The 72,089-nt window shown below is 42.4% G+C and overlaps 2 protein-coding genes across 3 annotated transcripts in view; both read right to left on the bottom strand.

Moving 5' to 3' along the window:
• Nucleotides 1–26,369: 26,369 nt before the first annotated feature.
• On the bottom strand, nucleotides 26,370–35,354 carry LOC102930224 (orthopedia homeobox). The gene is made up of 3 exons (XM_037902602.2): nucleotides 35,161–35,354; nucleotides 33,999–34,408; nucleotides 26,370–27,914 (listed from the first exon to the last, which is right to left on the bottom strand). Exons 1-3 carry the CDS (start codon nucleotides 35,195–35,197, stop codon nucleotides 27,384–27,386), a joined length of 978 nt encoding a protein of 325 aa, XP_037758530.1. The 5' UTR covers nucleotides 35,198–35,354; the 3' UTR covers nucleotides 26,370–27,383.
• Nucleotides 35,355–64,976: 29,622 nt separating this feature from the next.
• Nucleotides 64,977–72,089, bottom strand: part of TBCA (tubulin folding cofactor A) — a 62,288-nt gene continuing 55,175 nt past the window's right edge. For both annotated transcript variants that reach the window (XM_027829004.3, XM_037902967.2), the window contains exons 3-4: nucleotides 67,390–67,476; nucleotides 64,977–65,686 (exon numbers count right to left, since the gene is read on the bottom strand). In XM_027829004.3, the coding sequence (XP_027684805.1) occupies nucleotides 65,606–65,686; nucleotides 67,390–67,476 (168 nt within the window). In that variant the 3' untranslated portion in view covers nucleotides 64,977–65,605. The remainder of the gene's footprint in view (nucleotides 65,687–67,389; nucleotides 67,477–72,089) is intronic.

Here is a 72,089-nt window from a genome sequence, read left to right as displayed (position 1 = left end):
TGCAAATCCTTACTCACACAGTCCTTATCCAAAGTCTCAAAAGGATTATTCCCATGAGTAAGGGACTACAGGATTAGGTCCTTTGTCTGGGACATATCAGAACCTTAATCACAAAATGTTGACTGGTTTGCTGTTGAAGCCCTCTAGCCCCGATTCATCAGAGCACTTAAGCACATGCTTAAATGCCATACATTTCAATGGTCTTTAGCATGTGCTCAGTGCTTTGATGAATAGCGATGGGGTCACTTTTGTGCATAAGCGCTTCGCCGAGTCCCTGTCATGAAACTATATGGATGTGTGTGAGTTACTGTTTGGTTCTTAAATCAACCCTCACTGTTGTGGCATACAATCCCATTTTAGTTAACATGCACTATAAAATGACACATAGGATTATCCATTTGCTTTTCCCTGACAGGCTATTGCTCCATCACTGCCAATCAAATTTAACAATAAATTACTGATGAAATCCTGCAGTCGTTACAAAGGGTCCGGTCCTACAAGTGGTCTCATTAGTTAATATGTGAGTAAGGGTTTGTAGGTGTGGGCCATCCGTACCTTCTTGGGTCAAGCTCCCATTGATGTTAGTGAATTTGGCCTGAGTAGGGATTACAGGATTTGGCACAAGCAGGATAGTATAGCAAAGCATGAAGCCCCCAGAGGTGATCCCCTATCTTAAGCAGCCACTTTCAAATATCCCCAAGATTTCTAGTAAAATTCCGTTCAACCTTTATAAAATCCAGCACTGCTAGGCCACCAAGTTTTTCTAGTCCCTGGGCTTGTTATTTAGGGCTGGATCCTGGTCCTGTTGAATGGGAATTTTGGTATTAACCCCAGTGGGAACATGATGAGGCCTCTAAGACAGTTTTCACAGGTTAGTTAATTAATTAATTACATTTACTTTAAATGCAGTTCTCATCCATGAGAGAAAATAGTCTTCACTCCCAACAATTATTTTTAACTGTGGACACTACTGTATCTAAGCCCTCCCTGCATACAGATTTTGTAATGAAAATGTAATCAAGGAAGCTTAAAAAATCCAGCGACATCATCATGTTAATTCAAACCCAGCAAACTGATTCTGGAGTTGCTTGGATTTTTAGTTTTAATTTATCATTTAGTTTAGATAAAGGGTTAATTTAGTTTTCTCTTAATCTGTTTAGCCCACTGTGGTAACAAGCAAGCTCTCGGAATGATAAAGTCATTTGTTAAAAAATTCAGTGACTTCACCCTTTGCCATTCATGTTCCCTTCAGAGAGAAAATTAATTGTTCCAATCTAGTAAGCTACAAACGAAATACAGTCGACAAAGGGTGAAATATGAACATCAATGGTAAGTTTTGAATTTACCCTATTTATCTTGAATGTAAGATCTCATGACCCACTAAAATTCAGTTCACAGTGTTTTATGAAAAATAATGGCTGAAATTGAATGTCTTAATTTACATTTAATGCAATTAAGAATGGTTTAAATTATGACTGATGAACAGCACACACAGATGTCAGTCAGTTTCATCAGAATAAATTGAAGCCAGTGTCAATGAATGCTCCACTGATAAATCCCACTTTACACAAAATTAATAAAAATAAGGAAATATAATCCTTAGCTAATTGCAAAATGTTCTGGAATTCCCCTGAATTTTGAAAAAGAAAAAAAATGTAACTAGAGAAAACCGTTAAGTAGTTGATGAAAAATTATTTATATCCACAAGGTGCATTGCATGAAATTATCAAAAGTTCCCTCCAAATTATCTGAAGGTTTGCAATATGGAACTTTTCCATATAGAAATATTTAGCTGTTCAGAGCTCTGCAGCAGGGTATTTGTAGAATCCACAGAGCATCAGTTCTTTTGAGTAGCACTGAACTTTCAGCTTCCATGGAAGGTAGCTTGTTTCTTGTAGGCAGAGAGGCAACCTGCATGGTGTTCAGCATATTAGCTATATTTTATCATGACGGCCTCAGCACCTTCCGCTGATTGAGGGCCTGATTTTAGTTTCAGGGAAGTCAATGGCAAAATTCTCCTTGACTTCAGTGGTGCAAGATTGAACCCATAAAGGTTAGTGTATTGTAGCTGAGAGGGCCACCTTCCAGTGGAGCTATACAGATTTATACCTGCTGAGGATTTAGCCCAGAGTCTTAGCTGTGTAATATATCTGGTGTTAGTACCGTTTAGTACATTCACATATACTTAGATTGTAAGGGGTCAAAGGCAGGGGCCATCTTTTTATTGGTGTTTGTATAACACCTAGCACAATGAGAGGCTTGATCTGTGATTGGGGCCCTTGGGCCACTACTGCAATACAAATAATAAACAATAGTACTAAAAATGAGAGCTCTGTGTGGCTTGAAAGCTACAACTACACTGCGTATAATATAAATGCAGATTGACTTAGTCCATGATCCTGAGGCTGAAGCAACTGCATGCCAGGATCTTTTCATGTGTTTGATCAATGTTTTCCATACTAGGGTATGAGGATATGAATGGTTCTGTATTATGCATAAAGCAAATGTTGCTGGTTTTCAAACTCATCGGACTTTGATAAACTTTACGGACCATTTTTCACTCTGTATTCCAGGAGCAAACGTCAAACATAGTTTGCATTGAAAACTCAATACTTGGCTCAAGAAGTAATTACAGTCTGATCCTGCAGTTCTTACTCAGGAAAAGAAAGCAAACAGTGAAGTCAGTAGGTTTTTTTCTGAGTAAGGACGGCAGAGTCAAGCCCAATATATTTAAGTCTAAATACTCGGGGGGGAGGAGGAGGGGAATCTTTCCGTGGAAGACAATGTGACAATATTTGTGCACAGAAAAATCAGACTTCCATGCTGCCAAATCCTGCACAAGATGAAGAAGACCCTAAAAGCTTCTTTGGCTTTGCACATCATGGAGTGAAAGCTCAATATACCTTTCTATTAACTGGTTCCTAGAAACCTAGGCCCTGATCCAGGAAATCACTTAAGTGCATGCCTAACTTTAAGCACATGAATAGCCCCATGTGATTTCAGTGGGACAGCTGACCTGTTTCAAGTTAAGCATACGCTTAAGTGCTTTCCTAGATCAGGCCCCCAGACTGATGATTATTTATGTATAGATCATGGAAATAAACACAAGTCTCCAGGATGTTTCAAAGGTCAGGTTAAGAAATAGATACCTATACTGGGATGCTGTTGTGTTTTTATGTAAGGGAAAACATTGTCTTCTAAAAGTGAGACATTGAAACTTTTAAAATATTCACAAGCAATTTATGACACATGTATAATCAAAGTCTCTGAGAATATTTTATAGTTAGGATCTCCTAATTTCCTGGCACAAATTTAGAACAAGTGGCAATAGTTCAAATTTGAATTAGCACTTAAATGCACATGGTATATATTTTGCACTGGTAGATAATTACTCTGTACCTTTTTCAGGATATGCATATTCCCCATTGTATCTCTGTCCGATGATACCAGATTAATCAGGATGCCTTAATTGTAAATTCTGTCTGGGTGAGGGTGTTCATTGTCTGTATGTTAAATAGTTGATTGTCCTGCCTGTCCTTTTACAATATGGCCACTGGGCCAATCTGTCCTAGATAGGTCACTTGAAAAACGAGTTATCCTAGAGGAGTTTGAATTATTTATGCGTCCCCTTCTTTGCCCCCAAAATCAAACTGACCCAGGTTTAGTCCCCCACAGCATCACACTGTCATAGTCACATTTTCTGTCCCTGTAAAATGTTTATGTGCTCATTGTATTCCAAATGCTAGATTTGCATTTCAGTAGTTGTGTACAGAATGCGCTGTTAACCTGAATAGCCAGCCTGCTACTCAGAGGTGCTGAGCACTCTCAGTTCTCACTGAAACCAATGGGAGGTGCAGGTGCTTAGCTCTTCTAAGGATCAGGGGTTAAACCACTCGCTCTCTGCCAAATTTAACTCTTGAATCATGTCTGGGGAGTGTCCTGTCAAACCCACTGAAACATTTAATTATTATCAACAAATGCTGTCAAGGTAGTAAACAAAGCAGCTATCTTGGGCCAAATTGTCAAAAGGTGGATGCCCAGGTCTGCACATTAAAAAACAATGTGTTCAGAAGTGCACTCAGAATTGCATACAGTGTTAATACAATGTGTCTTTGCTATGCCCTTATTATCTTGTAGATATATACTGTAATTTATGCTAATAGACTGACTCCCAAATTCACCCTTGCCTTGCTAGTTACTTTTCTAGAAACTACAAATGTAGCATAGTTTTCAAAGAATTCAAGAAATGAGAAAGAGAAAATGTACCCTCTACAGTCATCTAGTGCATCCCCTTGCCAGTTCACGATTCTGCCTTATATTTCTTTGTACATCCTTATACTTTCAAAGGCTTTGCCAAACTTAGTTTTAAATGTTTCTTGCGATAGGGTTTCACCACTTCCCAGGAGAGAGAGATTGTTCCACAATCTTATTATAGATATCACTGTCAGGAAGCTTTTCCTGATACTTAACCTAAATTTTCCCTTTGTTAATTTCATCCTATTCCTCCTATTTATACTCTTTTGCCATCCTAAAAAACTCTTCTTGCCGTCCTTGGAATCCACCCTTCAAGTATTTGTGGAGTACTGCCACGTCCTCTCCACCTTAATCATCAGATTCATCACTTAGGCTACACATATTTTGTTTTTTTTAACCCTTTCTTATATATCAGTCCTCTTCATCCCCTTAATCACATTTGTTGGTGTTCTCCATACCACTTGCCCTTTTTTTCAGACCTACAGAGTAAAGGATATTCAATACAAATGTTTCTTTTGAAAATAAATGCTCTGCATTGGGAATGTGGCTGATTTGTTAGTTTGCTGCCTCTGTCCACAAGTTCACCTCTGCAAGTTAAACATATAGACAGAAACGCAAGTGAGGAAGGGAGGAATTTGCATTTGCATGTACTCTGCGTTGGAGTGGCACATAATACTAATAAAAACTGTTTACGTTTTTTTATGTACATTTTTTTCTGTTTGACTTGAAGAGATCATTATTCAATGTTATTTCTCAAACCAAGAATATAAGGCAAATGCTTTGACTTGATTTTAAAGACATTGAATTTTTTCTGCTGGTATAAATAGTATGGACACAGTAAAAGTACTTGAGAGAGCCTAATGAACCATTTCTTACACCCCATTACCTTTAGTCTGATATGACTGAGAGTACGGGCACTAATTATCCTCTCTTTCACAGACACCGACATAGATCTACAGTAGGTCTTAAAACACCATATTCCCTACAACTCTTAGCAGTTTCTCATGTAATACACTTCTGTATTTTTTTCTAATTGAAATTTAAATTAGAGGTATTCCACTTCCCATCTCCCTGCTATTTCTCTCTAACTCTGGGTAGCAGAAGGTACATATATTTTATGGACAATTCTTTATGACAGTTTCACACGCAACAATGCATGCCCAACCCCAGGGCAAGTCCTAAACAAATTAAAGGGGTTGCCATTAAAGAACAGGAGTAACCATACTAAAGCTTGCTCCCAGGTCTGCATGGATGGATCTTCATACAGTAGGAGTCCTAGGTACAGAAAACCTAGTGAATGTAAGTAAGAGCACAAAATGAGAGTCAAAATCCATGGAGTGGCTCTGAGAGTGTACTGTTGCCTTTCATATGTTGGTTCTACTCCTCTGTGTAGAGGTAGCTAAGAACAAGGCTGAATCTTTCCATATTGGGATGCTTGAAATCATGCACTATTCTACACCCCGTCATGTATTGCATGCAGCACAGCTGATGCAATGTAATGTTGGACACTAGGAAATGTCCCCACATTGCCAATGGCTAGGTTTTTATCGACAGCTGCTGTCTCAGATTGAAATGTTCTGGCTAAGGTCATGTTAGAAAGTGCTCTTATGTACTTGAAATTCTACCAGCTATTGACACATTAATAATGCAAAGTATAAGCAGTATAAAATCTGACACTCACGTAACACTTTGGGGCAAAGTCTACTTTCACTTGGAACCAATCCAGATTTACGCCAGTGTAACTGAGAGCAGAACTTGAACCTTTATTTCGTGGCAGACAGAAGATGGAATTTTCTGCTGGTTAACGAGGAAACACTTGGAAACATATGACCTGCATATTGGGATGCAGATGGTTCTATAAGACAGTACATACATTTACAAAGGAGACATGTAAGGTCACTGGGAACCATCTGTTTTAAATATTGAAATGTCCTTACACTGAACGTATGAGTAGTTTTGCCCTGGACTTGTAATATTAACCATCTACCAATTTTTTATAATAATGATGAAACAAAAGAAAAATGGAAATGTGGGGGACAAGGCACGGTAACAAATAGACAGCATCTGGGTCCTAGGTAGCCAGCTGCGAAGCAACTCTAAACGTTCAGTGGCTTCTGAAACGGATCTCACCAGTGCAATAAAGCCATCCATGGCTTTGTGGCTGATTGTGCTGGGATTGCTAATCCAAGTGTCCACTTGTGTCAGAAATGGCGGTTAGAGGATGTAGAGGAGGCTAGGAATAAATCCAATTTGAACATGTTAATATAGTTGTATTATTTCTTTGTGATGCTAAAGGATGGCTGGGCATCTGGAACTGTTGGGTGGGCACCCTTCGGTATGAAACGAAGAATGATTTGATAGCCTTTGTACATTTCAGATAGAAGCACTGCTTTGCTGTTTACTTGAGTATTCTGACATTTTATTTAAGGTTAAATTTGCACCTGTGCACATCAAATCTATTGACCACTTAAGTCCTATTTAAGCCCCATGCTGATTTTGTGTGGGCCATCTGCACACAAAGATGAATTTCCCTCAGTGGCACTAGTTAATTTCAGTGGGCCTGTCTGTTCACCATTGGGTTACTCCAGTTTTACACCAGTGTGATTGCATTGATTTCAGTGGAGTTATGTCACTTTAAAATTGTAGCAAGAGTGATGAATCTTACCTATTATTCTTAAATCATCCATGCAAGATGGATATCATTGATAGCTGACAGTTGAGCCCTCTAATCACTCCTGCCAAAGGAATGATATGAAAGTAGGTTCTAAAAACAGTTTGATTTTGTTTCATTTGATGTAGGGAAGACCAGACTCACATGCCTAATTTCAAACCAATTTGAACACCGCAAAGTTGCAGGTTTGAATCAAATTTGAAATTTATTGTGTTTGGGTTCATCTTAGGTACAACTACAAGAAAAGGGGGCAGCTATGCAGTGACGGGTCAGAGTGAGCAAAATGAAAAACGGATGCAGAGAGATTGAAAGAAAAGCAGTAGAGTGGGGAAGATACCACAATGATGGGCACGAGAGAGAGAGAGAAAAGAAAAAAACATCAAATGGAAAAATAGGTACAGGTTATACGCTATCCACTTCCGCCATGATACCTCTCAGGGCCTTTTTCTATCCCTAACAGCACAAGCTTCTTGTTAGCTAGAAAAATACTTTTAATTGAACTGCTCTTTTGGGAAAAAACACATGGGTTTAAAGTACAGGAGGGAAAGGGGCTGCAAACTTGCGCTAGTTTTGTGAATGCTGTTGGAAAATGTGGTTCACAAGGTTAATAAAATTTCAAATTCCACACGGTCGACCCATCCTTAGCTTGTTTGCTATGGGACATCACAACTGCTTGGTAGCAAGTGGTGATATAACAAATACTGAATCACAATGGAGAGGGAGGAGCCTGAGAACAATGCAACTTGTCTACACCCAGATACCTTGTCCATCCATTAATGATAGGAAAGGGAATTTAGAAAATGGGGGGTGGGTGCAATCATTTTTAAAATTTGAAAATACTCTTTTAAGTCTCCTCAGGTCTCTGGGTACCAGACATGTATTAATCATAGCCTCTGTTAAATATAAGACCATCCTCAACCTGTTCTAAATTTGATAGCACCATAAAAATTATAGACAAAAAAGACCTATCAGGTAATCTAGTTTATGCTTTCACCGATACAGGATAGTTCCTTAGAGCATCAATTTGGAGTGCTTTGTTCAGTCTAGTTTTAAAAACACTCATTATTTCCATAACTTCCCTTGGTGAACGAGTCCATAGTCCAAGCATAGATCTTATTGTTAGGAATTTTTCTCTAATATTTAACCTAAATATTCCTATGATCCGTTTCATCCATTACTTCAAATAATAACCTTTCAGCCAAACCACCCCTCCTGAATAATCCCTTTGTCTAGCTCTTTATGTTTAGGTTCTTCACATACTTCTAGACAGCTCTCTTTGCAGGCAATGACAAGCTCTTGCAGATATAGTTTTTTAATTTGCATTACTGCAAGCTGTATGGGTCCATACCATACTGCTTGTGGGGGAAAAGGTAGCTTTAAGACCCCCTGTTCCCTCCGACTCTTAGGAGCAACCTGAGGGATTGCCAGGGCAAAGCGACAGCCCAGCCACGACTCTTTTTTGCTAGATATGCCTCCTGCAGCTGAAAGGGGAAGTGGGGTAGGAGCCACTACAACTGCCTTGTGCCGTCTGAGGATGCCCCAGGCAGGGGCAATGTTCAAGTGGCTGTTTAAAATGGGTGCAGGACCAGAGTACATCTGCCCAACATGGCTGTGCAAGGTAGGGAAAAGGCACAAGCATCTTTCCTCTTCTAGACTCTTTGTGGGAGTCCATTACAGTCACAGCCTTGAGCACACGGGACGCACGAATGTCTCCAGGCTTGTGTGGCCACCTGTGCAAGCCACCCCTAACCGGGTGCAGTGAGGGGGAGGCTCTGCCCCATTAGCCATTGGAGATGAGCACCGCATGGCTGTACATACTGCATCCTTTCAGGCGGTGGTAGAGCTGATGCTCTACTGTGTGCTTTCCAGTAGCGGAGCTAGTCAGAATTCTTACACTGCATGGTCATCATCACTCAGGGTCTTATCCTGCTCCTGTGGAAGTTAATGCAACACCTCCATTGACTTAAATAGAACCAGGTTGGAGGCCCCCATATCTTTGTTTCAGATTATTTTTCCCCCTATATTTAGTTTGCCTTATTTCAGACTCAGTCTCTATTTTTTTAAATCTCTTGACAATATTTCGATCCTTCCTAGGTCCCTTTGTCACTATTGCTTGCAGGATCTCAGTATAAGAATTGCAGTTTAGAGCAGGAGGTTTAACTATTCTGTCTTAAAGTGAAATTTGTGCTTAAATCCAGTCTTTGACAATATTCACAATGAGCCCAGTTGGGCTCACAGTGGCCAGCAGGGGGAAAGAATGAAGAGTCTGGAGAAAACAGAGAAAAGGAACATAAATAAAATAAGAAAAGCAAAACACGAAGAAATTATTGTACTGCTTTGCTCATATAATTCAAAAGCATACAGGAAACAGTTACATTCATTTACCAAGTTCCAGTATGAGTTTTAAATCTCTACAGTCAGTTCAATTAAAAACACCCTAACAACAATACACTGAATTTGTAAAGAAAATGACATTCTCCAGCAGTGTTAGATGGTCTCTGTGACACTGACAACCTCTCTGCCTTTGGATCTTCAGATCCTTCTAAGGGTGATTTCAAACTGTCAGGGCCAGAACATAAGCAGCTTCTTCTCTGGAAACCAAACAGCCCAGCCTCCCGCTTTCTATGGCAACAACACCGAGCCCTTCACAGTCTGACCTGCTGAGGAAAACCTGCTTTTAATTAAATGTTAATTACTTTAATGCAGCCTGCATTATGTGGAAACACTCAAGTTATTTTAATCTGAATTTAAAGGAAAACATCTGAGGCTTAAAATAGCAAGTAGAGGCAGTTTATAATCCATGTATGTATGTAATTCTTTTTCTCAGTGTCGGCTGAGAACCTATAGTTTGAGATTATAACTATGTTCTATTTTTGCAGGCAGTTAGGCAGAGATCCTGGCTGATATAATTTGATTTTATTTCTGCATAATTTACAAATATAATCTTAATGAAGGCTAATAAAAATAAACCAAAAGTCTAACTCCTTTCTGCTTAATTTGGTGCCGGCACTTTTAAGACTACTTGAAATGTGTAAAGATTAGATCAAATGTGATGCATGAGGCATTTGTCACAGTGATTCAGTGCCCAGCTTGATAATTCTAATTCTCAGTAGTAATTAATGCTCACAGTACCCCCTGCAAGGAGGGTGTCAAGGTTCCTTCCCCACTCTGAACTCTAGGGTACAGATGTGGGGACCTGCATGAAAACCTCCTAAGCTTACTTTTACCAGCTTAGGTTAAAACTTCCCCAAGGTACAAACTATTTTACCTTTTGCCCTTGGACTTTCGCTGCCACCACCAAACGTCTAACCAGTATTATTATTACTAGGAAAGAGTTCGTTTGGAAACATCTTCCCCCCCAAAATCCTCCCAAATCTTACACCCCCTTTCCTGGGGAAGGTTTGAGAAAAATCCTCACCAATTTGCATAGGTGAACACAGACCCAAACCCTTGGATCTTAAGAACAATGAAAAAGCATTCAGTTTCTTAAAAGAAGAATTTTAATAGAAGAAAAAGTAAAAAGAATCACCTCTGTAAAATCAGGATGGTAAATACCTTACAGGGTAATTAGATTCAAAACATAGAGAATCCCTCTAGGCAAAACCTTAAGTGACAAAAAGACACAAAAACAGGAATATCCATTCCATTCAGCACAGCTTATTTTCTCAGACATTTAAACAAACAGAATCTAACGCATATCTAGCTAGATTACTTACTAAGTTCTGAGACTCCATTCCTGTTCTGTCCCCAGCAAAAGCATCACTCAGACAGAGAGAGAGGCTTTGTTTTTCCCTCCCCCCAGCTTTTGAAAGTATCTTGTCTCCTCATTGGTCATTTTGGTCAGGTGCCAGCGAGGTTAACCTAGCTTCCTAACCCTTTACAGGTGAAACGGTTTTTCCTCTGGCCAGGAGGGATTTTAAAGGTGTTAGCTTTCCCTTTATATTTATGACAGAGGGTAAGTATTATTATCATCCTCATTTTACACATGAAGAAAATAAGGTAGAGAAAGGGACTTACCAAAGGTTACAGAGCAAATCTGTAGCAGAGCCGGGCTTAGAATTTAGGCTTGCCTGGCTGTCAAGCCTGTGCTCCTTCCCCCAGACTATCCTGCCTTCCTGTTGTGAAAAACACACTCAAAATCAGTTCTCCCCAAACCAGTTTCCCTCTCCAGAGCCTCTTAGGACCAGCTCAGGTTCCTCTTTACAGCAGCTGTCCTGCAACCATCCTGAGAGGACTGTTTTCCCTGCCAGGGAGACAGCAGCTGCTCCACTGCCGTCTTGGTCTGCAGCTGTAGGGGACATACCAGAGTAGAGGGAGTTCTGTAGATGGCACAGCAGCATGCTATATTCAAACAGGGGAAGCAACAGAAAGCAGGGGATCAGTTATGCCCTGCCCCACCCTATCTTACTTTGACCTCTCAGACTCATTTTTCTTGGTCATCACAATCAATCCATAGATCCAAATTTCTTGGCCGCTAGGCCTTTTCCTAGCTCAGGGGTGTATCTTCAAAACCATCCACCCTTAGCTCAGCACTGACAGTAAGATAAGAGATCCTGGCTGGGCCCTGGCTTGATCTGTTGCTTTGGTTCTGCACCTGGCTGAGTTTATTATTTCATTATACTTTACATGGATGATTGTTACTGCTGTGACTTTCTGAGCGTAGCATATAGGTCATACGGCTAAGGAATGCTTTGGCTGCATTGTGGAATCCTAGTGGAGACGCTTAATAACAACTGCTGCTGAAGATGCTGTCTTGTATGTGGATGTGTGTATATGCTTTCTCATCTAAACTCTTCCTTTTCATTTGATCCCACCGAGGTCCTGAGTGTCACAAATCTCAGAGACATGCCTGCCTGTCCTAAATTCCATCATACACTCCCTGTCATCTTCTTGCTTAATGTAGAGCTGGCAAAAGTATTGGCACTTGATGATTTATTGTCATTCTTATTTGTTGACTTGAGGAGCTGTGTGGGGAAAACAAGTCACCTCACAACAGACATCTGGACCTGAGGTAAAACCATTGGCCATGTGGATGAGCATCTACTAGATTGCCTTTGAGGAAGGATTATTTGGACAGGGAGATAAAGGTTAGTAGCAGCATCAACATCCAGAAGTGTATATTTTTCTTTCTCTTTTTTTCTGTCTCTCCCACTCCTTTTACTTGTCTGCAGTTCACAAAAGAAAAATGTCTAAGTTTAACAAACATGACACGTTGGGTCACATTCTCTGCTGGTGCAAACTGACGCGCCTCCTCTGCAGTTGATGGAGTTCCATCAGTTAAGTGAAAGGTGTGGGGCTGGTGTCATTGCAGTTGTTTGTCTGGCAGGGTTTGGTGGGAGCGGGAGGGGGAGTTGCTTTGTTTAGTTATTTGCATATTTTGAAGAAAAAATAGCCATTGCCTCAGAATTTAACAACTACAAAAAGAGCAAGAAAGACAGCAGGGGTGAAAAATCATCCTCTGTGAAATGGTGAAATATTGTAAGTGAAATTTCATGAAAAGAAATGGCATTGCTTTCATACAGCTTTACAGAACCACATTTGGCTGAAATAAATGGGCTAAATACAGCACTGGTGTTAGTGGGCAAAAATCCCATTGATTTCAAAGAGATTTGCACCTACTTCTGCTTTTGGTCCAGTATGTGTATAAATGTGGAGTGTCTCCATGTTTTTATAACTTTATGTGCATTATTTTTCACATCTTAAAGCTGCCCAAGTAGAGAAAAATATAGGACTTCAATAACAGTTACCAGCGTGATTTGCTTTTATTACCTTTCTGTTCAAGACCCTTGTTTCCCCTTGTAGCATGTCAAATTGCCCCCAAAACCATATTATACAGCAGAAAAATGTCGTTCACACTTCACTGGCTATTGATTTACTTTATTTATTGGCACAAAATCAGCTTGAGATAAACATTTTGTCCCCCATTTCCACTACTGTAAGCAGTATAGTTCACTACAAGGTATGTAAACCCGAATGTGCTGGGTCACAATTCGACATGGCTTTCTAATCAATGTGTGAAAAATTACCTAATGAATAATGGGTTGCACATTTCCACAAACAAATTAACCAGGGTGAGACTGAAACTAATGATTATATTTATCTAATGTAATTTCACATCTGTTACTAGTGGTAGTAAAAAAAAATTTCTTCCATCCATGGTGTCCTCAGAATTACAACCAAGCTTTTTAGATGCAGACACATGGCATCAGTTTAAGTGAGAAAGGTGCAATTTTGTTGGATATGTTTTTTGATCGACAGGTTTTGGCGGTGTATGATGTCATTTTGTAGTATTTTTGAACACATTAAAGGATGCCATAATAAAAAGAACCCTTTTTGGTTGCTGTTTGTTCAGTACACCTTGTAGTCTTCTTGCTTCAGCCAGAAGGCCCAGTTTAATCAGCTCAGCCACCTAAGGAAAAACACGAGCAATTTTCTCCAAAAATACAGCCAGTTAATACAAATCCTGTTAATTTTTCTCATAATTATGCTAATGAGATTTGGTCGTGATAAAAAATCATAGCAGGAAAAACCTCATAGGAGTTTTTGTTATCTTATTCATGGACAAGATTTGTGTTTTCTTCTTTGAATTATTATTGAAATGATTTCAATGGGAGTTAGGCACCTAAATAGCTTTCAGCATCTGGGTCTTATTGCCTACTGCTGTGGGTTGTGTCTGCTCAGTCTGATGCCAGCAGCTTACAGTTGTCTTTAAAGATACTGGGGAAAAAAAAAAAACCCAAAGCTCCAGAATGATGTCACCACTTGAGTCAACATTATTAAACAATTTCACAACCCGTCTCAGCTGTGGTGGCAGCTTTCATAAGGATTTATTATCCAGAGATAGAAGAGGGGAGGGGGGGCAGAGGGTGTATGGAGGTTTGAAAATCATTGTACCGAGAGTTTAATTATTGTATTTTTCACTGAAGTCGAAAGTATTGAGGAAAAACTAGCCAATTTCATATTACCTCGTTTGATTAAAGAAGTTGTATGATTGTTCAGAATGTGTAATTGCCATTCAATACAGCTGAAAAGAGAATAGTTTCTGAACTTTGCATCTTTAATACTGGGTTATATTTAGTAGCAGAATAAGCCATATATATACCACTGGCCTTATTGTGAAGACATTTAGATGATTGATTCAACTGAAAATAGTAAAATATTTTCTTACTAATAATTTTTACTAGTAATAATAAAATATTTACTACTCTTAGTAGTGAAAAAAAAACCTCTTCTCTGCAGACACGCAGGATGTGTCCCAGATGTGCTAAATTATGGGCCTGATTTTCAAACCACTAGAAGCCAAGTATGGCACACAATTTCGATTATGCCATTACTGCGAATGCCAATGCAAATAGAGTATTTGCCTGCAGAGTCCCCGTAACTTTGTGCCTGTTAGGCATACAGTCGCATGTACATTTTTCATGTGGCTTCTTTAGTTGAAAGTCTGACCCTTAATGGATAACATTAAAATTATTTTAAAAATTCTATATTACCTCATTTATCCTCACAGCTGGCCTTAGGGATAGATGACCTGGTCCATTGCCCAAGACACTAGAATATTTGAGGAGCATTATTAAAGTTATAGATCAATAATAATTTCAAATTGTTTATTTTGGGAGGCTCAAAACTGTGGCATTATGATCAAAGGCTAGCTCTGCTTATCCTGCTGAGGAAATGGTCTTTCAGATTCCAAAAGAGATCTTTAATATACTAGCACATATGCAAAAACAACTTGATAAGCATGCAATCTGTTACACTGTGTTTGGGCTCCTTCCTTCTTGGTAGTGTTTTCTGTTTCTAATTGGCTGTTAACCTGTGTATGTGCATTCCTTGCAGAGAGTGAATATAAATAGTAAAGAATACAAATCAAAAGCTGGAAATTATAGAAAATTGATAAGGGAAGCAAAGGGATTCAACAAGAAATCTATGGCCAGCAGAGTTAAGGACAATAAGAAGGAGTTTTTAAAGAATATTAGGAACAAAAAGAATCATAACAATGGTATTGGTCCATTATTAGATGGAAATGATAGAATTATCAATAATAATGCAGAAAAGGTAGAAGTGTTCAATAAATATTTCTCTTCTGTATTTGGGAAGAAAATAAATGGTGTAGTCACATCATACATATGACTATGTATGTGACACTTTCCATTCCACTGATATCTTAGGAGGATGTTAAACATCAGCTACTAAAGTTAGACATTTTTAAATCAAAAGGTCCAGTTAACTTGCATCCTAGAGTTTTAAAGGAGCTGGCTGAGAAGCTCAGTGGGCTGTTAATGTTGATTTTCAATAAGTCTTGGAACACTGGAGAAGTTCCAGAAGACTGGAAGAAAGCTAATGTTGTGTCAGTATTTAAAAAGGGTAAACGGCATGACCTGGGTAATTATAGGCCTGTCAGTCTGACATCAATCCCAGGCAAGATAATGCAACAGCTGATACAGGACTCGTTTAATAAAGAATTAAAGGAAGGTAATATAATTAATGCCAATCAACACAGGTTTATGGAAAATAGATCCTGTCAAACTAACTTGCTATCTATTTTTTTAATAAGATTACAAGTGGCTGATAAAGGTTGATGTAATATACTTAGACTTCTGTAAGGCATTTGATTTGCTGCTGCATGACATTTTGATTAAAAAACTAGAACAATATAAAAGCAACATGACACACATTAAATGGATTAAAAGCTGGCTAAATGATAGGTCTCAAAATGTAACTGTAAATGGGGAATCATCATCGAGCCAGTGTGTTTTTAGTAGTGTCATGCAGGGATCGGTTCTTGGCCCCACACTACTTATTGTTTTTATCAATGACCTGGAGAGAACATAAAGTTTGCAGATGACACAAAAATTGTCAATAATGAAGATGACAGATCACTGACACAGAGCAATATGGATCATTTGGTAAACTGGGTGCAAGCAAACAATATTAATTTTAATACAGCTAAATTTAAATGTATACATCTAGGAAGAACATAGACCATGTTTACTCGATAGGGGACTCTATCTTGGGAAGCACTGACTCTGAAAAAGATTTGGCGGTCATTGTGGATAATTAGCAGAACATGAGTTTCCAGTGAGATGCTGTGAACAAAAGGGCTAATGTGATCCTTGGATGCATGAACAGGAGGAACTCAACTAGGAGAAGTTATTTTCCCTCTATATTTGGTACTGGTGCAACCACTGCTGGAATATTGCGTTCATTTCTGATGTCCACAAGTGAAAAAGAATACTAATAAAGTGGAGAGGATTCAGAGAAGAGCCATAAGCATGATTAACGAATTAGAAAACTTGCCTTATTGTGGCAGCCTGAAAGATCTCAATCTATTTAGCTTAATAAAGAGAAGGTTAAGGGGTGACTCGATCACAGTTCATAAGTACCTACACAGGGAACAAATATTTGATAATGGGCTCTTCAGTCTAGCAGACAAAGATATAACACAATCCAATGGCTGGAAATTGAAGCTAGACAAATTCACAGTGAAATAAGGCATACATTTTAAATAGTGAGGGTAATTAACCACTGGAACAATTTATCAAGGGTCATGGTGAATACTCCATCAATGGCAATGTTTAAACCAAGATTGGATGTTTTTCTGAAAGATGCAGTCTAGGAATTATTTTGGGGGGCTCTATGGCCTCTATTGAGGTCAGACTAGAGCAGTGGTTCTCAAACTGGGGATCAGGACCCCTCAGCGGATTGCAAGATTACTACATGGGGAATCATGAACTGTCAGTCTCCACCCCAAACCCTGCTTCGCCTCCCACATTTATAATAGTGCTAAATATAAAAAAAAAATTTAATGTATAAGGGGGGTTGCACTCAGAGGCTTTCTGTGTGAAAGGGGTCAACAACACAAAAGCTTGAGAACCACTGGACTAGAGGATCACAATGGTCCCTTCTGGCCATGGAATCTGAGTAGAAGCTGATGTGTCCCAGGATATTAGTGTTCTAAATCAGTGTGTTGCAAGTGTCTGTCTGGGAAGGTTAGAACGTGGCTAACTCTGCACAAGAATGTAAGTGAGGAGAGCCTTCACTGAGCCGAGCACCCCGAGCAACAGCCAGACTCTCTATGGGTAGTAGAGACGGCGCTCTCAGATCGCACCAGAGGTGATGCCAGCCTCTTGAAAGGGCGTAGGATGACAGCAAAGCCATGGGCCAGTGCATGTATGATTATTCCTTTTGCCAATCCAGCATTCACTCCCTGGAGCATCTGGAGAAATTTTTCCTGAGACAGACAGAATTTTGTCAGGATCTTCTGCAACAGCACAAGCTGTCTATACATCCCAGTATGAGGCTGTGGCTTAATGCCATAATCAGGCCCCTATTTAACAATGAGCGTGTTGAGTCAGAAAGTGTTTTCTCTGTTAACTGAGTTACTAATGGGTCAAGTGCCATCCTTCTAGAATTTTGTCTATTGCTTTTGAAATCAGAAGACCTGGACATGACTTATACAACCAAGTAACTTCAAGGAGACTGTCTTAATGATGGGTTTAATATGCTGCCTGGAACATAGTGTACAAAACTAATTCAAGAAAGTTGCTCTAAATCAGAGGTGGGCAAACTAGGGCCCGTGGGCCACATCTGGCCCACGGGACCCTCCTGCCCGGCCCCTGAGCTCCTGGCCAGGGAGGCTCGCCCCCGGCCCCTCCCCTGCCGTTCCCCCTTCCCCGCAGCCTCAGCTCACTGCGCCGCTGGCCCTCCGGCCAAAAAGTTTGCCCCCCCCCCACTCTAAATCCTTTTTCGTCTAGTGCAATCCACACAGATATACACTGGTAATAAAAGCAGTATGTGATGTGCTAAACTCCCATGGATTTCAATGGGAACAGACTAGTCAGACATACATATACGCAGAGCATCACAAACTGCTTCACACAGAAAGTCAGTCAGAAGCTAGAGCTAAAAGTAAGTATTAAAATGAGATTTAAAGATAAGACATGACTCACTGTCTTGGTGTATGGGGGGACTTCTAGGAAGACTGAGCAGCTTCCAGCTGTGATAACAAAGGAGGTTAGAGCAGTGGAATGAATGGACAGAAGAATAGGTAAATATAGTGTCAGAGATTTAGGCTGGGGCAAGTCCATGGAGTATTTGCTGACAAGGAAGAAAATTCTGAGCTGGATGCAGAGTTAGATAAAAAGCCTAGGACAGTAACAGAAGAATGAAAATTGATGGGACCTAGGAGTCCACGTGCCTAAGTCACTTTTGAAAATGAGATTTGAATCCTCATTTGCTTAATTTATTTTGAAATTTTTAGCCTTAATATCTGAAGAATTCACTAGTGGGAAGTTAGACTGTAACCAGCTCCTGATAGAGTTCAACATAAAGGAAGGGGTCTATGATAAGGATCAGACAGTGGAACGACAGACATGTACAGTCTGATGTAATCTTCATAGAACTTACAGATCCATGGATGAAATTATCAGTGGGACAACCCAGAGGAAGAAAATAAACAGAGGAGAAGAAGGCTAATGATGGAACTCTAGGCAGCCAATAGCACACAGGATGAAGAGAAGTCTCCACCAGAAATGAGAAAGGACTGATTAGAGAGTTAGGGTTCAAACCAGAATATGAATGTACTGGAGACATCAACTTTTTGACTGAAACACTCAGAAAAGACAGTGTGTTTGGTTAGTAGCAAAGGCTCCAGTCCTGCAAGGTGCTCTCCATATTTAGACCCCGTACCTTAGTGGAACAAAGCTGAAATCAATGGGACTCCATGCCAGTACAAAGGTCTGTCCACGTAGAATTCATTGCTGAAACAGGGCCTAAAACTGAACTGAAATCAAAAGTGAAAGGAAAAAATGTGACAATGGTCATAGAATACAGCTAAATTATAATTGTTTCTTATAACAAGTAAAACTTCAAGAATAACACATGGGTCATTAATATGGCACCAGGACCTCAAGATAAAAACACAGGTTGACAAGCCAGTGTATGTGTGAATTATTATTTACAATAGAAACAAAAATTACACATACCAACTGTACAATGAGAAGTTCTATAGTAAGTTAACATTCTTCTATGTTCTCCTCAATGTATTTTTATATGTTTGACCTTTTATAGTATTTTCATTTTGTTCTTTAGCTGAAAGAGCAAAGCTGGTTATTTCCTGATGACATCTTGTGGCTGTGTAGCAACTGAAATACCTTATATTCATTTTTGTTTATATGTCTTTCTTCACTAGATAGACAATTAACCACATTGTGTAAATGCAGTCTCTTTTCTAGGAGCTGCATAAATGATCTAACACGTACCGCACTCAGGTGCGTGGAGCACCTAAATGCATATAGGTGCTCAAATCCTATGGTGATGGGCATGGTAAAGATAGACTAGATTAAGTTAATTAAAATGTACTTCTACTCATCCATTGCTTCTGTCATCCCACCCAGAGTGACACTTTTCTGCAATGACTGGCTTGGTTTGTTACAGGACATCACACTTCCTCATTTTTGGCCAAATAATGAATTGCCCTTAGATAAAATCCGGGTGGGGAGGGCAAAGTGCTTGCTTGGCTCAAGTAAGGGCCAGACACAACTGCAATCACTATGTTTCTCTGAGCATAGGGTTTGCTCCCTGTCTGCAACCCAAGGTCGTAGGAAGGAGGCACAGCCATGGCTTTGCCCTACCTACCTGCAGTCCAGTTGGCCACGTAAGGAAGGGAACAAATTGCACCCTTCGAAGGTGTGCAGGAGAAGGCAGGCTGCCTTTATGTACCATGGAGCTTGCGGAGGCATTATTTGCAGAATGCTTCCTAATGTGTCTTCCAGGGGCTCCTGCTCCAACCCATCCCCATGAAGGTCTGCCTCTTACAAACGTGACAGATCCTCTTATTTATATGACTGATCCCCTTATTTATATAATATATATAGATATATTAGCCCACATCCTGAGCAGCAACTTATACACACAAGGCATCCCATTGACTTCAATAAGGCTGCTTTTATGAGTAAAGGTGAGCAGGATTTGACTCATGTCACTCCATTTTATAAACGTAAATCTATATTGCATGAAAGTGGCATATTGTACTATAGATTATTACATTATTTTTATATTTTAAGGGACAGGGAAAGAAGTTTTCTTGTAGCTTTTTAAATCTTCTTTCAAAGTTAGGAGTGTGCAGACATTTCTGTGAGCCTGACTCATGAGCACAAATATTAGACGCACCTGGGCAAATCCAGAATTTGTGCATGCACCTGGCCAGTTAGGCACATCACTGTAACAGGGTAATGCAACCTTGTTCTAGTTTGGGTTTCTGAGAACAGAAGACTTGAGCTCTCCTCTCATGGTTTATGATGTCACCAAAACCCTCCAACCAATAATAGCCTTGCTTAATAGAGGCTAAATTCTGTCACTTTGATTTAAGATGAGTAGTCCATTGATTTCAGTGAGACTACTCACAGATGGCCTAATCCTTCACCATTGAATTCAGTGGGAATTTTGGCATTGATTAAGTAGGAGCAGGATTGGACCCAGAATAGGACACTAATTGTGAGTAAAGATGGTAGAACTCGTCTCCTTGGAAGCAATAACATAGAGAAGGATAGCAATATAGTCAAATAGCATCTTGCCTCAGGTATGATGTAAGGCAGGAGGCCAAAGTGTCATGGTTAGAGTATCTAAGACATACTCTGATTACAAAATAATGAGCACAGCTGCCTTGAAATGTGGTCGTGGTGGTGTTTTTAGTATTTCTATTATTTACTATATTTCTACAATATTTGGTGTGTTTGCTTTTATTCTGAAATATTTCAGACGATTTAACACAAAATGAACCTTAAAAGCTTATAAAGAAGCCACAGGATTGCAAAGCTGCCATCTATATTGCATTGAAGGGCAGCAACTTGGAACCAATAAAACGAAATATGTCTTTACAGGGTGCATTGTCAACCTGTGGAATTCACTGCCACAGGAGGTCATTCAGACAAATCCTGGGGTTCGTTTTGTACAAAGAACTAGATATACTATTCTGATTGCTAATGACATTTCCAGCTATGCAAGAGAAGTGTAATCAAATCTCATGCTTCAAGACAGACACTGATTGCCTGTGGGGCTCAGGAAGGAATTTCAGTCTCATGGCCAGCATTCCACAATTACGTGAATTATGGCGTGCCCTCCCGCCACCACCCCATTTTTCCTTTGACGGCAGAATGCCAAACTATATGGAACAACTGTGTAAGGTGGAATGGCAAATCCTGTGTTGCTGTCTTGGATTTCCTCCTCCTGAGTAGCAAATCCCCAGTGCTGATTTCAAAGCTTGAAAAGCATTGCTTTCGTTCTGAATTATTTCTTTGAGCACAAGCGTTGCTGAAAGAAGCAACATAAAAGGAAAATAAAGCTTTTAAACATCAAATATGGCCCGAGGCAGAGACAACTGACTGGCAAATAAGAGCACTAACGTCCCACCCATACTGTTATACAATATCCTAGGTGGAAGTCAAAGGAGCCATTGTATGTGCCATGCTCTAGCCGTGAGCTGCCTGAAGACCTCCCCCCTGCAATCTATTCCTTCTAGGAGAAGAAGTAAACTTCACCAAGCCTTGTGAGTGGGGCCAGTGCAAAGCTGAGGGGTGTCAGTGCACACACTGATCACTAGAGACAGAAAATAATAATGATTTATCCACTCATGGATCATGCTCATTGACCTCTTCAGCAGATTCTGGGCCTGTTCAGCCCCTCTGACTCCTCTTGCTATTCTCCTGTTGATATCTCCTTCTGTTTGGTTCAAAATGAATGCAATGGTCTCCTCCCTCTGCCCCACTCTCCTGAACAATGGGCAGTGTGTGCCCCATGGAGCCACTGTGTGCTGCACTGACCAAATCCTGCTCACCTTACTCATAGGAATAGTGCCTCTGTAGTCATTGATTTTCTCTGTGGGTTTTCTGATGTGTGCATTTGATCAATTAGCATTTGGACCCTGGATTTTATCTATAGTATGGGCTGGCTACACACAAACATGCCGCAAAATATCTAAACTATAATCCTTGTTGTTATTTCCATGCAAGTCTGTGTGTCAACATTCTTATTTCGGAATAAAATTAGCGAGATGTGGTCATTTTAGGAAACTGGATTAGTGAAAGGGGTGTAAGTTTCTGAGCGGACCCTCCCTTGGGTCCCCATCCAGCAACCATTTACGTAGATCAATGGGACTACTCAACTACTTATAGTTAAGCAGGTGTTTCAATGTTTGCAGAATCAGGGCCTTCATTTGTTCTCTCTTTTTGTATATTTCAAATGTAATTTCATCATAGCTGTTGAACAGATTAAGAGAGGTCTGTGACATTGCAAAGGTATAGCTTATTGAGATGTCTCTTTCAGTTCCTTTTACAATATTACATGTTTTACATTTTTCATATGGTTATGACACATTAGACAACAAAGAGGTTTTTGTTTTTCCTATCTTCTTTAAAAAAAAAAAAAGCAAAAAGCTGAGATGCTAAATCAGTCATATTTGCTGTAGTGACGGATCTGAGCTGCTTTAAGCTAATGCCAGACCAGAGGTGGTCCCCTTTATGTCAGTGCTTACTTTTTAAAAACTGGATCTTAATTCCTGCATTGGAAATGAAGATGAGTTAGCTATTAGCCCTCATATTAATAATTTAGAAAATACATGCCCAATCACTTGTGTTCTTTCAATTCCCACTGAACACAGCTGCAACCTGCATTAGGTGTTAGGGCGAACTGATATTTTTCAGATGAGATATTTGTGCTGAATTATTAGGGTAGTCTGTATTATAAAATTACTAATAAACATTGCTTCTGGCTCAATTTAGCCTGAACTCAGTGAACCTAGCCAATGGTGACAAATCAAAAACTCAGAAATACCCTATGAATGAATCTAACTAATCAAGAAACCCTGTAGGAAGTAGATGCCAGGATTAATGAGCCAGTGGTTTCACCGTGCCATGCTGTTATTTCTTCACATAAATGCTCTCAGATGAGATTACCTTTGTCATGAAAAGGAGAAGAGGAAGGTTACATACTTTCAGCTGACAGGTTAACTGCCATACCTCCATTACTGAAAGATACATTTTCATGTTCTGAGTTTTTTATTCTGAAAATGAAAATTTAAAGTCCACAACACAAATTAAAACACATTTTCATTTCCAGGAGCAGGTATCGTTGGTGCTAGTGCAATAATATAGTTTGTACTGCATGTTACCAGATACCGCAACTTGCCCAAACTTCCTCAACTGTTAATTATTGCTCAGTAAATTCAATCTCCGGTAGAGCCAGTTCTGCCTTCCAGTTGGGTTTGAGGGGTGGAAGACAGCGTCAAAGCATTTAATCAAAAAAGTAAATGAAAGGTTCAGCTGCATTAACAGTATGTATATACATACCTTAGACATTAGATGTGCTGTTATGTATAAAAGGAAGCAAACCTGCTTAGATATACCCTAGTATGGAAATGAATCCATAGCTGAATATCTGCATCTGCTTAGAGCCTCAGTGGATAAATAGCTGATCAAAGCTAAATCACATTTAAGGTGGGCAAATAAGACTAGTTTGTACAATCCGCAATCTGCTGTATTAGCTACTCAGTATATAATAGACTAATTATTATTCATCATAAATGTTCCTGTTCTATAAGTATAGAATTCAGTCACTTTTCTGATCATTTTATTCAGTGGTGCTGGAAGAATTTTTATAGTGGAGGTGCTGAAGGCAGAAACCCTATATTTGGGTTGTTATTACTACTTCAAGCCAGGTAGTGTGGAAGCACCCCAAGCACCTGCAGTTCCAGCACCTATGATTTTATTTGACTGAAGCGAGGTTGTTGCTGGTGGGATGTAAAAATGGCCAATGTTGTTTAATTTTTATATTTCAATATCAAGCGGGAGAGATGTCTGGGAATAAAATCACTCACTTGCAGCCTGTAAACTGTATGACTGAAATTTGCACTTCCCTTCTTTTCATCCTGTTAAATATGTAAGTACATCAGCTTAAACATTTTATGTTGCAAAGCTTCAGCTAGTGCTAGCTGTATGTATAACTTCAAAAATCTTCAGGATGCATAACATGAAGATCTATTGCCATGGAAACAAATATTATATCAAAATTGGATAAGGACAAAAAGCTTGGGTCATATCCAGAACAACGTTTCCATTAGAATATGAAGAAAAGGATGTATATTTCTGAAAGATCATTAAATGGAAGGATCTTTGTAAGACATCTGCCACAGATTTGTAATTTTTCCATTAGTATCGAGAGTTGGGCCTTTTGGGTTGGGTCTTCTCCCCCCCCCTCCCCCAATTTGGAGAGCACATTTTCCCATACCATTAAAAAGCACATATTTTGAAGCTCTTGTATAGCACATTTGATTACATTCCTGATTCCTACATCATAAAGCTGTCTTGCATACAGCAGTATAAAGAAGCTGTAAAATTAACATGCTTGTAAACAACCTTCCATGCACTTTGGAAGAAACGGTGTGAGGTTTACACTGATCTCCTAAATGGACCTTGAGACATGCAGGTGAGAATTAAAAGCCGAAGACTGGTGGGTGCTGGGATGTGGATGAGATTTAAGCAAAAACAAAAAGACCCAGGACTGTACTGTGCTGAGCATGCACAACCACCTGCTTTTAAAAGGGCGACTATGGCGATACTGCCTGGGGCTACCGAGCTCTTATTAAATAGCATTCTTCGATATCCACTACGTCTGGATTTTCATGTTGATAAGCCTAATTAATCAGAAATGCCAAGGGCCTGGCCACATCCTGCTCCTACTGTGAGTGGGAAAATTCCCATTGACTGCACTGGAGCAGGACTTCAGAGCAAAAGCCTCTTTATAATTGAAAACGCCCATTTAAAAGGAGGAGAAAACTCCATCACGTCTTGGCGTGTAATCGCTGCCCGGGGGCAGTGGCGCTCTTAGGACATTATGATGTGGGGTGGCCAATGGAGGACAAGTCTCTTGCCTCCGGCTGGGGGATGTTGTAGGACACCGATGGCGCAGCGTGTTCCATTTGATCAGGTTTACCCCAGGCGCTAGTACCGCATGTAAACGCGAGTAACATGTTGAGCATGGTGTGCCCTGGAGAGCCACCACTCAGAAGTGATATCTTAACTGGCTTGACATCTTGGGTAGCAGGATTCTGCCAAGGGGCTCAGCGTGTCACCCCAGTAGACTCACTCCTGCTTTGGAGCGTAATTTATCCTCCTTTTATTTCTCTTTGAAATTAAATATACATGTGTAATATGCACTTTGGAGCAAGCAAGGACCCTTCTGCGTTGGGCACTCTCAGGTGTGTAATTAAGAGGGGTGTAATTGATGTACAGGAGGAAACGATCGTAGTGAATCACATTTTAAAAATCACTGTATGATGCTTGACAACATCCTGTACTTTTCCTAAGACAAAGTTAGCACAGAAGTAAAAGGCGTGGTTTCTCTTCCGTGCTCTTAGCCAAGTGCCAGGAGTGCACTCATTTCACGTTTCAGAGTAGCAGCCGTGTTAGTCCGTATCCGCAAAAAAGAAAGGGAGGACTTGTGGCACCTTAGAGACTAACCAATTTATTTGAGCACAAGCTTTCGTGAGCTACAGCTCACTTCATCGGATGTTACGTCAAATAAATTGGTTAGCCTCTAAGGTGCCCCAAGTCCTCCTTTTCTCATTTCACGTGTGGCAAGAAGATCTCTCTTCCAGTTTCATTTCTCCTCCCTACAACTTTTTCCGGCCGGGGGAGTGGAGACCAGCCACCCCCGTCCAGCCATTCCTTCGCGGAACCCCAAGACTCCGTGCCCACATTAGCCATTGTCTTTGGCTGTGGAAACTATTAATTCCTTTTTGGCTGAAAATCAAAGGACGTGGCACGTTCTACCCACAGGCAAACCTCCCGTCTCCTCGAGGGCTGCAGGATTCGTTCCGTGTTTAACTATTTATTCTACTTAACCCTATGTGGCCCCAACACGCGCTATCTGAAACGGATCAGTAAGAAAGGGAGACCTGTTAATGTCGTCGTTTCGTGCCCTGTCCCATGCGCATAGACATTGGGTTTGTGTGTCCTTGGCTGGCTCACACCTTCCCATCCTAGCCTCGACAACAGGCCAATCGTGCTTTAGCACACCCTGTCGCTTACTTCTAGTCTCCTTTCCCCCCTCCTTCCGCTGTGTTATTTGTAACGGCACTTTCTGTTTCTTGGAGTTGAAAGGTCAATTACGCACAAAGATTAACAAAAGTTTATTAATCATGAAGTATTAAAATTGTAATAAATGAAATACTTCAATGCAAAGTTCAAGCAAGCAAACCATTCCCAAAATCATTGAATTTTAAATTAAGGGGGGGGTCTTTTTTTTCCTGTGGGTTAAGAGACCGCTTATATCTCACAGGCCACACCAAAACCCATAATTCTTCATATCACATACTGAAAATGATTTTATTTATCCATTTACATTAACTTGTTATAAACTTGTCCGGAAAAGTCAAATAATATTCTTTATATTAGCTCAAACATTTATTAAGAAACCCAAAATTCAATAAATAAGCACAGACAATAAGTTAAAACAGATCACAAACCGACCAGTATGTAACAAGAATGCTTTATCTACACAAAACATCCTATTTCACATTGTTTGTTCATTCTTCCAAATAGCATCTGTTCTCTGGGATTGGATTGGACCAGCACATGCAGAAAAGAGCTGATTGTGTTCTCTGTACAAAGTTTGGCAGGGTTGACTGAGAGAGACTGTCCATGTGCACCAGGCCCTTGCCACTGAGCTTGCAGGGCCAGTGGCAACAGGAGAGGATGCAATAGAGACAACAGCAACAAAATAAAAATAAAAAAGGTGACAGGTCTGCAACTAAATCGATCAAGAAATCAAAGATCCAGAAAAGGGAAGTGCTTCCCCCCCTCCCCACACACACGCTTTTTACAAAAGGAAACATGACTTTGATTTTTGTTCTCACTTATAAAGGCTTTATCAAAATGGGTTCAATTTCCTCTTGATTTCTCTCATCACTTCATTAATCTTGCCCAGTCCCCCCCACCCCCACCCCCCAAAGCCAGTGCTGCCCGTTAGGAAACCACCTGACCAAAAAGCCCTGCAATATTTGTTGTTGGGGTTGTTATTGTTGTGCTTTAAAAACGAATGGATCTCTTGGCAAAGCCCAAGAGCTGGCTGGGTGGGTGGGTGGGGAAGGGAGACAAGGGACAAATTAAAACGAGATCCCAAATGCCCAGTGAGTCCCTTCGTGTGTTGATGTGAAGACACAAGGCCCTGGTCATTGTGTCTCCTCCCGGGAACACAGGCTTGGGGGCCGGGGGCGTGTGGGCGGGGGGGGGGGCGCCGGGGGGTGTTTCTCTGCCCACAAACCAGTCCATTGGTGTCTGATTTCAGATCCTGAGTCGACTCCCTGGTAAGTAAGTCGGGGGCGCGGGGGCGGGGGCTGGGGGGGGGACGCGATCCGCAGCGGGGGCGAGGGCGGCGGCCGGGCGAGGGGCAGGCGGCGCTGCCATTAGGTGAAGCTCATGGAGACTGTGTGCTCCAGCGCTTTGCGGCGGAGGGAGGCGATGCTGGTTCCCCGCCACACGTCGCTGCTGTCCGGGGAGCTGCAGAGCTGCGGCGAGCCCGTCACGTTGCTGGGGCCGGGCAGCGAGGCGGGCACCATGCCGGGGAAGGCGGGCTGGTAGAGGTGCGACTGCAGGCCGGCGCCGTTGGAGCCCGCCAGGCTGTTGGACAGGCCCATGGAGTTGGGCGGGGGCCCCGCCGCCAGGCTGCACTGGGACAGCGACTGCGCCATGGCCTGCTGGCGGCCCAGCGCCGGCGGCAGCGGCAGCTGCGAGACGCCCGGCATGGCGGCCGCGGCCCAGCGCGTGTCGTTGGCGTGGAAGGAGCACAGGCTGTCGCCCATGGCGGCGGCGGCGGCGGCGGCGGCCGAGGGGAACTGCGGCAGGCCCGGCGTGGGCAGCAGCGTGCCCGGCGCCCGGAACACGTTCGTGGTCTTCTTGCGCTTCTTCCACTTGGCCCGCCGGTTCTGGAACCAGACCTGCCGGACACGGGGTGGGGGAGAGAGCGAGAGAGGCGGGTTAGGGACCGTGCGCCGCGGGGCAGGGAGAGCTGCCCGGCCCCCCGGTCTGTGCCGGCCTTGCCCGGGACCCCAGGCCCACCGCTCGGCCCAGAGATCCCACCGCGGCCACCTGAGAGCAGGGGGCCGGCTGTGCTCGGCGCGGGGCAAGCCCACAGGCAGGCGCTGGCTCAGCTGAGAAGAGAAGTGACAGGAAGGGTGGGGCAAGAGGATGCGATCAAATCTAGAGGCTGTATCTCCCCTGTATAGTGCTTGTTCTGTGGCAATTATGCGTATAATGTATCGCTTCCATAGCCTTATGGCTGCATATATGGGGCTAGAATCGTAGAAGTGTAGGACTAGAAGGGACCTCAGTAGGTCATCTAGTCCAGTCCTCTGCACTCAACGCAGGACTGAGTGATAAGTATACATGCAGCCATAAGATGCACACATAAGAAATATAGCCGAGAAAGATATGTCCTTATATACATCATTCCTACATCCTACCCAATATGTGTTACACACGTGTCCATCTGTAGGGTGTACACACACATTTCTATGTATATACATACGCTTATGAACGCACTGTATATGTATGTACAACCTACACCACATAGGCATAAATACTCCCTCTTTCTACTGAAAGTATAAACCGGGGATTTAAAACTTGGAAAAAGACGTCCTTATTTTGACTCCTCAAAGACACAACACACAATTTGCACCAAGAAAAATAGTTTCGCTATAAGCGAAATAGATCTGATGACAATAATATACTTTGGAACACCACTGAGTCACATTCTGGTTTGTGTAGCCATGATAACCTGTATTTGCACCAATAATGGTTGGTGCTTAAGCATTTAAATACAGAATTCCACCTGCGTATGCCAAATTCAAATGGATCTTTGGTGACTGTTTCTTTGGGGGTGGGGGGAGATCTGTTTCCAGTTGCCCTGCTCTGTATTAGCCCTCAGATCTACTGTTTGCAGAGAATGACAAGAATCCTGAGCTTGAGGGCCTTATCCCTTTCTCAACAGCCAGGTTCTTCTCATCTGTGGAGTGAACGTAAATTTATCTTTCCGACATTGCAAATGAATGTAGGCCAAGTTCAAAGCTTTCTTACACTAGTTGTCAATAAAATTTAATTTTGCTTTGACAAACCCAAGGCTCTTTTGCAATGAGCTATATTTGACTGATTAAATACACTTCAGCCCTACTTAGGGGGCTTACATTTTAGTTCTTAATAATGGCAAAGAGAATCTCTGATCTTTGGGTTATTTGTCTACAAATGTCAAAATAAAGAAGACGCAACAGAAGTTTCCTATTAGATCATTGTCTAAACCGTGTTGCCTTGGCAATAATCTCTTAACATTTTCAGATACTCATTTTGATGTGCTAGTTAATCAACTGGGTTTTCACCTCCTTCAGCCCGCTGGTGAACTGATACGTGATAGTGATACCTTTGCTTTACACTTATTCATTCTCCAGTCAGCCATTTAACCCAGTGTTTTGTTTATTAATCAGGCCAAACCCGGCTGGTTTTACTCACTGGGAGTCAATGGAACGTGATTTGGCCAGATGCAAATGACCTGGTCTATATGTTGGGGGATTTTACAAATGTGCAATATAAATTAGAGCCCAGCATGTGACAACTGCTTACCTAGAATCAGCGCCTGTCTCAGTCAGCTAATTCATTACTTATTGCACAGCCAAAAATCCCTCCCACGTGCACTACAATTGGACTATTCGGAATGGTTTTGTACTATAGATTTCTATTCCATTGAAATAGCATCGAGACGATTCTTTTACAGGAAAGCTAGTTAGAGCAGTAGGTTTACTCCCTCGTCCCTCCCCAATTCTCGCTCCGCTCCCTTCCCCGCCACCTGACATGGTTTTTATTGTCTCCCTCCCTGGCCTTTATTCCCTTGCATTGTCTCTCCTGGTTTTGTGCTCTATAGTCACAGCTCCGCTGTCGCCCCACAAGTTGCCGTGTGACTGCTTAATAAAGCTGCAGGAATGTATATAATGAAAGGGCTCAATGTCTCTGTCCCAGGATTGAGCTGTCTGCAGCCACCTTCACTCATAACGAGGCGAATTTGTGTAAAATAGGCCGGGCTAAAAAATAAATAAATAAGGAAGCACCGACCCTGTGCTCCTGACCCTGCTTGCGCTCGCGTCTGAATTCTTATAAAAACGTCTGTGTGATTGGAACATGAGTTTCGATCTTTGACTCCGAATTGTTTCTCCACTAACGCTTGGTGGCTGCACCGCTAGCAAGCAGCACTCAAACCCGGCCAGATTCTTTGATTCGGAGTGAATAGACTGACAGGTTTCATTGCACTGTCAAATGACAATACTGGGATGTTGTAAGAGGGGAAATCAGCGAATCCACTTGAATTCCGGATTATTACTATTCTGGACCCTAGAACCTGCTGGAGTTTATCGTTCAATATTATATACTTAGACGGAGAAATATGGTCGGCCATTAGCGGAAATGAACAGCTGTTAAGGAACTAAATGTTATATGAATAATCGAAAAATCGTGTTCAATTATGTTTTAGGGTAATAGTTAAATTGCGGCTACAAAATCTTTTATGTTTCATGGTTTACTGGTGTTGTAAAGAATCTCCATCAGGTCTGATCGCCTCACTTCATAGCTATAGTGCATATGCTTTTAAAATGTGAATGTTTCCAGTTGAAAACTAGTGCATGACAGATTAAAACGTGGAGAAAACCTGAGGGAGATTTTGAAAATGCACACATGACAACTCTGGAAATATATTAACCACAGGCATTGGGCAACTCTGGAGTATGTTTAAAATGCAACTAGCCCCTGAAAATTATTAATACAACAGTGAGGATCTAATGGAGGTTGGAAGCTAAAAATCTACTTTGATATCTGCTGTTACAGTAATATAGACATACTGTAAATGTATTTTAAAATATATAGCCCGTTTAATTCCCCAGCAATAAATGTGTTAGAAATAGAGAGAGAAGAGGAGAGAATCTTACATTTTATTTTTTTCAAGAGCCAAACCTTTATGAAGATCTCATTGGAATCTAGCGGATGATTAATGTGAAGATTTGGTAGGAAATCTGGAGAGCTGTATTAAAGCTCAGATCTCAGGTTCATTTCGATCAGCCAGCCGTGAACTCTGGGCCGAATTCATTACACTTTAATAGTGCTGGGAGAGGAAGAAAATGCAATTTCTCATTCCATTAGAAAACTAGAAAATACTCTCAGCTTGTCCCCTATTAAGATGTGGCAGGTGACAGGACCATTGTGGGGGACACGGTCAATGGAATTACACCACATTATTTGTGTTCGTATAAAATATTGAAAGGCAAGGCTGACTGTGCAGAAGTTATTTCACTGATTTGGTTTTTATGTAAATAAAATATTGAAAGTTAATTAATCCATGCTAGAGACTAATGATTATGCTTATTATATTGCATTTGATCGCGTAATTTGCATGATTCTCGCATTGCTGCTTAATAAGCCATTCCGGGTTATAAATAATTCTGAAATTGGTTTCTAATAATGGCATGCTATAAAAAAAAACGGGTTTATTACACAAGCCTGAAAAGCAGAGCGATATCAGACATGGAATTGGGTTCCCTTATAAGCACCAGTCCTTTAATAATTATTTAGATGTATAATATACATTAAATATAGCTCTAAAATGAGGAAAGAGGTAATTTATTCTAGCATTTGAAACACATAAAAACATATACAGCCGCTATAAATTAACTGTTTAGATCATTTCTTAGTCAATGTGGTGCCCACATACTGCAAGGAATATGTAGACAATCTGTTAACTATAAAGAATACTATGAAGTACTCATATAAGAACATAAACCAATTACTATTTAATTTAAATTTGGTCAAGGAGCAATGATACAGTGAATTGTGAAGTAAATACATTTTACATAAATTATTTTTGCATTACATTACATGTTAATCATTTTGAAGTGTTAATTAAGAAGGTTATGTTGATCTGATTACTTTTTAAACTGTAGAACATTATTGCAAAAAATATTTAAATTGCCACTCTATTAAACTGTTTTTATCAGCAGTCTAGTGCTATTATCGTCGGTTCAGGATTATGCTGAGGCCATTAAAACACGTTATCTTTCTTCCAACGAATTTCTTTGATGTGCTTTTGGAAAATAACTATTTCCATTATATATTTTATATTTTACTTCATTTACCACACTCCTAATATTGAAATTGGTATCATTAACCTTTGGGAAACCCAATAAAGTTTAATCGTCCACGTTTTCTTTTTTCATAAAGGCAGTTGTCCAGTTATATTTTATTTGTGAATCTAATTTCTATTTTAATTTAAACTAATTATCATCATGTGTTGGTTTTATACAATGGTTTTACTTTTTAAAACAAATGTGTGTGTGTTCTGGTGCACGAACACAATCAGTTTCTGGTTATGAAACGTTCATTTCGTTTTTTAAATATCTTTTGTCTTTTTTTTTTTTTTTTTTTTTTGGCGTGGGGACTTGGCTTGCCGTGAGAATTTTTGGAGACGAACACTGTTAAAGTGAAAATGCGTTCTTAGTGTCACCACACCACATATAGTTAAAGTACTTTCAATGTGCATAATTCGTCTAAGAGTCTCACACAAAATTTCCCAGAACAAAAGTTTAGGTTTAAAAGCGTTATTCGTAATAGTCTGTTGCTTTTATCCCTCTCGCCTACTTTTAAGTTCTGCCTAAAATGGTTTGAATAAACTGTTTGCGGTATGTCAAAAATATATATAATAAAATAATCTGAAGGCAATCTTCTTGATATTTAAGCTACTTAGTTCTAGTGCTGTCTTCCGTGATTACTCAGTTATTTAAAACAAGTGTTAAAGAAACTTAAACTCAAAATGTTGTGCTCACAGAAATTCCTTTTAAACCTACAATTAAAAATGTAACATATTGTTAAAATTCGATTCATATGTATAGAAGGTTGGTTGAGCTATGAAATATTTCAGGCAAGCTGGCATCAAATTCTATTGAAAACATTGCCGCAGATTTCAATGGGAGATCTTCAGGACCTTGGACAGCTTACACTACTACATTAGATTCATCGTACAACCAATTCGATCTTAACGATGATAAAAGAAGCAGGAACATATTAGGAGCATACGCTTATTGTAAACATTTCAGGAGACAGAAACATGTGAGTAATGGAACAGTCTCTGAATTTGCAATCGTTTTCCTAATGTTCAGTGCTGCTTTCCACTGGAATTCAACATTTCCCCCAAATCCAAGAAAATGCCCCTTCAGATTTACATTACACTTTGAAATTATTTTAGCTCGCTGGTAATATTTCACATGCTCATTAGTAAATAGGCAGCTCGGCTACAAGTATTAAAAAATTAAACAGAAAACTAGTTACAGCAAATACTTGATCTGTCTTTGGTTTTGTTTGTTTTGGGGTCTCTTTTTGATCGATCGATCGTTCGTTCAGCGATCAATTGTACAGTGTGAGGGTGTTCACTGGAGGTAGCTAAATTCAAAACCAGCTCAGAAAACATACCATTTTACTACGCAGAACTATGCCACGCACTACACTGCTAATGATTTTTTCTCCCTAACGGGGATTGGCTCAAGTCGTTTGTGCCGAAATATGTGTGCTGCTTAATAGCTGATATTCAACTGTTGCGTTCACACTGATGCCGATAATCCCTTTCTTACACCAGATGGGTGTTTCAAAAATTCCTCGCGGCTTCAAATGCAATTTTGTTTGGCATATTTTGTAAACGGCTGGTCACCAAGCGCCGGCTCTGGGTGGGTTTATTATTATTTATGTTATGGGTTAGGAGGTGATCATTTGAGCTGTCTCACTAGACGGTATGACCGGGAAATTACAAACCAGCCTGTTCTCTGTTAAGCCCACAAAGGAAAGCCTAAGGGAGGGACGTGAACACAAAAGAGAGCTGTGGGGCAGGAGCCCTGCGAGCCGTGGTGGCTACAGGTAGCGAGTGCAAGGGCCCTCGGGGGTGGGGGTGGGGGGGGGTGACGGAGGGATCCGGGAGGTTTGGGCACGGAAGCAGCTGCTCATACCTGGACCCGGGACTCGGTGAGGCCGATCCTCAGGGCCAGCTCCTCCCTCATGAAGATGTCCGGGTAATGGGTCTTGGCGAAGCTCCTTTCCAGCTCGTTAAGCTGCGCCGGGGTGAAGCGGGTCCGGTGCCGTTTCTGTTTCTGCTGCCCCTGCTGCTGTCCCGTTTGATTGGGGTTCTGCCCGCCCGGCTGCCCCTGCTGCTTATCGGGGTCTTTGGCGCTGACTGCCAGCGAGGCCGGGTTGGAGCCCACCGTGGTGATGTCCTCCCCGGGCAGGAGGGTGGCCCCTTCCACCGTGTCCGAGTTGGGAGCCATGTCTCCCGGGTGCCCCCCCGGGTCAGAGGCCCCTACGCCCAGCCGGCACTTCACCGCCTCCCGGTGTCCCAGCAGCTCGGCTGCATCTTTCATTCCTGCGGAGGCAAAGCGGCGGCGGTCACTCCCCTGCAGCCAGGTAGGCGGCCCCCGCGCGGCTCCCGCTTGTGTCCGGCGGCCGGCGCGCCAAGTTTGCCGAGGGGCGAGCCCCAGCCATGGAGCCCCCGCAGCCCCCTTCGCCCAGCCCCAGCCCCGGCCCTCCGCGCCGCCTCACACGCTCAACTCCAGCCGGCAGGAAACTTTCCAGCTCTTCCTCCTGCGCCAGTCGCCGGCTCCGGCCCGTCTGGGGGCCTGACCCGGCGGGGCCTCCCCAGGCACTGGGGGTGGGGGAGTTTGGTGGGTTTATTTTGTTTGCCGGCTGGGCCGACACACCCAACCCGCCTCCTCGCAGGTGGCTTCGCCTCCCTGTCAGATCCGGACCAACTCAATCCGATTTTGTCCCGTCGTAAAGAAAAAATAATAATAAAAAATTCAAAATCAGAAAGATTGGGATAATCTGCCCTAAAAGGGAGAGACCTGGGGAGGGAAAGAGACACGAGAAGCCCACAGTTGGGGCTGGATCTCCATAGCCCAGCGACTTTTTTTTCCTAAAAGACGCCGGTAAATCAAATTAAACTTTAATACAGCACAATTACTTTTAAAGAAATTAGCCCATTTAGAGCGCATTAAGGTAAACCAAGGAACAAATTGTCAATTTCCTGCTCTGGCTTCTTCCTTCGCCGCTGCCGGGGGGCGAGAAAGATGCTGGGGGGAAAAGAAAAAAAACAAAAACAAAAACAAAAAAACTCACCGAGTCGGGCGTCCAGGAGGTCGGCGTGAGACAGCATCGCGCACCGCTCCAGGGCGAAGGCTGTTCCCCCCCAAATTGTAGCGGTTTAAGTTATTTAAAATAGATATAAGATATAGATATATATAGATCGCCTAAATGAAAGAAAATTCGGTGTGTGGTTAAAAAGGGGGTCTCTTGCATTATAATGTCCTTTAGAGAGACGGGGAGGTGCTTAACACTTCAATGAACCCGTGAGCAGCTCGGCGAAGGGACCAATCAGGAGGGCAGGCTGCAAATGTCAGCGAGCCCGGCGAGTCCCCACGCCGCCCGCCCGCCTGCAGCCTCCGCACCGCCAGCCCCGCATCCCCCCCGGCGGCAGCCGCGGCAGCCCGGGGCCTTCTCGCTGTGTCTCCCCGCGCGCTTAGTTCTCCTCCCGCCGCCCGTTTGTCGCTCTCTTCCTTCTCCTGGCCAGGCGTGACTTTACCGCTGCCCCGGCTCAGATCTGCCCCTGGGCAAGGGTCTTGGGGGGTGTCTCGCGGCGCCTCCCGACCCAAGCACGAGGAGTGTGCACGGGCCCGCTTGGGAGCCTGGCGAGCAGGCTCTCCCGGACCAGGGGGCTTCCTCACTCCCTGTTTGGGGTTGGCTTGTGCTTTGTGTGTCAACTTTCACGCTGCAGATCGGCTGGGAGGTTCAGGATCTTTGCGGGGCAGTGGCGGGTAGTGGGAGAGCTCCATGTAATCATTTGTAATACAGCGTAAATCCTTTATTCCCGCCGTTCTTGCGAGCTGAAAGACAACGAGGAATAAGGTGATCCGAGTTCCTAATGAAACTTACACACGCTCTGTTTTGCTCTCCCGTCGTCCCTGTCCCCCCGCCCCTGTCCCCCCCAAGGTGATCTGGATGCGCTTCTCTCCGGGCTAAATGTTTGTGTGAAAGAGAAAACATCGCACTGAGATTGAAAAGCCCTTCAGCATTTTGGGTTAAAGTTTCTAAGCTTGGCCAGAAACGCAGTTTAAGGCGGTAAATAAAGTTAAATGCTTTTTATTTTCCTCTTGACTATGTTAAAGTACTTGAACAATTTAAAGTGCTTTGCACAAGTGAAGCGAACCATTTCTAATGTTCTGATTTTTCAAAGCCAGCCAACAACAAAGTTTAGATTAGTAATATATTTCTAACCAGAGTAATTTTCAAGATCATTAGGCATTTATGTAATTAGTGCCAAATCTATAAGCTTTTATTACGATTATTAGAGTAAAATCAGTATAAATTTGTACTAATTTACTACTGTTTAGACTTGGCTGTCAAGCCAAGAGGTTCTTATTGTAAATGATAACTGAGGAAATTAAGTGCAAAATTCTGTACCATTTCTGATCCGCTCCTAAACAATCCGTTTCAATTGTATTTGTAGCAGAACATAATGCCCTTTTAAAGTTATTTGACTTGTATTTTTATTTGCAAAACAAGAAAAATACCCTCTACCCAGGCACAATGAAAACTGATATTTACTACTTCCAACTTGATTAACATTGATTTTTAATTCAAAAGTGATGCAATTAAGATTATTCATTTAGTGCAAATAAAGCTTGCACAAAAAGGGAGCCCAGTGAAGTCTGTGTTAAATAATACAGCGCAAATGGCTTTTTTTGTTCACCACCCAATTGACTTACACAAAACATTGTAAATGCTGCATGCGAGCAGATGCAAGAGTGATTTTGTTTGCAGCTCAGATGTGGTGGGTTTCGCCAGTGACTGAAAAAGGAGACAAAGGAAGCGGCCGACCGCGATGTAGGGCAGTTTTGTTCCCTTTTCTCCCCTGTTCAGATCCTTGGTTACATTGATTCAATTCAGCTTTAGAGACGTCACAGGCTCTTGGGTGCATCTCTGTCCCTGCACAGCGGCACAGGAATAGCTAGGCTCAGAGACAGAACCGGGCCCCACTTTAGTGGGCGAGCAAATCGCGGTGTGTGGTTCGATTTTTTTTTTAAATTTTGGGTTTAAATCTATTTTATTTTTACGCCAGCGAAAAAAGGGCCCCCGTCTGGGGTGAAAACCCTGGGAGCAAAACCCCCAAAGCAACCCCACGTTGTAACAAGTAGGGCGGCGAGAACCGAAGCAAAGTGAGACCGGACCTGCAGTCGCAGACATGCCAAAGGAGACAGCCCGCCCCTGGGGAGGGGGCTGCTTGACTGCAAGAGCCCCAGAGCCCGGGCTGGCTGGTTGATGGGGTGTTATTTGTAGGGGTGTTGGTGTGTTTTTACGCAGTGAGCCCCAGGCGGTGTGGCTGGATTGATGGGTTTTAATGGTTTTGAGGGCTGTAGGTGTGTGTGGAGTGGGGGCTGCTCAGCAATGCCTGTGATGTCTGTGAGCTGAATAGGGAAACGATGGGAAAGTCGGGCGCTAATACAAGCCGGTTTGAAGTTACAATACTCGAGTCCTGTTTTGTTTGTTAGCTCCATGGTACGCTGAGGCGGCATAATATCCAGATCCTCCAAGTGTGCATCCTGCCTCTCTCGCATACGTGCTAGATAGTCCCACACAGAGATATCCTCTGTGCTGTATGTTTCAGGTCGATAAATAAACGTGTAATAGTTAATGTGAAGACACATCAGAGTAATAACAATGGGAGGAATCAAAGGATTATCAATCTCTCTTAGTAACCGCTGAATAACAATGTTGCACCGTGATTGATAGCGCGCTTCATTTTATGACTTTTCTATTGCTCTTGATTTTTATAGCAGTATAAACAAACTAAATCATTTCTACCAAGGCTTCAAAGCATAATCGTTTTGGGGTGGGGGGGGATAAGAAAAGGAAATCTGTAGAAGGGAAAAAAGAGACCAGGGCTGACACTAAGCATGTCAGAAAGAAAATGACAACGGTAGATATGTAAAACACTATAATCACATTCCGCTCCTCTCTACACTTGTTTTGTCAAGTGTGTGAATCCACCTGGGCAGTGTTTGAGATGTATTTGCAAAGATTTCATTCCCCGTCATCGTTCCGTTTTCCGAGGGTAGCCAGAAAAGTGCCAGTCAAGTCCATTCCTTTTATAATTTAAGGTATTTCCCACATGATCATAAGAACCGAAGTTCCTAACAAGGAAAGGCTTAGCACAATGCCCCCAAAATCTTCAGAATGACAAGAGTGTCTTCAGAAATCACTTCAGAGCAAAGTAAAAGGATTTTCTATGACGGATCCAGTGATTTTTCCTCAATAAATAGGTTTTAGATTGTTACACACACGTAGAACTGGAACAAAGGGAACTACCAGAAAATATATTGGTTGCCCCTAATAAAATTTATTTAGACAGTTTACTTCTCATAAAAATAGAGATTGAATTTTGTACAAGAGTGCCTGCCAAGGGGCTAGGCACCTGGAATTTTTTTTTTTTTCATTTCTTCCTTTTCCTCTTTTTAACGAAGCTCATAGAGGACCCGATTGTGTGGTTGTTGCTCGGGCAAAACCTCCACTGGCTGCACTGGAAGGTTTGCCTGAGTAAGGATTGCAGGATCGAGGTCTTTAGCGTTTAAAATGGAAATAAACCCAATTCCCTCATGTTCTGACCCAGAGAAAAGGTACAGAACCTTACGAACCCCAGGACTGTTTTAAACAGTATCTAAGTACTGATTGAATGAGGCTATCGCATAAACAAGTGTATTCACCCCAAATCTGCTATTATTTAGGAACCGACTCTACCTTCAATCTTTCGTCGGAATAATGATATTTTGTGTAAGAACTAACATAAAATAAGGTTAAACGTCTAAAGTCAGAAAGATGGATAGAACTCAATAGCTGCTTATGTTTAGGGTTTTCAAGTTGATATTTGATTTATACATTTATTGAGCATCCGTTGTCAGAAATATGCAGCTAAGGGGACTGCTATATGCAAAGCGCTGTAACTGCTTTTTACACTTAGCAGACACTGTAAACGTTTATCAAATCTAACTTTGGGTTGCCTGACTTGTTTGTGCTGCTTTTTGGTATTTCCAGACAGTAGTGCTGAAATATAGGATATTATTATTCACACTCCCGCTATTAAATGCTGAATTGTAACATTGTTCCCTTTAATGAGGAGCGCCTCCCTCAATAATTAACGAGCTCACATTTCCCTATTTTCTTGCCTGATGAAAAGAATCAATTTTAATTCGTTGTAAATTACAGCCATGCTTTTGGGTGTTATTTGCTTACAGAAAACAAATCAAGTGACTTAGGCTCCTGTTTACTTTTCCAGATCTGCATCACCTAAACACAAATGACAAATCAAACTCTATCCGTTCGTTAGGCGTAATTTGGCATTAGGAAATGGAAAAACATGACACTTGTTTGCATTTCAATCAACCTTTTCGAAAATATGACTTATTTGGAAATCAGGTACAAGGCTGCCCGCATGTTACGGATCCCAATTTTAATAACTCGAGCCAGACTTAAATATTATGTTCCTCTCTGCTTTAGGAGGTGAGACTGCTTGCAGCATTTCGTAGTTGTAATATACATACCTCTTTGCAAGCAACTTTTCAAAGTTTAAACACATACAAGATACGAGTGGTCACAGTTAACACTTTATAAGACGGGCGGCCACCAGATGTTCTGAGATGTACGTGCCTGGGGGAAGTCTAAGGTTGTATCATTTATTTTTAAGCCTATTTAAGAATGTGGTTCCCCTCTTTTTGAAATATATCCGGCTAAGCCGATGGCACCATCTGAGGTTGTCTCTTCTTTGAGAGATTGTGTGTGGAAGCTCTGAGCAGCGAATCGGTTGCTTTAGATTGAAAGGCTGGCTTATTTCAATTAATTTTCATCAGAACTATGACAACCAGTCTTTCATGGGGAAAAAGCTATTTTAATATAAGGTATGTTTGGACATGTCCCCTCCCCCCAATCTATTCCATTCAGATGCAGACTATTCCTATGCGAAAATCAACACGCAAACACGTACATATATAGTTGATTTGGGTGGGTTTAGATTATTAAACGTTTGTTTGCAAACATAACATACTAATATATTACGGTTTATTCAATCAGACCTGAATCGTCTGATTTATCGTGAAAGTGAAAGGGATGTTAGTGTAGCATGTTAAAAGATAAAGGTCTGTTTTAGGGAAAGAACAGAGTTTCAGGCGAACGCTTTCTGCTAATGTACGAACATTCTTATTTGTAAACCACAATAGAAAAACAACCTAGTTTTTTTAAACAGGAACTCACACCAACTGGCTGGATAAATAAACCCTTAGCTGTAAGAATGAAAAATATACATCTGAGACTGACACGGAATATTTAACTTTCTTATGTTTAACACGATCATTTTAATCTCCCCAATTATATAGGTAGAATATAACAAGAAACATACATATTTTGTTTGTATGTGTTAAGTTCGCTGCTTTTCTGATTTCTATTTACTCAAGATAAATAATCATATATCAGTTATTCAGTTAGGTGACAAGCCTAGTAATTGGAATAAAAAGAAAACATCTCATCCTTATCTCTTTCTATAACTAGATATAGCGCTAATAAGACTGCATCAATCTTATCTAGCAAATAAATAAAATAGACAAACAAACAAATTCGCCTCCAACAAGTTAATGTGGTGTATCTGAGTGGAAAGTAGATATTTTCACGCATTCTGGAGATGAGGAGTGACTTTTAATAAAATCACAAGAAAAACAAATGTAATTCTGTAAGCAATTTCAGAGATCAGCCATCTCTCCCTCGGCTTAGTATTCTCCAGTCGCCCTCCCCCTTTATTTTAAAAACCAGTTAGTTCCAGAAATATGGCTGTCACTCAATCTGGGACCTCCTGCCTTTATTATTTGGGGAGGGGGGCAATTCTGGAGGTAATAGGGCTTATTTTACAAGGATGATTTTTGTGGAGTTTCCCCCTCCCCAAGCGCCGCTAATTCGGGGCGTCTATATTCACTCAATTAGAGAAATCTAAAGAGAAAATCGATCTTCCATCTGCAGAAATGCCAGCTTAACAAATTAGATTCTTGTTTCGTGCAGGTGATTCGGTGACAGTTGGGGAATTAGAAGTAATAAGTTGTTGTGTTTGAGCCCCACTCCCCCCCTCCGCCCCCAGCCCCCCCGGCCGTGCCCCGGGAGGAGAGCCGAGCGCCTGGGCGCCTCGCCCCGCCTCAGGTGCCGCCCCCTCCGGCCAGGCAGTCGAACAGCCACCGCATCTCCCGCTGTAATTAGTGCTGCTGCCCTCCATGTGGGCTCGATTAAACCGTGATTTAGCCGAAAGAAATATAATTATGGCTGCAAATAAAATAATCAGCATTGAAGAGCGATTTCCTTAATGAGATGGAGCGGTTGCACGTCACGGAGTAAAGGGGTCTCATTAAGAGGTGGTAATGAGGCTTGGGTGAATATTGGGAGCTGCACAAAATATCTGAAGTGGCGAGAAACCCAGAGCTAACCCGGAGTGCCTGGGATCTCTCGGCCAGTCACATACCCGCTCCCCACGTGGGCTGCACGGATGGGGTCCCTAGGTAACCTCGGTGTTCAGCTGGGCGAGTCTCTGCCGTCTGATGCCCCTCCCACTGTACCGATTTGGGACCCCCGCACCCTCAGCTAAGTGGATGTGGACAGCCGGAGACTTAGGGGGGAATTCAAAGCAACATCACAAACACACCGGCCCTTAGCTGGGTAGAGATCCAGCACTTTCCAGGCTCTGCCCCATTAGCCTAGCTTTGCTCTTGCATGGCACCCAGTGTAGAGATGTAAACAGCCTTCTGGACACATCCAGTTGAGCCCTTCAGCTGGAGAAGTCAGAGGTGGGTTCGCTGCTTCCCCCCGATTTCGCCAGTGCTTCTGGGCGGTGATCAGATCTCTGGCTCTGGGCGTATGTAGGGCTTCAACTTGTCATCCAGGTGAGCCCTGGAAATAAATATGTTTTGTTTTTTTAAACGCCATTAGTGTGGTCAGTTTTAATGAGAAGCTTGAAGGAGCTGGAAGCTTTGCAGTTTAGGGCATTTATTTCAACCATCACGTGCTTTCGAAATATATACTCTTCAAAACACAGCTTTGTAGTTGATTGGTTCATAATAAAAAGGAGTCACTTTGGGGTATTTTACCCCTCGCTCTCCCACTAGTCAAAAGAGTGAACATTATACACTGCTCCTGTGCTGCATCCTTAAAGCCTCTCTTTTTAAAATAGCCTTTTCCTTTACACCTGTCCCGTCTGGCACCCTAGTGTGTGGGGGGCTGGAGAGGGTGGATTCTTGTCTTTTCCTCTACGAAGAGTCTCGGGATAAAAACGATACAGATCCTCAAAAGATTTAAATCAATAACATCGAAAACAAAAGAGAGCATCTGAAGAAGAATACAAGTCAATCTCACTTAAGTAACAAAGCAAAGAAAATTACAAAATAAGGGAATTAATAGAGCACAAATTAAAACAAAACAATTAGAAAAGAATCAGTTATAATAAATATAAAAACAGGGTTTTGTAGTTCACATTTTAAATATGCCAGGTAGCGTCGATGGTTACTTTGCAGCCAGTAAACTGGATGTGGTGCATACTTGATTCAAAACCAGCTAATCCCACTTCGAATTACGGATCCATTATCGGAAATACACCCCATTCCTAATGCAGTTACCCCGTGCACACGGCTGGCGCACCTCCTGCTCAGAGCGCGGGCACGTTTTTCTTACTTTCGACAAATAAACAAAGACAATTAAGCAACGCAGAGGAGTTACGAAGAGCTGATCTAAGGCTCCGAGAAGGTGGGTGTGATGCTGCCGGAGCGAAGGGTGGATCTCTTTGGTTTGCGGCAGTTCCTAATCCCTACCAAGGGGACCTGGCACACCAGCTAGCTTGGTCCCCGCTCAGCTGTGGGGAACCACAAGGGCCTGATCATGGAGTTGCCGTTGCGTGCAGATGCTCAGCGCCTCCCAGGGTCAGACCCCAAACCGCCCCATTAGACTCATTCCTTTTGTCAAGCTGTGCCCCCCCCCCCTCCCCGCCAGCGCCCCTTTGGTCAAGCTGCCTGCGCTCCCCTCCCTCCAATGCGTCCTGGCCGTGTAGCCTTGGCTCCTTCTTTCCCCAGGTGACCTAGCGAGGTAGGGGCCCAACAGCTTCCCCTACCCCACGTGGCACAAGGCAGAGGTCCCACCCACTCAGCCACTGCCCCAGCCGCTAAGTAGAGAGAAGACGCTTTCCGAGAGAGGATCAGGCCCAGCGGGGAGACTGAGCGCAGCTGCCCTGGCGGTGCGAGTAGAGCTACAGGCGGCAGATCCAAGCTTTAGGGATGCAAAGAAATAGAGTCTTCCGGTTTTAAAGCGGATAGGCTGCCACCTTTTGGCTGGGACAGTCCCAAGGAGGCCCTTAAAAGGGACTGATTGCAGGCCCTGAAGGTGGGCAGTAGATGGCCTGAAATGTGATGGCTGGGCCCCAGGTAGTAGAGTCAACTCAATAAAATAGCTAAAAGGTGCCTTTCTGTTGCCTTTGGGCTCCTGAGTGTTGTCTGACATCAGAGAGGCAGTAGGTTATATTATATCTGATTATAATTGCCTATAATGCATGCAGAATATGAATATTTCTAATGGCATTCCCTGCGAGACTGCATTCTCTTTATACAAGTTAAAGAGAATAAGGTTTTCTTTTCTTTTAGACTGGTCTCCCTTTAATCCCTATTGTCTAGCCCTTGTGTGGGTTCTGCTGCATGATGATGTATGATGTCTGGCACCATTTTACAAACAATGGCAATGTAGACAAAAGTGGCTTGGCGTATTCATTTCCCATGGTGCACAAGAGTCGTTTCATGACGAAGAGCCTGGCCCTGGCACTGTGTTCTGGTTCTGCCATAGATTACATGTGTGACCTTAATAGGTCTGGGCATTAGTTTATCTATCTGTAAAACGAGGACAATAATACTCTGCATAGGTTTTAGGAGGTTTTACTCATTAATAGTTGTAAAGCACTTTGAGATCCTTGGAAGGAAAGCCCTGGGTAAGTGCAAAGTATTACACATATTAAATCTACATAAAATAAAGGGAAACAAATGGGATAATAGCCTACTGTAATTTCCCTGGGGTACATTAATGCTGGCTTTGCTCTGTGAGAGAGGGAGAGGTAGTGTTTTGCTGTCACCCACAGCTTTTTATAGAGTAAAATTGGGCACTTCTTGGTGTTTTTCCATCTAATCAAGAAAAGCAGCTTGCTTATGCAATGCTAAAATAAAAGCCATGGCATTTTCTTTCTTTATGTATACCCTCAATAGCTTAAAAAATAAATAATTCAGGGCTTGCACTTATTCACACCAAATGCATTTTTTCCCTAACACTCAATACCTTCAAAATACAAAAAAGGTCAAAGTCTCCTGCTAAAAAGAAAGGTCTGTCTTACATTAGAAAAACTCCAGGAGAGTTCTGTGGTTGAATACTAGAACTGAAGATCACAGGGAGCTGGAGGGTAAATGGCAGCCTAATGAATGGGGTGCATAAAAATGTGGTCTTGAGTCCCTAAATTATGGGGCTATTTTTATGGGGTACTTTTATGTCTTCAGTTTGGGAGATCCTCCTTTTGTGTGAAGAGGGCTGTGCTCTCTAGGGAGAGTTTAATGCTTCAAATTGTGGAGCAGCTACTTAGTGCCGAGACAAAGTGGTCCTTCAGTGACCTTGCGTTCCTGCAGTCCAAGTGTGTGTTTGGTGGGGCGGAGGGGAGGCCAGCCAGATACCAAGGTGATGGCACATGAGAAATATTTAAGATAATCACCATAAGACTCCTCTCTTCAGATATTACTATTACCCCTTTTGGCCCAAGCCCTTAGCTAATATTTGGAGTCTTGTAAGTTGTTTCCATGAGGAGGGAAAATTGACGAGGTGTTTCTTTGGTGCAATCCTGTTTATTTACAAAGAAAGCGCACCAAGTCCTGTTTCCCAGAATACAATAGCAATCAAACCACAGGAGGCAGTTTCTTTGTTCCAATGTCTTTCCTCGGCCTCAAAAGCTCTCACTCTCTTCTCTTTCTCTCAGGGCCACGTTTTCAGTCCTTTTATTGCTGTCTGCTTGGTTTTTTGGGCTATTTCTCTCTGTTTTCTTGCTTTCTCTATTTCTGACTGTATGGCTGCAGTCATACACTCTATACACTGATACCCAGCAAAACCTCTTGACCCACAGAGCTCAGTTTCTGACCAGCTTTGCATGTGGCCTGCATTTTGGGTGGTGGCGCCTATTGCTTTAGCTATCTTACTCCAAAAAGGAGCTTACTTGCTTCTTACATTTATCCTGAATTCAAGATGACTGTCAGGCCCATCAGCTTCAAGGAGGTTCACCCAGTCTCCATCATGTTAGTTTGCTCCATGATTAAATCTAGATGTCTTTTTTTAAGTGGATGAAAAACTGAGGACATAAGGCAGACATGTTTATTGTGGGCATGTAGGCTGTATGTTCTGAGGGCAACTGTGATTTAGCATCCAGAAATTTGCGTACTCTGTGGCTATGGAAAGACGTGTACAGTTAGTAGCCCCACCCCGGCCTCCATTTTTTCCCTTACACTACAATTCTTTCAGTTCATAGAGAGGCTCATACTCCTGACAAGGGAAAAGGTACATTGGAAGAAAACACGGAGAGCTTTTTGGCTGGGTTCAGAGACTGGATACCATATAGTTTATTAAAACTTCTGCTATATAGTGGTAAGTACAACATTCATCCAGTTTGATTAGTGGAGACTCTTCCAGTTCAGCACAATGAAGCAATAATATGTTGTTGAGAGTAGTATCTATATGCAGTAAATGCCTGTCTGGGTTTTTCTTCAGTACTTACCCAACATAGAAGCCCTCTATTGTGGGTGTGCTACTTTCAGGCGCACATCACTGCTATTACTTGGCTGAGAAAAGTTCAGTGAAAACACTTTATACAGGAGAATCAGTATTATGTGAAATAATTTGTAGTTGCAGCAGACACAGAGAACACAATGTGATGACAGTATTTGTGGAATTTGGGGACATGGAGGAGATCAGACCAGATACTCTAATTGTTCCTTCTGGCCTTAAATTAGATGAATGAATGACAGCTGACAGTTGGAAAGAGGAAGGATGGTTTGGAACTGGATGTGTTTCGTTTTCCTTTCACAGAATTTGTAAGTTTTTTTTTTTTTAGTGAACTAATCATGAATGTAGTATGATGAGTGGAACTGGAGAAAGTGGGTCAGGTTTCAGGGGGACCTAGATTAGCATGGGAATCAATCTCAGGAATGCAAACTGGAGTTTGTGGGCTGATAGTCACCGTGGAAATAAGATTGGTTAATGTAGAATGTAGTGAATCTGTGGTTTGGCAATATTGCCTTGGCTTGTATGGAATCTAGGTCGGCTCTGATAAACTCCAATTGCTGGGTTGGTTACAGAGTGGATTTCTTTTCATTTATCTGTAGACCTAGCTGGTGAAACAGGTCTATTGTGGTCTTCAGCATCCCTGCCGTTTCTTGTTGGTTGGTACCCTTGAGAAGGCAATCATCCAAATAGGAGAAGATTATGACTCCTTTGCGTCATAAATGTGCTGCTACTACCGCGAGTGTTTTTGAGAATACGCGGGGAGCAGTGGACAGTCCAAAGGGAAGGACCCTGTATTGGTAGTGGTTGGGTCCTACTGTGAACCTCAGGAACTGTCTGTGGGCAGGATGTATTATAATATGGAAGTATGCATCTTGGAGGTCGAGGGCTGCAAACCAGTCACAGAATCATAGAATATCAGGGTTGGAAGGGACCTCAGGAGGTCATCTAGTCCAACCCTCTGCTCAAAGCAGGGCCAATCCCCAACTAAATCATCCCAGCCAGGGCTTTGTCAAGCCTGACCTTAAAAACATCAAAGGAAGGAGATTCCACCACCTCCTTAGGTAATGCATTCCAGTGCTTCACCACCCTCCTAGTGAAAAAGTTTTTCCTAATATCCAACCTAAACCTCCCCCACTGCAACAGGAGACCATTACTCCTCGTTCTGTCATCTGCTACCTCTGAGAACAGTCTAGATCCATCCTCTTTGGAACCCCCTTTCAGGTAGTTGAAAGCAGCTATCAAATCCCCCCTCATTCTTCTTTTCCGCAGACTAAATAATCCCAGTTCCCGCAGCCTCTCCTCATAAGTCATGTGTTCCAGTCCCCTAATCATTTTTGTTGCCCTTCGCTGGACATTTTCCAATTTTTTCACATCCTTCTTGTAGTGTGGGGCCCAAAACTGGACACAGTACTCCAGATGAGGCCTCACCAATGTCAAATAGAGGGGAACAATCACATCCTTCGATCTGCTGGCAATGCCCCTACTTATGCAGCCCAAAATGCCATTGGCCTTCTTGGGAACAAGGGCACACTGTTGACTCATATCCAACTGCTCGTCCACTGTAACCCCTAGGTCCTTTTCTGCAGAACTGCTGCCTGGCCACTCAGTCCCTAGTCTGTAGAGGTGTGTGGGATTCTTTCATCTTAAGTGCAGGACTCTGCATTTGTCCTTGTTGAGCCTCATCAGATTTCTTTTGGCCCAATCCTCCAATTTGTCTAGGGCCCTCTGTATCCTATCCCTGCCTTCCAGCGTATCTACTTCTCCTCCCAGTTTAGTGTCATGTGCAAACTTGCTGAGGGTGCAATCCACGCCATCCTCCAGATCATTAATGAAGATATTGAACAAAACCGGCCCTAGGACCAACCCTTGGGGTACTCTGCTTGATTCTGGCTGCCAACTAGACATGGAGCCATTGATCACTACCTGTTGAGCCCGACAAGCTAGCCAGCTTTCTATGCACCTTACAGTCCATTCATCGAGCCCATACTTCTTTAACTTGCTGGCAAGAATTCTGTGGGAGACCGTGTCAAAAGCTTTGCTAAAGTCAAGGAATAACACGTCCACTGCTTTCTCCTCATCCACAGAGCCAGTTATTGCGTCATAGAAGGTAATTAGATTAGTCAGGCATGACTTGCCCTTGGTGAATCCACGCTGACTGTTCCTGATCACTTTCCTCTCAAGTAAGTGCTTCAGAATTGATTCCTTGAGGACCTGCTCCATGATTTTTCCAGGGACTGAGGTGAGGCTGACTGGCCTGTAGTTCCCAGGATCCTCCTTCTTCCCTTTTTTAAAGATGGGCACTACATTAGCCTTTCTCCAGTCATCTGAGACCTCCCCCGATCGCCATGAGCTTTCAAAGATAATGGCCAATGGCTCTGCAATCACATCCGCCAACTCCTTTAGCACTCTCGGATGCAGCGCATCCAGCCCCATGGACTTGTGTTCGTCCAGCTTTTCTAAATAGTCCCGAACCACTTCTTTCTCCACAGAGGGCTGGTCACCTCCTCCCCATGCTGTGCTGCCCAGTGCAGTAGACTGGGAGCTGACCTTGTTCGTGAAGACAGAGGCAAAAAAAGCATTGAGTACATTAGTTTTTTCCACATCCTCTGTCACTAGGTTGCCTCCCTCATTCAGTAAGGGGCCCACACTTTCCTTGACTTTCTTCTTGTTGCTAACATACCTGAAGAAACCCTTCTTGTTACTCTTAACATCTCTTGCTAGCTGCAACTCCAAGTGTGATTTGGCCTTCCTGATTTCACTCCTGCATGCCTGAGCAATATTTTTGTACTCCTCCCTGGTCATTTGTCCCCCTCGTCTAGCACTGGGATTATTGTAACCAGAGTGACCATTTTGAACCTGTGGTTGCGTACGAACCTGTTGAGTTTTTGGAGAGCTAAGGTTTGTCTCCATCCCCCTCCTTTCTTCTCTGTCAGGAAATATTTGGAATAAAAACCCCTCCCTCGGTGTTGATGTGGTACTAGTTCTATAGCAACCAGCAGTAGGAGGTGGTCTATTTCCTGTTGCAGAAGGTGCTCGCGAGAGGGGTCCCTGAAGAGGGAAGGGAGGGAGGGTAGGGGGGATAGCTGTGAAAGGAATGGTGTAGCCAGATTGTATGATCTCCAAAACCCATTGATCTGTGGTTATCGCAGCCCAGGCATGGTAAAATGGGCATAGGCAGTGACCAAAATTGTGGGATGGGGTATCTATTGGCGCTAGAGGTGTGGGGAGGTTGTGTATACCCTCGACCAAGACTTTAAAATTGTGGCTTAGATGTAGATGGACGGGTGGACAAGGCCTGGTTCTGTGGAGTTCGTTGTCTCTGAGCCCATTGTTTGGATCTGTTCTGAGTGAAGTACCTTGGTTGTTGATGGTTAAACGAGGGGTCTCGTGACCTCTGGTATGGTCTAAAGTGAGGGCATTTGTCAGGCAGTGGGTGTATGCCTAGTGTACACAGCATCGCTTGGGAGGCCTTCATGGTATGGAGGACGTCATCTGTTTGAGACGAGAATAGTTTATCCCTGTCGAAGGGAAGGGCCTCCACTTTTAGCTGTAGTTCTTTTGGAATTCCCAAAGCGTGCAACCATGATGTTCTTCTCATAACCACAGCTGTTGCGGTTGTTTGGGCAGCTGTGTCTGCTACATCCATTGAGGCTTGCAGCACTGTGTGGGCTATTAAGTGACCCTCATCGATAATGGCATTGAGTTGAGGACGTTTATGCTCGGGGAGGCCCTCCACGGGCTCTCGTATTTTACTATAGTTAGAGTAGTTGTAATTTGCTAGTAGAGCAGAATAGTTGGCAACTCTAAGCAGAAGAGTGGCTGATGAGTAAACTTTCCGCCCAAAGAGGTCCAGCCTCTTGTGTGCTTTATCTTGCAGTGACGAGCAGAAATAAGGCTGTTTACTGCGCTGATTAGCAGCCTCTACTACCAGAGAACAAGCCTGAGGGTGTGAAAACAAAAATTCCATGCCTTTGGCTGGAACAAAGTATTTTCTGTCAGCCCTTTTGTTGGTGGGTGGTGCCGATGTCGGTGTTTGCCATATTACCTCTGCAGGCTCCATTATAGCCTCATCCATGGGGAGGACAATCTTGGTTGATGATGCCGGTTGTAAGATTTTTAACAACTTATGTGGTTTCTCCTGCACCTCATGTAAGGCAATTTCTTGGCTGTTTGCTACTCTTTTGAAGAGTTCTTGGAACTGTTTCAGGCCATCTGGTGGCGTAGGGGTAGACGACATCACCGCTTCGTCTGGTGCAGAAGACAAGTGTGGAGCAGGTGGTGAATCATCCAGGTCTGCCTGAGATAGTATCTCTTCCTCTTCTATCTCTGTCTCACGGGGGTCAGAGGTTTCTCTGTGTGGTAATGATGGGTGTACTCTGGAACCTCTTGTTGCTGGGGAAGAATAGGGGTTCTGGTATGAGGGCCAAGGACCCCATTGTGGCCATTGCATGGGCTAAGGTGGCAATGGGTAAGGCCAGTGCTGTGCATACCAGGGCTCTGAATGCTCAGAGGGATGAAGCTTAGGCTTCACAGCATTCCATGTAGGTCTCCTCTGTGATGGGGATGAACGTTGAGAGGAGAAGCCGTTGTCCTGCATGTCTCCTTCCTCACCACTATGCATGGAGACTGGTGCAGGAGATGAAGGATGGTACCGTGCTATGTAGCTCGGGGAGTGTTTGGTGCCGAGCAGTGGTGACTGCGGTGCTGAAGAAACTGCTATGTCAGCAGGATGCAGGAGTTGCGCTGGTCCCGCCTTGGGGTTGCGGTCGACCGTTGGAGCGCTGACTGGTGCTGGATTCAGCTTATTAGGCAGCAGCAAGTCTTGGGTTGGCGCCAGTGGCGGCAGCATTGATCGGTGCTGCTGCCTGTGCCGTGCGCTCTGCACCGGGGTACTCGGTGCCTTGGAGGAGACTTGACGTCTCAACTCCAGTGCCGCGTGTTGGGGCTCAGCAAGGGTCCACCGAGGGACGGTGCCAGAGGAGCCCGCTGCCTCATGAGTGCTCACTCTGGATGAGTGGAGCATCGAGGGTAAAGACCTCACTGGGGAAGCTCTCTTTTTCTGAGAGACCCTTGCTGGAGAGGTCGAGGCTCGCTTCCTGACAGTTTTGGAAGTCGGAGCCTCATCAGAGCTCAGGGGTCTTGATTTACGAGACTCCCCGGAGGACATCTCTTGAGGAGGTTGGCGAGATCTCTCCAGCAGAAGCATTTTCAAGAGGAGATCCCTGTCACGTCTTGCCCTTGTTGTTAAGTTGGTGCAATGTATGCATTTCTGGGAGTATGAGTTTCTCCCAGACAGCAAATGTAGGATGTGTGGTCATCAGAGACTGGCATTGGTTCACGGCAGGAGTCACACTTTTTAAATCCTGTTGAGCCTGGCATGACTGCAGTTAAGCCTCTCCTGCCTCTTGAGAGATAAGGGTTAATTGTAATGGTAAACAGAAACTATTCCCAAACGGGGAATTAAGGGGAGAAAAAGTCTTCTTCTTTCTTCTCTCTCTCTCTCTCTTTTTTTTTTTTTAAAGAAAAACCTCTAAGAGAAACTAACGAAACCAAGACTAACTAAACAATGTAACTAAAAAAGAAAAGGAGTACTTGTGCACCTTAGAGACTAACCAATTTATTTGAGCATAAGCATCCGATGAAGTGACCTGTAGCTCAGGAAAGCTTATGCTCAAATAAATTGGTTAGTCTCTAAGGTGCCACAAGTACTCCTTTTCTTTTTGCGGATACAGACTAACACGGTTGCTACTCTGAAACCTGTCAATGTAACTAAGTATAGACTAAAAAGAAGTTCTGAGGTAACTTGTAACTTTTTTTTTTTAATAGAAAGTATCAAAGAGAGCACTGCCGTGGAGCTCTGTCTGCAGCCGAGTATGGTTGAGAAGGAACTGAGGGACGGTTGGGGGAGGGCACGCTACAGGAGGTGCCAACAGCTGCATGAGACAACTCCTGTGCATGCCTTTCCCTGGACTGAGTACCGCTGTGAGAAATCTCCGGTGCAGGGACGCACCGACACCTAGAGTGGAGCACCCAGAGGGACACCACTCGAAGACGAAAGTAAGTTACCAAGCAAAATAGAACAAAACATGCAAGTCTAAGCCTAATACAGTAAGAAACTGAATACACTGTCAGAGATGTTCCAATAAGCTTCTTTCACACACTGGACTCCTTCCTAGTCTGGGCCCAATCCTTTTCAGACCAACGTTGTGGTTTATGGCCTAGGTCCAGCAATCACTGGAGGTGGGAGGAGCAATGACTGGAACAGTGCTCTGGACCAAGGAATCAAAATAGATGTTTGGACAGCACCAGGGGAGGGTACATGGTCTGGCCAATCCCTGAGCCTGGCTGCTTTCTCCTGTGGAATTTCTCTCTCTTTCTGGGGTAGTCCCATTGCCTCAGAGGAGGGAAAGGCTGGGCAAACTGTAGGTGATGCTGCTGCTGAATGCCATAATGGCACCTCTGTGCTACCAGCGTGTGCCTCCCCAAAGACTACAGGGTAACCCTGGAGTCCTTGAAGGAGTGCAGCATGTCATCAGTTTTGTGTTTAAAAAAAAACAACACAAAACCCCCCAGCATTTGGCCATCAAAAGGAAGTCCTCAATGGCTTGCTGGACATTAGGGGAAATACCTGAATTCTGTGGTCAGGGAGCCCTCCTTATGGTGACTGCAGAGGCTATGACCCTGGCTGAGGTGTCCACAAAGTTGAGTGTGGAGTGCAAGGATGTCTTAGTCACCAAACAGCCCTCCATGACAAATGCCTGAAACTCCTCCTGCAAGGCCACAGGCAGCTGGTCTGCAAACTTTGACATAGCTGTCCAGTTAACAAAATCATATTTGGACAGCAAGGCTTATTGGTTAGTGATTTTTCGCATATGTAAGGAAGAGGAGGTGTAAATGTTTGGAATCTCTATCCTTGGGGATGGATGTAAACCTACCCTGCTGCTGTTCACTGCAGTCACAACTAGGGAATTTGTGGCCAGATGGGAGCAAAACCCCTCAAATCCCTGCACAGGAATGAAATAGCATTTCTCCATGTGCTTAGCCGTAGGCAGTATCTAAGCTCCAGAGGCCTTAGCTGGTTTGAGGATTGATTGGGAGGGCAACTCTTGCAGGTGCAGATGGATGTAAAACGTCCACCAGTTTGTGGATGTTCTCTTGTAAGAACTCCACCTGGATGCCCAGGGAAGTGGCTACATGCTGCAAAAGGTTTTGGTATGCCTTAAAATTCTCTGGTACCAAAGGGGAGGATAAGCCTGGCAGCATAGCATCGTCCAGAGGCGAGGCCCTTAACTAAGCCAAAGCCAGATCTTGTTCCAGGGATGACTTACCTGGATGAGAAGACTCTGCTGGAAGAAGGATCGCTGGTTCTTGGGTGTGGGTCACACTGCAGACCTGGCTGGTGATCTCACCTGCGAGCAAGACCCTCCACAACTGAGGCACATACCACTGATTCCAAGGAGGCCACTGATATGGATAGGGCATCAGTGACCAGTAGGCACGAGGCCAGGGACCTCTGTCCTGACCATGCCACGCATGCTAATCCTGGGAGCCGTAATGGTCAATTAGTGACCCTTGGTACTCATCAAGCAATGGGGATGAGTACCCAGACTCAAATGCACAGAGACTCAGGACTCCAGCAGCAAGGGGGGAGTGAGACCAGAAGGAGTGAGTAGGCGATCTGACTCCTCCATCACCCAGAATGAGGCAGGAAGCAGCACTGACACTGGAGGCGGTACCACTGGAACTGAGCACACTGGTGCCAGAAGTAGGGTCGGTCCTGATGTGAGTAGTGATACCAGAGTGACTGACTGACTACCAGCGCTGAGGGTGGTGAAAGCCACCGTGACTGACTGACTACCAACACTGAGGTGTTGACTGCAGCGGTGCTGGGGAGGTTCCTGGTACTGAGGTCCCCTTTACCAATCCCAATACTGACTCCAGCCCAACTACTGGAAGGGGGACATTGGGGTGTGGAGCCAATGACTCGATGGCTCAGTGGCTCGCTCAATCAGAGGGGCTATAATGGCTACAGCCCTGGCAAAGTTCTGGACCAAAGGCGAGGTCAGGACCGAAAGGCAGAGGTTGTCTTTGGCTGCCTAGTATGCTGCCAATATGGATACAGTCAATACCAGGATCTCCCTTGCTGGTACTGGACTTGACAGATGCCCAGAGGCTGGAAGTGGAGTCAATGGCACAGGGTTTCTAACCTTCCTACTAGGTACCTGGGAAGGGTTAAAGGTACCTGCACTGTCCCACATGCCAATCCTGGCTCTGTGCCAGTCTGCACTTTCCCTGGGGGAAGCAGAAGTCACCCAGAGACATGGAGCAGTCTTGATTGGTCTTATGAGACCTTTTCCTTGGCACAGTCGATGGGGAATGGCTCCTTTGCCTCTTTGGAGAGGTGCCTGGCCCCGAATGTGAAATGGCAGTGCTCTCAGAGCCAGAGGGCAATCTCTGACCTGATGAGGGCCCCAGTACTGAATCCGGCCATGTGGCCTGTTGAAGTAGGTGCTGTTTGATGCAGAGGTCCCGAGCCATTTGAGTCGGTTTAGTAAATGATTTATAGATCGTGCAACACTCCTTGAGGTGGGCCTCACCAAGACAGAGCAAGCACCTCATAGGCGGATCACTGTTGGGGAGTGCTCCTCTACACAAAGGACAATGTTTAAACCCCATTGAGGGCATCACTGGGGAAACAAAGTACTAAACTAACACTACTCTAGCAGTAAGGGTACTATTAACTATATACACCAAGAAAACGAAACTATGTGTGAGGCTACAGCAACATAGAGCTCCAAATCCAGCCACAGGTGGTAAAAAGGAACTGAGGGGGACCAGGACAGTGCCACCTCATATAGCTGAGGAAGGGGCCACAGCCACAAGGCATGAGCGCCTCCCCTGCATGGGTACTGCTCCACAATTTCTCCAGCTCTGCTGGGTGCATTTACACCTAAGTGGAAAACACAGCTACATCTACTCAAAAAAGAACTTGTAAATTTATCTGTAACAGTGCCATTTGGTGACTCCCAATAACGTTACAACACTACCTGCTCATGCAAATGTTTGCAATAAAATAATTGGGTCTAAGTGCACATTTTAGGATCAGGCCCCAAGTTAGTCTTACACAGAGGAGACAAGAAGAGTCGGTCAGATGTAGGAATATCTTTCTGTGAAAATTTTCACCCAAAAAACTTTTTATCAAAAACTCAATTTGAAAAAGATTGAGCAGCTCTAGTGACAAGGGAAACCAAATACTACATCTCCTGGTGACAGACACATTATCATTTTATTTTCATTTTAAAGACTTCAATTTTTTTTCTCTGTTGAGCATATTTTATAATACTGAATGGGATTTTATGCAACTTGCCCCGAAGTCTTGTCAGCAGTTATAAACATTTACGGCATTTTGCCATAAATTGGCCCATGTTCCACATTAACAGATCAGTGGGGCCATGAGTGCCCTCCTCCCTCCATGGCTGGACAGAGGAGAAGCTCAGTCCACAGCTTTCCTCCTTTTTTAGTCCATAGCATTATCCCAGCCCTCTGTACAGGGATGCTCCATAGGGTTGGAGATCAATGTGGGAGGCAGGCGGGATGATGATTATGCCATATATATTCACCTTTGTAGCCCTGTTGGGATTTTCAAAGAGAGTTAGACTCCCTAACTCCTTTTGTAAGCTAATGGGAGTTGGGTGCTTAACGTTCCTTAAGCCACCTTTGAAAATCCCAGACTGAGGTCATATGTTTTTAAGCAGAATCCCACCCCCCTATAATACAGAACTTCTGTTTGCATGGTTACAAAGGCAATGGCTGAAACCCCAGCAGCTTGGCTCCATTACAGTTGAGAGATTGAGATTGAGAAGGCAGGAGGGCCCAGAAATGATGCGGCGGCATAACGTTTCATAGAATCATAGAATATCAGGGTTGGAAGGGACCTCAGGAGGTCATCTAGTCCAACCCCCTGCTCAAAGCAGGACCAATCCCCAATTAAATCATCCCAGCCAGGGCTTTGTCAAGCCTGACCTTAAAAACTTCTAAGGAAGGAGATTCTACCACCTCCCTAGGTAACGCATTCCAGTGTTTCACCACCCTCCTAGTGAAAAAGTTTTTCCTAATATCCAACCTAAACCTCCCCCACTGCAACTTGAGACCATTACTCCTTGTCCTGTCCTCTTCTACCACTGAGAATAGTCTAGAACCATCCTCTCTGGAACCACCTCTCAGGTAGTTGAAAGCAGCTATCAAATCCCCCCTCATTCTTCTCTTCTGCAGACTAAACAATCCCAGTTCCCTCAGCCTCTCCTCATAGGTCATGTGTTCCAGACCCCTAATAATTTTTGTTGCCCTTCGCTGGACTCTCTCCAATTTATCCACATCCTTCTTGTAGTGTGGGGCCCAAAACTGGACACAGTACTCCAGATGAGGCCTCACCAATGTCGAATAGAGGGGAACGATCACGTCCCTCGATCTGCTCGCTATGCCCCTACTTATACGTCCCAAAATGCCATTGGCCTTCTTGGCAACAAGGGCACACTGCTGACTCATATCCAGCTTCTCGTCCACTGTCACCCCTAGGTCCTTTTCCGCAGAACTGCTGCCTAGCCATTCGGTCCCTAGTCTGTAGCTGTGCATTGGGTTCTTCCGTCCTAAGTGCAGGACCCTGCACTTATCCTTATTGAACCTCATCAGATTTCTTTTGGCCCAATCCTCCAATTTGTCTAGGTCCCTCTGTATCCTATCCCTGCCCTCCAGCATATCTACCACTCCTCCCAGTTTAGTATCATGCGCAAATTTGCTGAGAGTGCAATCCACACCATCCTCCAGATCATTTATGAAGATATTGAACAAAACCGGCCCCAGGACCGACCCTTGGGGCACTCCACTTGACACCGGCTGCCAACTAGACATGGAGCCATTGATAACTACCCGTTGAGCCCGACAATCTAGCCAACTTTCTACCCACCTTATAGTGCATTCATCCAGCCCATACTTCTTTAACTTGCTGACAAGAATACTGTGGGAGACCGTGTCAAAAGCTTTGCTAAAGTCAAGAAACAATACATCCACTGCTTTCCCTTCATCCACAGAACCAGTAATCTCATCATAGAAGGCGATTAGATTAGTCAGGCATGACCTACCCTTGGTGAATCCATGCTGACTGTTCCTGATCACTTTCCTCTCAAGTAAGTGCTTCAGGATTGATTCTTTGAGGACCTGCTCCATGATTTTTCCGGGGACTGAGGTGAGGCTGACTGGCCTGTAGTTCCCAGGATCCTCCTCCTTCCCTTTTTTAAAGATTGGCACTACATTAGCCTTTTTCCAGTCATCTGGGACTTCCCCCGTTCACCACGAGTTTTCAAAGATAATGGCCAATGGCTCTGCAATCACAGCCGCCAATTCCTTTAGCACTCTCGGATGCAACTCGTCCGGCCCCATGGACTTGTGCACGTCCAGCTAAATTCTGCTCCTCCCTACTCTCGCCACAAGTCAGTTCCATCGTCTTCCCTTACATAGCCACCACTTCACTTTTCATGTCCAGGTCCAACATCTGATCCTCTTTCTCCACGCAAATGAGCAGTTCCTGCACAAGATAGTCTCTACTTATATACTGTATCTATTGTGCCTAAGTAGAGGACGTGCTAGTTTTTTGGCATTGCATTAGAGGTGGGTCTTCAGGAGGGATCTGAATGAGGCCAGTAGAGGCTTAGGGTATTAAAACAGCAGATCTGGCTCATATTCTAGACCCTCAATGGGAATAATTGAGCAGGACCATTTTCAACTGCTTTTTACCCACTGTATTGCAGAGTAGAGGTTCTAAAAGTAAGTAGGCAGAATTAAATCGCTGTCTGAGGCTGTGGAGAATGTTTCTCCATTGTAACTTTTGATCACAAATTATTCAGTGTAGTTTACTTTAACCACACTTTAGATCTAAGGATATCTGCACCATTTTATACAAGTTACTATATGATTTGGTGGGTGTGACACTGTATATTGGGGGAACACCCTACACCCCCATGTTCATCTTTATAAAATGATTGTGTGGTATCTAATGCAAAGTTTGTCATGTTGGGTGTCTTTGGAAGACTCATGATGCACTGAGCATGGTTGTTACAGTAATTGTTACAGTAATATTATGGGTTATAATTTCATGTATATAGCTATGAGGCTGAAAATGTATCCTCGTGGCTCAAAGCAAGCCCAGGCTAAAACTCTCCAAGAACAGAGAGGCAGTTCACACCTCATCAGGGCAGGTATGGGACAACCCCAGCCCAGTCTCACAGGAACAAAGGGCGCTGGCCTAGGCAGCAACAAAAGAATGTTAGACTTTCAAGGGAGTCACCCCCCTTCCTTTGGTCAGTTTGGAACTGCAATGAGGTAATGCTCACCTCACTCTGAAGGGGGTGGGGCAAAGCCAAGAGGGAAGAAAGAACATGATAAATGGGAGAGACATTTGCTATACGTGCGCGTGCTATCTATCTCCCACCTCCATCTACAGACACTACACCAAGCGACTGAAGTGCTGATCAAAGGGGAGAGCCTGGCTGAAGAGCAACCAGCCAGCCTTTGGTGAGAAGCATCTAAGTTTGTAAGGGCATTGAAAGTGTTAAGATCAGTTTAGAATGTGTTTTGCTTTTATTTCATTTGACCAAATCTGACTTGTAATCACTTAAAATCTATCTTTATAGTTAATAAATCTGTTTGTTTACTCTACCTGAAGCCATGCACTTGGTTTGAAGTGTGTCAGAGACTCCCCCCTTGGGATAATAAGCCTGGTACATAGTCAATTTAACAAAGAAATTGATAACTCATCTAAGCTTGTGGCGTCCAGCGGGCATAGCTGGACACTGCAAGACGGAGGTTCCTAGGGTTGTGTCTGGGACCAGAGATATTGGCTAGTGTCGTTGCACAATCCAAGGAGCAGCTTACATGCCAGAGGCTGTGTGTGAACAGCCCAGGAGTGGGGTTCTCACAGCAGAACAGGGTAAGGCTGGTTCCCAGAGCCAAGAATTGGAGTGACCAAGCAGATCATCGGTCCGGATAACACCAGGGGAATGTCACAGTGGGCACTACTCAAAGGACAAAATTGCTGACAGCCATGCTCTTCTCCCTTTAATGGAAGTTGGAGCTCAGCTGCCTCTCCTGGGCTTTGATGATGCAGTACCATCTTCCTTCCTAGTCATTTGGATGTAGGAATATGCATACAATGGAAACGGAATTACAGCATTAATTTTGACTCCATATTAATTTAGTGGAAAAAATAGGTTAAAGAAATATTCTGCTTCTGAAAAGCTGTGCGCTTCAGTGGACTAAGTTGCTTTCTAGCTGTGCAATGACTTGTTCAAATTCAGCTAATGCACATCATTGAGAAACATTTTGACTGAAAACGTATTAAACAAGTTTGGGTCTTCCCTGTTATCCTAATAGGTTGTAACCAGGGATGTTAGAAATCAGGCAAAGCTCCTCATATATGTATTTCTGGCAGCTCTTGTTTGGTCTTGCAGAATTGAAAGCATCATAGATATTAGGCCTGGAAGGGACCTTGAGAAGTCATCAAATCTAGCCCGTGTTATGGCAGGACAAGGTAAACCTAGATCACCCCTGACAAGTGTTTGTCTAACTGTTCTTAAAAACCTCCAGTGACAGAGATTCCATAGCTCCCTTGGAACCCTATTCTCTAGCCCAGCAGTTCTCAAACTTTAGCAAACTGAGGACCCCCATTTTGATTTAAAACTTTTTGCAGACTCCCATAGCCCCCTGCTAACCTCAGGCCCTGTCCCTTTCCACCTCCTCCCCTGAGCACATCCTGTCCCTGCTCCTCCCCTTTCCTCCCAGAGCCTCCTGCATGCCGGCGAACAGCTGTTCCGCAGCACACAGGAGGCACTGGGAGGGAGGGGGAAGAGTTGATCAGCAGGGCCCGCAGACCCCCCCCATTTGAGAAATGCTGCCCTAGCTCTTTGTTTGAAGACTAGCAGCTCCATGGTAGGTCGTCTTTTCTCAAGCCTAAACATGGCCAGTTTAACCTTTCCACACAGGTCAGGTTTTCTACACCTTTTATCTTTTTTTTTTGCTCTCTCCTCTGGACTCTCCAATTTGTCCACTTTCCTTTTGGTACCCAGAACAGGATACTCCAGCTGAGGCTATCACCCCTGCCAGAAACAATTACCTCCCATGTTATACATATAAACAGTCTTGTTACTACACATTGGCCATTTTTGCAACTGTACCTCTAAAAACCCAGCTCCTTTTCAGTTGTTCCCCAGTTTGTAGTTGTGCATTTGATTTTTAACCCCTTCCTATATGTCGTATTTTGCACTTGTCTTTACTGAATTTCATTTTGTTAATTTCAGACCACTTCTCCAATTTTTGGAAGTTGTTTTGAATTCTAATCCTGTCCTCCACAGTGCTTGCAACCCCCTCTCAGCTTGATGTCATCTGCTAATGTTTAAGCGTACTCTCCCTTCCGTTATCCAAGTAATTAATGAAAATAATGACAAGCAGTCGACCCACGACTGACCCTTGTAGGACCACACTAGATATATCCTCCCAGTTTGACACCAAATCAGTGCTAACTACTCTTTGAGTATGCTCTTTCAACCAGTTGTGCCCTGACCTTTTCGTAATTTCATTTAGACCACAGTTCCTTAGCTTGCTTATGAAAATGGCATCTGGGACATTTGAAGGGCTAGAGTGGACTATCCTTACTTGTTCAATAGCACTTCAATAGTCCCAAAGAATTTTATTCCTGGTGGTTGCAAGAATCATTCATATTTAAAATGAGTGCATTGCTGTCATTTGTTTCAGAGACAGTCCAACAGAAGATAGTAGTACCAAGTATGAGATGAAAATCCTATGCTAGCCTTACATTGTTAACTTGAGGCTAAATTGAACTTTTCAACTGCCTATGAATGAGGAATTCCAATTCCTCTTCTTCATTACAGTTGCTTCCACCATTGGTGTATATGCAATTAAGTAATTTTTTTCCTCTTCATCATCTTTGGTTCCTTAATTATTTTGCTCAGTATCTTGATATTTTTGCCAAGTGCTCCATTCTCCCCTCTCATTTTGTTATTAAATGCCCTTTTAACTACCCATGAAAAGACTGGTTCTCTGAGACCAAACTGTACAGCTCCCATAGAAGGTGGACCAAAGTTCCAAGAACTCAAATCCTCCACAACTTATCTAGCCAGTGGTTTACTTCCAGAATCTTCTGCCTTCCTTTACTTGCGAGGCAGAAAAGATTGAGATCACTTGGAAGCACGCTGAAGCAGCATGTCCATGTTCCTTGAAGTCATCTATAATCAGAGATCCTGCAATGCAATGTCAGTGCTGATACAAGCCATCACTATTGGATTATTGCATGTCAACTTCAGACGCCTATCCAGTCTTTGAGTAATGTCTCATGGCTTGGCTCAAGGAAGACAAACAGACAACACCGTGTTCTGTCACTGGCAGGATATTCTATTGTTAGTATAGAATCCCCAACAAGGATAGTCTGTCTTCCTTGGCTGGCTGGAGATCTTTTTGTGGACAAGCTTGATTTTCTTGCAGGTTGTGCTGAGCAACCCTCCATGGGTAGGTTCTATATATACCCCTTCCTTTTGACCAGTAATCTTCAGAGATATCTTCCAGTTTCCTACACTGAGGACCTGGCATCAATTTGGAAACTTCTATCTGTGCAGAATTCCTTCTGGTCTTTATCTTTCTGGTGACTACCCTTCTCTGGCTCCAGCAATTTAGAGAGCCTTTGACTATTGCCTTGTCATTAAAACTAAACAAGCAATTAGATGGTATTTAAAATATGCAGCAATGGTAGGAATGAATGAGAGATGGATTCAGCCAACATTAACCTCCACAGCTACTGACTCTCAGATCATCAGACCTCTTGTGCTCAGTACGCATGGCAGCTGGTCACAATTCTAAGGGAGAAAGATACTCTCTTTTGGTAGTCTCTGAATGCCCAATAAAAGGTGTTCCTCTTCATCCCCTTTCCTAAAGGCAAAGGTCATTGACTCTATACAGTTAGATTGCTGTATTGGAAGCAGGCTTTAGAAAACATCCAGCGATTGGACTGTGCATGGTCAGTGGATCCTCAGCCATTCTTACTATTGCTCAATTGAGCTGGGAGGAAATTTAGTGGTTCTGTTAATGACCTGAAGACTTCTAGGGGGGAAAAATAAATAAATAAAAATCAGGTGGCATTTCAACATAGATCTAAAATAGTTGCTCCCGTTTGCTACATGGCCAGAGTTGGCAGAATGAAGGTCTGGATTAAGGGGTTATGGAAGACAGAAGAGAACTCAGCCTGCCAAGAAGCCGAGATCTTGGAAGGCAGTGGGCATTTCTGGGTAGACTAGATCCATAACTGGGAAATTAAAAAATGCCCAGTCATGAGTACAGGAGAGTACATGTTTCAAACGAATAAATGCAGCCGCTATTGCTGTCACTGAAAATTTAGAGGTCCTGTTTTTCACAGCATCTTAGAGACTGTCCTTTGAAATGTAATGTAATGAGTACTAAACCAAAATTATTTCAATATAATGGGGTCATCATGCATGCAAGAAGTCCACCTACAAGAAATATTTCAAGAAACTGCCTGTATGCACAATTTTTAATTTATCTTTTCTTAATGCAGCAAAAGCAGTTAACCAATTACAAGTAATTATGCCGCTAATTATCTGAACATTGTGTTTCAAGAAAGAGGCAAAGAGAAATAAAGCACTAATGTTACTTTTGGTTTTTGAATATGCAGTATAACTAACTAAGTCCCTACTTAATTTGTGATACTGTGCAAATTGCGGAATCCCAATATGAGGCTTCCATTGAAATTTTGACAGCTGGAGCCCCCGGTCAGTCCAGGGCTGAGAGCGGGATCTCTCAGGCCTAGCTCCCGCTCTCAGTCCCAAGCTACTGACAGCAGAAAATTGCAAAAAAGTAAAAATGGACTTTATTACCACAAATAATAAGGTCTGTTATTACAGGGGATGGATCACAATGATTACCTGTTCATTTCCTGTGGGGCACCTGGCATTAGCCACCATCAGAAGACACGATACTGGGCTATATGGACCTTTGGTCTAACCCAGTATGGCTGTTCTTATGCTCTTTTCTGAAATTTTCCATGACTTGTCCGCAACTCAGCCATAATTTTTTGATAGTCATCTTGCCTTAAGTATAACAGACGACTTTAGAAATAAGTCAGTTTTCCATGGAAGATGCTACTTTTAAGCTACTGTTTTTTAGACTGCAGTTGTGTCCACCGCATACTTTTCAAACAGGAAGAGAGTCCCTGAACTGAAGAGCATGCAATCTAAAAAGACAAGAGATGCGGGTAGGATAGTGAGATAAAACAGGTAAGTAAAGTGATCAGAATGATAGGCATGTGTCTTACTAGCTATATTTTTAAGTTAGTCACAAATTTTGTCTATCCTCCCTTTACAGTTTAGCTCTCTTGCCTTCCTTACACCAACGTCCAATGTTGGTTTTAGTTTCCTTTAGTTCCTCTCTCCATGAAATAAACACTTCAGTCAGTTGACAACCAGTCAGGAAATTTCTTGACGATATTGTGGTAGCAGTGGATCTGCAGGAGAGATTGAAAAGAGGAGAGCATAGTTGCTTTGTTGACCAGCTCAGGAAGAGCATTCATGCTAAAAGGCAACATGGAGACACTGGTGGGAGAAATGGACATATGTATGGATGAGTACTGTTCACAGATCAGACAGGACAGCAGAGAGAGAGAGACCAGTTATATAGGCTTTTTGAACAAACATCATCAGAATCTTGATGTATCAGAGAAGAATTCAGAGAGGAGGGTAATTGTCAGAATGTTGGCCAAGGAATATCCTCTTCATGGTTGTCTTTTGTATAGACTGGTGCATGTTATGGAGCATATTATAAACTTCTGAAAATAGTATATAATTTAAATTAGATGAACCAATGTCTCAGGCAGAAGTTTTGGGGAGGAAATTTTAACTATAATCCTGTTTGGGCCTCATTTTCTGTATGTCACTTTTCTATAGCTACAGCTATTTGCTGCTCATTCTTCAGTCAGAAATAATGCTTTCTTGACCTCAAATCCCCACCACTACAACAAAATGGTATGACAGGTAAACTGCTGACATAGGAGGAAGTAGCAGCAGGGGTAGATTAAATTCTAAAACAAGAGTCCCATTTTCATGAAAATGTGCTTACTAATAAAGCAAGAAAAAATATGCCAAAGACAGACTGGCATACTAAATAGACTTTCTGAAAGTTTAGAAGAGCCATTATAGTTAACTAGTGCACAGAAGTGCAAATGGTAGAACAAATTAACTATCTGTAACTGCATTATTTGGTTGAAATGGGTAATTTCTGTTCTACAGACTAAGAAATGTGCAAAAATTAGGCCCCAATTCAGAGAAGCAGACTATATATAGCAACTATGGTTTGGAAAATGCATTTGTCTGCAATTAATTGCAGGTGCAATTGATGTCATTTAAATAGTTAATTATCTGACTACACCCACAAATCAGTTAACTATATACTTTCGTGACAGCCAATGCCTACCATTTTGTACTTGCCAGGATGAGGTCCTATTCAAAGCCAGGCTCTTTAAATAAAAGCTTATTGGAATATTTATATAGCACCAGAAGGACAAACAGTACTTTGTTGCTCTCAAAGTACATGCCAAAAGGTCATATACTCAGTAAATTAACATGCAAAACTTTGCTTGCCAGAAGAACCCACAGCTTATTTTTCAGATGAGTTGTCCCAAAAGAACCACAGGATTTGTACAAATTTAAATACTCTTGCATCCAGACGAAACGCGACTCCATTAGTTCCTTCACAGTATCCAGGTCCTGGCCTGTATCCAATAAATCACTTATTCTGTCAAGAGCTAGCAAAGGGGCATAGCTGCACCCTGAAGAAAAAGGTTCCCTTCTAAACTTCTGTGAGTAGGTTCCAGTTGACAATTTTTTGCAGGGGCAAGTAGTGGGGAAAATACTGGACATCTACCATATTGCTCCTCGCAAAGGCTATTTCATTCTGGTTATGCCTGATCTAGAACTCACATATGAACGCACTCTATCTTAAAGGTTGTTTGGAATCAGATCTTTATTTAATGTCTTAGGCCCATTTCTAGTTAGTACTGTACTTTAAAATAAGAACTAAAGAGCATTATATATTTGAGAAGTTACATATACATAACACAAGTTTGTAAAAATATACAACATACTAGATTACAAGTGTCCTGTTAGAATATGCAGGCTTAATCGCTTTAAACTATTTCCTGTTAGAACAGAAATTTGTTAAGGCAAATGCTTTCCAACTTAAGTAGTTTTGGAAATATCTGCTGAGTCACCACATTCCTCACACATTTTAGGATAATAATAAAGATGTTAAGTTGTTACAGAAAACTCATCCTCACCAACTAGTAATTCCTAGCTTTATCTCAAAGACAGGTGTTGGGTTTTTTTTGCAATTTGATACTTTGAGTCAATTAAGTTTTCTAGCCATACGCAAAATATAAAAACCAAAAATGTATCAGACAGTAATTTATTTGATGTCTCCAAGTTAGAGAAAGGCCAGTCATTTGCAATTGCATAAAGGGAATCTCAGCGAGTCATCATTCTTACACTACTTTAAATAATACAACAGTGATCAAACTAAAAATGTGGAATGGACCCAGGCTAATGCATAAGACAGTACTGAAGAACATCTAGGCTTCCAACTTCACTGACTCCAGTACTGAACGTGCATCTTTATATTCTTCAGCTTCTTCCAACTCTTTTTCATTTTCCTGAAATTCAATAAAATAAAATTAGATTTCTTTATACAGCTTTAAGTACTCTGAAAATAACTTGGACGTGCTTTCAATGACATAACAGATGTTATATTAAAATTCCATTTTTTAGTGCTGAGTGTTAGATGTAATAACATCGCTTGCATCATTGGATTAGCTCCTTGGGGCCAACTAGTTTAAAAAATATGGAGGCAAAAAATGCTAACATCAGTCTAAGATTTTGTCCAACATCATGTGGCTCCAGTTTAAACTTCGGGTGCCATCCTAAGTAAAGGGGAAGTCCAAGAAACATGAAGGGCATTTCAATATTGAATACATTAATTTTAAAGAAATTTAGGCAGTTCCCACTTCCCCTTTTACAGTGAGTAAAGCAGTTAAATCATGCACATGTCAAATTTAGAAGTACCAAGTCTGAATTATTTGTATTTTCTATATGTTGTTCAATTAAAGGAATATTCAAACCAAAATGCAGCCCACACAAAAGTTTGCAGAAATGGCAACAGAGGTAAGACTAACAGTTAGGAAGACTTGAAACCTTCGAGGCTGTCCATTTAAAAAGAGATTCTTCTTCGAAGTTCACTTTAATGGGAACTATGCAAGGGTGTTGGGAGGGGAAAATGACCTTTAAGAACTTTTCAGTATTAAGTTTTGGATTTGCTGAAAAATTTCAAGTCTCTTGATCAAAATACATTATCTGTTTGCCTTCTCAATTTAGGGAACAGTAGCAATGACTAATCAGTAAATTACGCCAACCCCTTCATGTAAATAATCTGAAGACCACTATGCACCTGCAAAAAGATGAAGTCTAACAGCTTGATCCCGCAAAGCGCAGAGCGCCTCATGGAAAATCTGACAAGCCTTTCAACTCCCCTTGAAGTTAACAGGAGTTGAGGTCACTCAGCATCTTGTAGATTCAGGCTCTAATGCTGGCAGCTTAACGGAGATCAGCAGAGGGGAATTCTACCAAGTCATCTCTCCTTCACTCACCACATGTGGGTAAGATTCCTTTGTATAGTTACACTTCACAGTAATGTTTAAATCTACATGGGTAACTAGACTGCTGGTAAAGAAACTGTCAGCTTTTTAATGTAATCCTGTGACCTTAAAGCTAAGTAAAGCAGGTTTGGGCCTTAAATTCCTATATCACCCCTATTCATATGCAAATAGTTCCACTGAAATCAAGCTAACTACTTATCTTAAGAAACTGATTATTTTTAATGATCAAATAATCAAAGCAAGCAGAATGTTCCATCTGTAAACCTGAATTCACCTAAAGAGATTAAGAGGTATGGCAATATAACTTGCAAAGCAAGGGACTCCACTTTAATGTCTCAATATTTAAGTGTCTACTGGGTACATGTCCCATTTCCGTGTTTCTTAACTTCCTTTTATTGAAGCATACTACTGATTGTATTGTTTCGCTATATCTACACTAAACTTTGTATTCACTTACGGATACACATTCTGAAATCAACTATTGTGCTACATAATACTAGTCGTGGAAATATACACAAAATACTATACAAAATACCATATACAAAGTAGAAAGTGTCCAATCTTAGTTGGTTTCATTATACTATTACACTGAGCTAAATAATTTGCTAATACAACACTATCAATGAAAGAATCTGGCTTTTTAAGTCTTTGTGGCTAGGAGACATGAAATGCTCAAGGTAAGAGTTATTTTGCGCTATACTTACTAATAGTTGACTAAGATCTGCATGCGCAGCTTCTAATCTGCGTTGGCAATCTGGAATCATCATTCGAGATTCTTGCAAGATCTCTATCTGTGAAAGAGAAGCCCATGAAACAAATGAAGAGCATTTTAGTATTGAATAAACTGATTTTAGAGCTCACACAAAGCTCATTCTTTTCTAAAATAGTTGTCAAAACGATTTTCAAAGATGTTTAAAACAGCTACCTCACAGAAAATACAGATAATTTCACATTAATGACACTACCTTACATCTTATTTAACAGATATAATTGCTTAACATTTGTAATGAGTAAATTAAAGCATATATAAGAAAATGATTTTTATATGGCATTTCCATGTCCTACATATTATACATATAGTATAATTAAACATGACAAACTAAGTGTAATTAATGAAGTCTTTTAGAATAAATTTTTTCCAACGGAAGCAAGAATTAGCTGGTAAAAGCTTTCCATATACAATATTTGTTTAAAAAGACTATTTAAAATAAACTATTTTCCCTACTGTCATGAACTAGCTTCATCCAAAATGGGATCAGCTGGTTATATAACTATCTCCTGCATCTTTTGGGTAATAAAGAAAAACAGTGTTCAGATAATACCACATAGAGATAATTACTGCATGAAAAAAGTTATTGAGTTATTGATCACATCGTGTGCACACTGCAGGAGGTTCTGACTGAAAGACAAAGGCAAAGAAAAATGAAAAGCAGACCAGCAGGCTCATATTTTTGATGCTTATCATGCATAAAAAGTTATTACTTATCCTTCTGCTTCATTTTAGGAGAAAGATTATTCTCACCATGCACTTTGAGCAAAATTACCAAACTGGCACCCCACTGAATCTGAACATCTTGCCTACACCTAGAGAAAACAAACTTCAGAATTATACAGAAAACCCACTTATATTTCATGGAGTATTTGTGGACCTGAAATCTATACACTGAAAAAAGGGTGTGTGCAGCATTGTTCTTCAATGTATCAAATCTATTTAGAAATGAAAATCAATTAACAAATCAAAGTGTGAAACCTGGTGTGACAAAGTTCCTCCTCTACCTTGGTGGGTCTTGCGCTTATTGGTGGATTTGCTCGCCTTAGAGCTTCACAGCAGCCCTCAGTTTGGCCATTTTCATGAACCCACAGTCCAGGTCAACTCCTCCTGTGTCTGACCAGGAGCTGGGAGGTTTGGGGCGAACCCGGGCCCGCCCTCTACTCCAGGTTCCAGCCCAGGGCCCTGTAGAATGCAGGGTTTAGAGTGCCTCCTGCAAGAGCTGTGCAACAGCAACTCCTCCCTGGGCTACTTCCCCATGGCCTCCTCCCAACACCTTTAACCTCACCATAGGATCTTCCTCCTGGTGTCTGATAATGCTTGTACTCCTCAGTCCTCCAACAGTATGCGTTATCTCTCTCAGCTCCTAGCACCTCTTGCTCCCAGCTCCTTACAAGCGCACCACAAACTGAAGTGAGCTCCTTTTTAAACCCAGGTTCCCCGATTAGCCTGCCTTAATTGATTCTAGCAGCTTCATGATTGGCTGCAGGTGTTCTAATCAGCCTGTCATAATTGTCTCCAGAAGGTTCCTTCTTGTTCTGGAACCTTCCCTGTTACCTTACCCAGGGAAAAGGGAGCTACTTAGCTTGGGGCTAATATATCTGCCTTCTATTACTCTCCTATAGTCATCTGGCCCAACCCTGTCACACTGGCTAACCTATAATGTAAAGCTTTTACTTTTAATGGCGCACAACATTCTTTCACTCAAAAGGATATTTTCTCCCTTCAATGTCACTACACAGAGTGGTATTAATGGGAATTATATATTCAAAAGAGGGGGGGGGGGAGGGAGAGCGCGCACGTGTGAGAGTTCAGATGCATTAAGGCCCCAGGCCAGCAAAGCACTTGAGTAAATGAATATCTTTAAGCACCCAAATGATGGTCCCATAGAATTCAAAGGGACTGTTCTTGTTCTTAAAGTTACATGTGTGCTTAAGTGCTTTGCTAGTCTGGAGCCTATATAACCATTTTAGATAAAAATGGGTCTCATGGGGGGGGGGGGGGGAAGTTTCCAATTCAGTCTTTACCTTCCCATATGAGAAATTAAGAGACAACCTTTCTACTTTAATGAAACATTAAAAGGTGACAAATTTAAAATACAATGGCAAGAAATTAAAAAGTTGAGATTCTCAATAGCAAGATCATCACTTTTATAAAAGAAAAAATGGCCCTGAAAAGATTGCATAATTATTTTAATGGTTCTACAGAAAAATTCAACATTTAGGTTTAAGTAGAAGAGGTACTGGAATTTTTAAAAAGTTAAGATGAATTTACTATCCATTAAAAGACCCTAAATTTATTCACAGACCAGGTACAGCATATGTAGTAGAAGTGCATGATAATCCACCACATTTATATGCTTACCTCTATTCTGGAAAGAACACCTACAGAAGCAAGAATAGTCTGATCGCCAGGCCCAGTCAGTCAATCACTGACCTCTGTTGGTACTATTAACAAGTTGTACACTATCATGCTGGTAGATGATGTGGAGAAGAGACCAATTCATTTTACATAGGCCACTGAACAGCTATCAGAGAAAAAAAGATTTAAGCACTGACTTAGAATCTAGAAACTCTACAGCGCTAATCCTGGCTTCTTCTGTGGCCTTCGTCAAAGGGGCAGATGAAGCCACATGAGTCCTTCAGTATGGGAGGAAAACTGGCTAAGAATTGTAGAGGTAGTTGCAGTGCTTCCAAATCATTGTGGATTGATTTAAATCAGCAAACAGAAAATCTTGATTTAAATCAGAGTTTACTTATGCTTTGCAGTATACTTTTTAGTTATTTTCCTAAGGAAAGGTTGATTCTCGCTGATTGGTAACCATTAAAACATTGATTTATAATTAAATATAGCCATTGCAGTAAATTTGGTACTTCTTTTTGCTAACCAGGAGGATATATTATATTTACACAAATTTCTTTAAGCAATTACATAGCTTAACATACATTCAGATTCTTACATTTTTATTATGTTAGCAAATGCACCATGCACCATTTTCTATTTACTAAATGATAATTATTTTACTCTGTCAAGCTTTATTTGGATGAAAATGGGTATGCAATTAAATGTAAAAAATTATTTTTTATTAGTTAAATGAAACTACCTTAAATGTGCTGGATATTGTTTTTTCTTATGTAAGTTTATCAAAGCATGATTTGCATTTAAAAACAAGTGACATTTAGTTAATCAACTGATGGTTTCTGGTCATCACATCCTTCAAGACTTTAGAATTAACAGATCTCATCCTCATACTTTGTTTTATTCGCAGATTGGAAGAACAAAGAAGATTCTTCCTGCTTTTTCAATTCCTAATTGGTTTCTTAACTTTGAATAAACTATAGTCATTTAAATGAATTAATTGAATAAACTGAAATGAAGAAAACATTCTCTCCCTACCTGCAAATGGCAGTTGAAAACTGTGTTAGCATTTCAGCAAACACTGGTTTCAACAGCTTAATCAGTCACTTCCACCAGTTCAGTGGTTTAACTTTCTTTAAAACTTTGGCAGCAAACTTCTATTGCTTACTGTTTTGTTAAATTAATAAAGTTTAGACTTTTAACACAGGTTGTCAATTTCAAATTAAATTGCACATATTTTTATGTTTAAAAAGAAAAAAGTATTTAAATCAAAAATCCAATTTAAATAAAATCAGATTTTTTAATCCAGTCTGTTCCAAAATTTCTTGGGAAGAAGTGATACTAAATAGAAAATGAAAGGGGGTGAAATTCTACAGTTACATTTAGCAGGCCCAGTGACAACGGAAGCCTGAAGACAACTGCGAACTATTAGACAGAATTCAGAAATTCTGGGAACACTTTGATTCATACAAGAATGTTACCTGGAAAACTAACATTTTCTTTACAACAGCTGCACAGTGAGAACACTGATCACAAACCTTCAAAATAAAGCTTAAGTGTGTAAATCTGAACAGTTAGATTAATATAGTAACTAAAGATGGGATTTTCAAGGAACCTAAATGGTTGGATGTCCAAATCTCATTGAAATCTGAAAGTCAAAGGGCACCCAATTCCAATACACACCTCTGAAAATCCCAGGTTGAATTATTTGTGCTAGAACTAATAGGCAGGTCAAAGGAAGGTTATCATAGACTTTAAGGTCAGAAGGGACCACCATGATCATCTAGTCTGATGTTCTGCACACTGCAGGCCACAGAACCTCATCCACCCACTCCTGTCTCAACTTCTGGCTGAGCTACTGAAGTCCTCAAATCATGATTTAAAGACTTCAAGTTACAGAGAATCTGCCATTTACACGAGTTTAAATCTGCAAGTGCCCCATGCAAAGGACAGCAAAATAAAACCACCCCCAGTTGTCTCTGACAATTTGATCCATGGGAAAATTTCTTCCCAACAGCAAATATGGTGATCAGTTAATCTTTGAGCATGGGGGCAAGACTCACCAGCCAGACACCTGGGAATGAACTCTCCATAGTAACTCATAGCCCTCTCCATCTAGTATCCCATCACCAGCCACTGGAAATATTTGCTGCTAGCAGTCACAGATCAACCAGATGCCATTATAGGCAGTTTCAGTTTCATCAGACCATCCCCTCCATAAACTTATCAAGCTCAGTCTTGAAGCCAGTTAGGTTTTTTGTCCCCACTGCTCCCTGT

This window comes from Chelonia mydas, chromosome 5 (assembly GCF_015237465.2).
Source record: "Chelonia mydas isolate rCheMyd1 chromosome 5, rCheMyd1.pri.v2, whole genome shotgun sequence".
Lineage (NCBI taxonomy): Eukaryota > Metazoa > Chordata > Testudines > Cheloniidae > Chelonia > Chelonia mydas.
This window is presented reverse-complemented; position numbering and strand designations above follow the sequence as displayed.

Bases quoted from the DNA above. Each gene is read 5' to 3' on its own strand.
- LOC102930224 (XM_037902602.2), bottom strand. From the start codon at position 35,197: ATGCTGTCTCACGCCGACCTCCTGGACGCCCGACTCG. The intron at 34,409-35,160 runs GTGAGTTTTTTT...TTGCCTCCGCAG, and splicing joins CCTCCTGGACGCCCGACTCG to GAATGAAAGATGCAGCCGAG. The intron at 27,915-33,998 runs GTATGAGCAGCT...CGTGTCCGGCAG, and splicing joins TCACCGAGTCCCGGGTCCAG to GTCTGGTTCCAGAACCGGCG.